The 68,070-nt window shown below is 42.7% G+C and overlaps 3 protein-coding genes across 4 annotated transcripts; 2 read left to right on the top strand and 1 right to left on the bottom strand.

Annotated features, from left to right (window-relative positions):
- The first annotated feature begins 41,595 nt into the window (after positions 1 to 41,595).
- On the top strand, positions 41,596 to 45,021 carry NDUFB6 (NADH:ubiquinone oxidoreductase subunit B6). Of its 2 annotated transcripts, XM_032787442.2 has the most exons (4): positions 41,610 to 41,911; positions 42,203 to 42,295; positions 44,421 to 44,465; positions 44,866 to 45,021. In XM_032787442.2, the coding sequence occupies exons 1-4, from the start codon at positions 41,732 to 41,734 to the stop codon at positions 44,932 to 44,934; spliced, it is 387 nt and encodes a 128-aa protein (XP_032643333.1). In that variant the 5' UTR covers positions 41,610 to 41,731; the 3' UTR covers positions 44,935 to 45,021. The 2 variants fall into 2 exon arrangements, with proteins under 2 accessions (XP_074923477.1, XP_032643333.1); XM_075067376.1 differs by lacking the exon at positions 44,421 to 44,465 and having other exon boundaries at positions 41,596 to 41,911.
- Positions 44,838 to 47,412, bottom strand: SMIM27 (small integral membrane protein 27). The gene is made up of 2 exons (XM_032787443.2): positions 47,296 to 47,412; positions 44,838 to 46,635 (listed from the first exon to the last, which is right to left on the bottom strand). Exons 1-2 carry the CDS (start codon positions 47,380 to 47,382, stop codon positions 46,525 to 46,527), a joined length of 198 nt encoding a protein of 65 aa, XP_032643334.1. The 5' UTR covers positions 47,383 to 47,412; the 3' UTR covers positions 44,838 to 46,524.
- A 293-nt stretch (positions 47,413 to 47,705) lies between these two features.
- On the top strand, positions 47,706 to 57,140 carry TOPORS (TOP1 binding arginine/serine rich protein, E3 ubiquitin ligase). The gene is made up of 2 exons (XM_032787441.2): positions 47,706 to 47,894; positions 53,570 to 57,140. The coding sequence occupies exons 1-2, from the start codon at positions 47,706 to 47,708 to the stop codon at positions 56,609 to 56,611; spliced, it is 3,231 nt and encodes a 1,076-aa protein (XP_032643332.1). The 3' UTR covers positions 56,612 to 57,140.
- The last annotated feature ends 10,930 nt before the right edge of the window (positions 57,141 to 68,070 follow it).

Genomic DNA, 68,070 nt, shown 5'->3' with positions numbered 1-68,070 from the left:
AAGTCAGCTTGTGATTGGAGACCCACAGCTTTAAAATCTAGTATACAGTGAGGGGAAAGCTGAAGCAATATTGACAGTGGACATAAACAGTCCAGATGGTCAAGTATAAATGGCTCTGGAAAATACAGTTATCGACAACATTGCGTTACGAAGCTACTGTTCAGTATGAACAGGAATTTTTTTTATCCGTGCTAGAAACTGCTCTTTTCTAGAGTGGATTTATAGGGTGCATCTGTCAGTTGAAGAATCAGTTATCCCTTGTGCCTTCCATTCTGACAATCGGGATTTCCAGCTTAGTAGGAGACTTAGTCTCAGTGATACAATTGCCTATTCTGAACAAGAACATTCAGAATAGTCTGAAGTAAGGAGCATGTCTTAAAAGCAAAGTAAAAAGCATATCGCATATCATGTGTGTTTCCGAAAATGAAATGTTGGTCACGAATACTAGAAAGTGCACACTCGTTAAGCTACACCAAAATACTCTACTCTGAAATGAGTGGTGGCACAGTACTTTTTCATGTTAAAATTAGTCAAGTGCGTTGAGTCGTGGCACCCACCAAATCTGTAAATAAGTTCAGTTTCACCTTTAAGTTGAGAAATTGTTTTCAGGGTTGCGTTCAGCTCACCCCAAAATCTGTCTCCTATAGTCATCTAAGTCATAAAGTTAATTAGATAGCCATTCAGGTAAGTCTCGTCATCTTGTTCTTCCTCTCAAATTCTGTGTAAATAATTCTAAAATTGGGTACGATCTTCATTGTTCTCGTCCATTAGTATGTGGTAAATTATTTAATGGCAGCATATGGAACTGATGCTATAGTTAAGTGATAAAAGAGTGTTAAATGCGGTAATAGCTTACAACAAGAGGCTAAAAAGTGTTTAAAAAAGTAAGGGTAGAGCAATGCTGTCTTGCGCACATGCTGCTAACATTCGACAGCTTAACAAGCAAGGGCTGGGAGAGAGCCCTCTCCCGGCGAGCAATTGATATATGAAAAATCCCAAAACTCAGCACCACAGGAAAGGGGGCGGGGGAAAGGCGCTACTCTCGCCTTCCCCGTGCATAACTAAAACCACATCCAGGCGAGGGAGTGTTAGCACATCAGATACTCGCTCGAAAGGTGAAGTGCCCGTCTAGGGGGGGTGTTATATTTCTTCCCACTAACCTGAAACTTGCCATAAAGTGCTCCGACGAGAGGGGAAGTGTCAGCACTTGTGTTTTATCAGAGGCAGTAGTAGCCACCGAGAACGAAGGCTCGAAATGTTTTACAGCACCTGAGTAAAAGCAGAGGCGAAAGTCGATAATGACCAAGGTTTGCATGGCTAATTTAATAGGACAATCACAAATCAAGCGAACTAATAAGAGGCCGTTGTTTGAGCATATAGTTCGGCAGATCAGAGGGGTAGTCTAGCAGGTGTTTTTTAAGTCAACTGGGTTATCTGTAAAAAAAGGGCAGCAGTAGGAGGCCAGTATGTCTCAGTTCTGGTGGATCTGGTAAAACGACAAGCCGCAGGTTAAGAGCACTAATACAGACCCTGGTTGAACGAGGCCTACCATCCTTTGTACTACCACGAAGACAACCTAACAGACCGCTGCCCAATCCAATCGAAACGTATTTCAGGCCTAAACAACGCTCAAGCCCTCACACAGAACAACCACCCGTACCCATCTAGGCATAACCTGAAAACCTGCTAGTCAGGGACCAATTCCTCACATACAACATTGCGCGAACAACCGTCAAACCCCTCAAGTAACGGTCTAGCTCAGAGAGTGACCACCCTCGCCCACATAATCATAACATCCAACAGCAGCAGCACACAAATCCCACGAATAGGCAATACAAAACATTCTGCCCACATAAGCTCACTACAACCCTACACCAAATGCCACGACACCGGTTATCATACCGGCACATCCATAGCACAAGTCAGACTAGCCCAACCACCCAATCACTAATACTTCACCATCGGTATTACAGTTCCCAGCAAAGCCCTCGCTGATGCTTGCACGACCCTCGAATGGTAACATCAAAAACTGCGACAGGATCATATCTGCCAGTTCCATGCCCCTCGCTATGTAGGCAACAAAGGAGAAATGGACACAAATCTCAGGGATATCAGCCGAATAACAGGACGGTCTCAATACGAAAAAGGATTAAATGGACACACAAAAAAATCAGCACATTTAGTGACAAACAGGACAGAAGCGCACTTATACAAACACTGGACCCAACTATAGCAGCTGTACAGCGTATAAAGGGCGATCGCTCCAAACTACCTGGTCCAGCATGGCGTCTGACGAAGTGGGTATTCACCCAGGAAAGCTCACGCTCCAAAACGTCTGTTAGTCTGTAAGGTGCCACAGGATTCTCTGCTGCTTTTACAGATCCAGACTAACACGGCTACCCCTCTGATATATGATGAATGTCATTTTAGCTGATCAAGGGCCTGTCTCTTTAAAGGCTGCCCAGCCCACCTGGCAGGTGCCACTTTAAAAGTAGTTACACAGCTCTAAGTATATCAGATGGCCTTGTCAGTAAAGTCTCTTGCCCACATAACATTTAACACTGTGACACTGCTCTCCTAACTCTGAGCCAGCAACCAGCAACTGTCAACTGCCAGCAACTGTCATCCTGGTTCGTCTGTTACATTGTCACCAGTACAACTGCCATCCTATTTACTCACTGCAGGCCGTTTACTGGGATGTCACTGACTAACTGTTGGCCTCTATCAGGTGTGGCTTTGTTGTTGTTTTTAAAAATCTTGTATTGATTTTGTGGGTCTGAAATACCAGTCCAAGAGGGCTGTAAATTTATGTACTCATCCAATTCCTGCTTCACTTTCACTGTAATGAATGGAAAAAATAATCTGTAGAGAAGTCCAAGACTGTTGCCAACGGCCTCTCAAGAGAACAAAACTGGTAGTGACACAAGTGATAATTCAAGGGGGTCAGCAATGTCAGGATTCCAGACACATAGGTATAGACGCGTTTGGGGGGTATTTCTGGTGTAGCTTGAGTTAAATAACACCATGCATATGAATACCATTCAGCTGGGGATGTTGCAGCACAGACTAGAAACTAATACAATGATCACCAGCTTTTGGACCCACAAAACCCACATTTTGTGGGACAATCCCAGTTTATAGCCTGATTCTGCAGCCTTTAATCAAAGGGACTTTGATGTTGCTGCTAAAGTTGGGTGACTGTCTCCTGTTTAATGACTAAAAATTGGCTAGGCAACCAGACAACTTCAGTTGGTAAAATATTCACAAAAATGTAATTTGTTTCTACAGTGACCCAACATACTTGAGACAGATTGATATGGCTCACCTTTAAATTAGCACCCACTTTCTCTCCAGCCTTCTCTTACCAGTTATCATTCATAAGAGTTCTATTTATACCTTTTTCCTTTTGGATTATGGGAGAACATGGCCATGTTTTCTGTACTGATGATTATTTAGGGAAACTAGTAATATTTGTATTGTAGAAGCAGGTTTAAAGGAGTTTTCTTCCAAGGGAGAGTTAAAATTGGATGTCTAGTTCTAAACTGGATAACTGGGGTGTGTTGTTCATTGAGGCTCCAATCTGGGAGAGCCAGCAGTGTGATTCTGGGACATGAGAGAGTGGGTGGGGGTACCTTTTCTGTTCCTTTTTGTTGTTGTAGCTGCAGATGTTTCCTCTGTGACCTAAAAATCTGGCTCTTCCTCGTTACCTAGTTAAATAATGGAAATGATGGGTAATTTACCCCCTTCTTTCTCTCAATAGGCACTTACCGTCACAGGCAATGCCTGGGAGTAACTCTGCTGAATCAACTCTCATGACTTCTAGCCAAGGGTCTTCAAAAACAACTGAGAAGCGCCAAGCAGATGAGAGTAAGTCCAACTAAAGAACAGTTCTTCGTTTTTGTTTGTAAAGCACTCCGGGCTCCTTTGGGAGTGAAAGTATAAAATACTATAATTGGTGCTAAAGGGGGATTTTTATTTTCCCGCTTTCCATGGAAAAAGTTTGGCAAACCAGATGTTTTTTAAAAACCTGTAAATACAGGCAGAAAGGCAAGAGTTCAGTGGGCATACATTTCACAACATTAGCACTCCAGGCAAGCTTAACCCCTCCCTACAATACAGGCGGTCCTGATCCTGCAACCCTTGCTCATGCAAGTGGGAAGTCAGGAAGTTCATGGCAAGAAGGTTTACATGAATGGACTCCCTGTGTGCATTTTAGCTTTTCTTCAGGCTAATTAAGTGAACATGCACATAAAATATTATCTAATCATAAGCAGAAAACACTGCCCAATCACACAGGCCAACTGTAACAGATAGCTACAGAGAATAAAGGGTCCATGATATTTCTCTGAGCCAAACAGAAGACATGGGGTCTTGATAAGCTCTCATTGAAGCCCATGGCATAGAAATACAGAACAATAAACTTTCTCTAATGCTTAAGTTTACACTGGATAATGGGTTCCTTTCATTCCTCCTCGTATTGCTGCAGCAGTTGCTAGAGAACCCTGCTATACTTTAATCTCTTCCTTTACAGCATCTTCATTTGCCCAGGCTCTTTAGTGAAGGAGGCACTACCACTAAGGGCCAGCAAATGATCTCCAGATAGCAAGTGCTGTTCTATAGGGTATGAGCAGTCTGTGCAGCCCACCGAGAGAACAGGAAATCTAGTCTCAAGGCATTTTGTTGGTCACATCTACCCACCAATTACAGCAGAAAGAGAACAGGAGAAGAGCAATGGAAGGGGAGACACAGAGAAAACAAATTGTAGATCCCAGAAGCACATAGACTCTATCTGAATGGCTGTAGGAAAATAGAAAGAAAGCTGGGACAGGTTGCCTGCCTAATGACATGATGTTTCTTTGACAGGTGAGGTATTTACCAGAATGTCCTACTTGGCAATTGAGACCAACACCAATGCTTCATCATCCAGTGGATCTCTGCCACCCCAAAAGAGTGTGCTGCGTATGTACGATGGAACTTTTTCTCTTATAATATATATTCCTGATGCTCAGTAGCAAGAGTAAGGAAAGCTTTTACAAGCAAAATCTGCATCAAGAGCAGGTAGTCTGACATGGAGAGCAAAATGCAAAGGATTGCATTGATGGAACTAACAGATATGTAATTTCACTGGCAAGAAATGCTGATGTGCATTTTTTATTTTGTTTGTTTCCTTACTGGTCCAAAGACGTGATGCCCTACATACAACTCCATGGCATCTTTGTCTATCTGCCTGTCTGTAACACCTCAACTCTGGAAAACTCAGTCCAATCAATTCCAGAATGTCAGGGAATGTTCTTGGCATCAGTGGGCAGAACCGTATTGACTTTGGGGAGAATGAGAAAATTGGAAAAGCCTCATTTCGTCTCTGGAGGCAGAAATGAGGCAACAACTTTAGGGTTAGGATTATGCTAGTCAGTCTCCCACAGCCTAATCACTTTTGAAATTCTTGGCCTGCATTGCATACCTATAGTTTCTTTTACATATTCTAAAATATGGTTTTCCTACAGGTCCATGAAAGAATATGCTGTATTGTAAATTAAATTCACCTAATTCAGTCACCAGTTTACATTTGGAAGGATAAATTTTCAGCCTTTTTTGGGCAGATACCTTGTCTTTACATTTGTCTGTAAAGGGCATGGCACACAGTTGGGGCTACATTATAATAATTAATAGTAATAAAGGCTAAAATCACTTGCTCTATTTCACATAAAAAGTTGTGCTCTCCACACTACCTCCAGAAAACACCTATGCAACCCTGAGATTGGAACCACTAATGTAAACAAATGTAATGATGTAGGAAAATCCTGGTATATGTATGTGCTAATGTATATTTTGTGTGATGTCCCATTGGTGGGTTAATGAAGATGTGAATGTGGAAGCAGTTTAAAGTAAGGGGCTGATCCAAAGCCCATTGAAATCAATGGAAAAACTCCTATAGTTTTTGATGGCTATTAGATCAAGCCCTAACTGCTTTGTTTTCACAGGAACAGTATTTAACATGCCATGGCTTCTGATAATGGCCTTTGCCTTCCTCCCAAGAGCCTTCATAAAGGCTTGTATCTCCATAAAGTAAGTATGAAAATAAATTTCTTCTGAATGGTGTATTGGGGAGGAAATGGATATTCAGTAGTCATAATAGGAAACTGGGCCAGAGAGACTGAGATACCAGTTAATGAGCCTGTGGGTCCAGTTAGAAACAAGGAGTCCATGATTCACATTGGCTACTGTTCAGATTGTCACTGGGACAGGTTCCGTGCAGTTCTGTGGCAGCTGCTCATGAAACCAAAGAGTAACAAAGTCCCTCTGCTGGCTCACTGCCTAGACCTGCCATTGACCAAAATCTCAGTCCCTGAAAACAGCCTGAGCAAACAAGCTAATCAGAGGAGAGTGCTGTGAGGCCCAGGGTATAGAGTACATGGCTGCTATTGAAGCCTAAGGACCGCAGTAGCATCTGGCTGATGCTTCTTCCCTCAAAGTCCATGGATATGATTTGACCAGTCTCTCTGGCCCAGTTTCGCTAGTCACAGATCCATCAGCCATATCTTGCTTCCTCTTTGCCTCATCCCCACTCTATCCCCAATTCTGCTGCATTTTAGATTAGGGCACGCAGAATCTTCTATAGAACGCAGGAGGAAGGGACCTCTATGCAAGCTCTCTGCAGCTAAGCCCTCACTTCAGAGCAGGATCACATCAGTTCCGCTCCCAAATGGTGCTATTAGCCTGCAATGGGAGTTACAGGATTTGACCCAGCCCAAATAAATGCAATATCAGAACAAGATTGTATGGGTGTATGTGGATGCTGTGATAACTCTGTGCTTGGTCTCCTTCAGAAACCTAATCACCTTGCAGAATGGCAAGAAATTCTTCAAGATCCTGCTGTTGCTAGTTCCAATCATTTATGGTGAGTATTCTTGGAATTCAGGGAACATATAAAGGTCTAGTCTCAACTTCCAGTTTAGAAACAAAAATGCCTGCTTACTGAATTAATCTAATTGCATTGATTTAGGGATTCATATGACTAGAGCTCAATCTGCTATTTTATGTGTGTGTTTTTCTTCACTCTCTACCTGGATAATTCCATGGCCAAAAACACCTCCAAGCTCCTCCTAGTATTCCCAAATAACAATGACCCTTTCTTTTCCTTGCCATCCTGCTGGAGTAAATAGGTTGGTTAGTTGATAGGGTTGGGGGACGAATGGAAATAGGTTGGGTTGTGGGAGACAGAGTAGGTGGGTAGTATGCAGAGATTTTTTTCTGTGTGAGGAAGTCCTTTCTTCTGAGGAAAGCTAAGTTGAAGGGCTAAGTTCCACATTTAGTCCTGAATGTGGTGAGGACTCTAGCCATTCATATCTCTTGTGGGAGCAAGTGAGTTCCATAGTCTAGAACCAGCTCCTTTGAAAGTTCGGTCTCTGCTCCTCAAGAGCCTCCCATTCTTGGTCAACATGACATTGCACTGTTCGGGAGGAACACTCTGGGAGGTCACACATGTGGGACTGGAGACAATCTCAGATAGCCAGGGCCAATCCCAGGGATGGCTTTGAATGTCAGGACAGAGACCAAGACCTGAACTCTGTTCAGAGGAGAGAGAATTCAGAGAGAGGAATATCAGGGAGATGTGCTCACTGTGACCAGGGTTGTCCTGCAGACTGGCTGCTGCATTCTGTACTAGTTGGAGCTCTCAGAGGATGTGGTAGTATTCTTAGATATATTGAGTTGCAATAATCATGTCATGGATATGTGGATCTCTGGGACTAGGCGTAAGTCTGATAGGCTGGAGCACAGTTTTTTCAGAGCTGTATGCACTCCACCTTCAGCTCTCCATAGCCAACATGTTATATGGGTTTGGAAGTAGATAGCCTGGCTTGGTGGTGATTACAAATCTTGGTGAAATAATTCTCTGTTGTGTGTGTGATTTGCAGCAGGTATTTACTGTGTTGGCTCACTATCGTCCAGGAGATTAGTAGAGGGGCTAGCATCACAGGTAAGTGTCTTTTGGGACAGGAAAGAAACCTCCTCTGAGCTAAAATGAGAAGCAGCTTCAGTAATTGCCTTCCTAGACAAAGTTGCAACCCACAACATCTGTGACAGGCTCCTGCAGTTTTTGCACTTTCATCAAACAGGCAGAATGGCCATTAACGTTAATAAGACTTTTGCCAGTACCGTATAAGGGAAAAGTTGGGGCTGCAGGATGCAACTCCCTATATGCACTGGGATTACTGGTGTCAATTCATTGGGCGTATTGTATTTGATTCCAAAGAGAGGAAGGAATGTCTACCCTGCCTACCTTGAGAATTCTCCAGTGAGACTATATTAGTGGTTAGTATATTTGCTTGCCATTCTCTTACAGGAAACGACAGAGCTACACGAAACAGAGCTGAAGTCACTGTGGTAAGAGGAATTTCTTGACAATGAATTTATTCCCTACTTCAGTGGAGGTGTCACTAACTCTCTGGCTAAATATGCATGATTATGTCTCCTAGTAGCTGATTCAATCTGAGGATTAGAGCTGGCTTACTCAGCTAATAGAGTGACTCCTTTTACTGAAGCAGTACAGGGGTTCTTGCTTTTGCAACTGAAGGTCCTAGCTTCTGTCCCTCGTGATGACAATGATGTCCTCAGGAATGCAGTCTCAGGTTAACCACATCACTCCAAGTGTACAAAGGCAGCAGAGGTCCTGTCCACATTACAACAGCATTACATCTGGTATCAATGAAAACTCATTCTCCTAAAAATGGAGGGAATGGGGCAAGTTTGTCCATCCAACCAGCACAAAGAAAGGCACGGATGTATTTGCAGTCTCCTGTTCTCACCTAATGCAGAATAGTGTCTAACATCTGTTTTTCCATGTTTTCAAGGCAGTCACACACTTTATTAGAAGAAAAAGTCCATGAAATAGAACACATTAAAGAGCAGATGCAGCATCTGCGTGCAGAGATCAATGGTGTGATGGAGGGTATCCTGCATTCTGTTCAAGAAATCCTGGAGGAGAGCGACATCCCAGGAGAGAACAGAGATGTAAGAGGCTGAAATTGTATAATTAGACCTTTCTGTAGCTCTCCCCATACCCTCACACTGCTTCCTGTCACACCGTTCCCAGCCAATTAGGGCCTGTTAGTCTTTGCTATGGACCTGAACATTAGAGATGGGATTTTCAAAACACTCAGCGCTGGCCTAACACTGCTTCCATTGAAGTCAGTGGGAGATTTACCATTGACTTTGCTGGGAGCAGAGTTGAAATCTCACTCTTGGAGATTTCTCGCTGCTGTGCTCTGACAGTATCTGCTAGAACTTTGGTAATTGCATTTCTCACCAAAATGTCTTGTAACTGTAACACTGAACATTACCATGTGGGTGGCACTATACCAGTAAAATTGTTTAGGTTCCTACTTGTTCCTGGAAATGTATAATCCGGAATCCCAAAATCCTAAAACAGTTGATCCTAAACTGCACTAGTGGTATGAGGTGTCTCTTACACTACAGGATAGCAAACTTAATTTCAGCGGCAGTGAGCATAGTAATTAAGGCATTGAACTGAGAGTCAGGAAAGCTGGGTTGTATCCCTGTGTAGCAGAGCATGGGCAGGGCCCCCTTTGGCTCCTGCTCTGCTAGATTCACAAAGTCACCCTGAGGTTAGTAACTACTCATGCAGTTTATTCACAGACTTGTTCCCACCACTGTTTCACCATACACAGTTGACCCTTTGTTTTCTGCAGGTAGGAGGGGAGAGCTATCCTCCCCATTTCCCTTTCTTTCTGCCCCTGTCCCTGGCTGCTTCGTTCTGAGGCTAATTAGGTGACAGCTGTCTCTGCTTCCTCAATTAGGTCCAGATTACCTCCAGCCAGCTTTAGTTTATTTCCCTAAATGGAAGTTGGCATGATTGAAGGCTGAATCATCACCCTGTCATACCCTGACTCTGCTATTGTCTTGCTTTATGATCATGGGCATGTCTCTTAAGCTTTTTATGCATTTATTGTTCCATTTGTACAACTGAGATAATACTTCTCTGTCTTTATGAAGTGCTTTGAACTCCTTGGATGGAAACACTGTATAAATACATCTTATAGTAATAAGGGCTAGTTTTTGTTTTTTAACTTAACCCTCTCTTCCCATCATGGAGACATGATCATTTCAATTCCTTAGCCTTGATACCTATTCTCAAAGTCACTTTTAACTGAGCTACTAACTTTAGTGAAGGAGTATATAAGACTCCCCATCAGTGCCTCTTCTTAGCTCTCTATCTGAATCATTACTGAGTGGTGAGATACTCTTTCTTGCATTCTGGGGACTGGATGGTACTCATGGTGCTCGCATGGTCAGCTGGCCTCTTGAACAACAGAATGATGTGGAAACCAAACCCAGGTCTCTGGCACAGCAGTGGAGAGCTTTACTGTGTGGCCTCCGCCTCAGTAGCTGAATGAGTTTATATCCTTCCAACAGTTACTGGGAAAACTTATTTGAGATGGAAGTTACGGTTGTGTGTTTTATTATGATTTTTCTCATTGACACTGAGTATTTCACCTTAAATGCCTGTGAGTGTTTATGTTGTTTGCAAATATCTTTCCCTTCATTACCTTATGTCTTCTCTTTTTTTTCAGCAAGTGCTAGAGATGATAAATGTAGCATTTAAGAAGGTTTATGAGGACCGTGTCCAGATGCCTGACTGGGCTCAGAAATCAATAGGTAAGGATACTAACAGCATTCTGCTCTTATATAGCACCTTTACAATGATAAGTATAGTTATTCTTCCTTAACAAACTGAGGAAACTGATACACAGAGGTGCTAAGCTGACTTGCCTATGTTCAGACAGGAAGTCAGTGGCAGAGTCAGGGATACAACCCAAGCCAGCAGAATTCCTGTCCTCTCCCATCACCAGTAGACCATGATGTCTCTCGGAAAGTTGTTATGAACTTTTAAAAAAGTATCTGAGACATTCTTCTCTGCACTGATTTATGCACTTCGCCAAGGTGAATGGGAGATCTTGATTTTCCTTACAATAGTGTGACATAAACCCATTATAGATATTGATTCATCATTTATACCATGCTAATCTCCATATCAGATCATTATGGGATGTTCTGTACATCATATTGTGACATAAATCCAGCCATAAGACATTGTAGCCACTCTTTTTCTTTGACACCTAGGAATTCAGATACCACTATGAGGAACATAGGATGGATAGACTGATGGTCTATATGTAACATTAGAAATATCTTGTAATCCACTGCTTGTCATAGGGTCTTGCCTTTCTTAATCTATTCATATTTTAATTGCAGGTGCCACCATTGATACAGACAGAACATCTAAGAGTTTTGAACTTGGGAGAACAGAAGGGTGTTGTTTTGGTTCATGGTTCTTTTCTTCTGCAAACCCTCCAGATACTATTTTACAGGTAGAGCACATCTGTCTACTTTGTGTATTCTCTTGTACTACTTTCAAATGTCCTCATTCAAAAACTGTCTCAAGAAACCTGTTCTTCAGTGGTGGACCTACAATTAGCCAACTAATTAAGGAAAGGTTGAGGGGCAGTCGGGTGTAGATAACATGCATTTAACCCACACCCACAAAGGGAATTAGGCATTGCAACGCTCAGTACCATGGCACCTAACTTTTAGGTGCCTGAAAAGTCACAGGAACAACACTGTGAACCATAAAACCTGAGTTAGGCACCTAGGCTTCCTATACAATGAATAGGAAGAGATAGGCAACTTACAATGGGATCCACAAAAGTCATTATACTAGGCAGGGTGTCTCCTAAGATAGCCAATGGGAGATGCTGATGAGAGGGGGTGTCCTAAACCCCTCCCCTCTCTTGGAGATAGGTGCCTGATTCTAATATCTGATTTGGATATGGATAGAGACCTCTTTAATGTCTTTAACGAAGTAAACACTAAGGGGAAATGTGTGATCATGGGAGACTTCAACTTCCCAGATATAGACTGGAGGACGAGTGCTTGCAAGAATAATAGGGGTCAGATTTTTCTGGATGTGATAGCGGATGGATTTCTTCACCAAGTAGTTGAAGTACCGAAAAGAGGGGATGCCATTTTAGATTTGGTTTTGGTGAGCAGTGAGGACCTCGTAGAAGAAATGGGATCTCCTTCTTGTGAGAAGGGGCCAGTATTACTAGACAAAGGAAATAGCGGTAGATTCTAATTTACTTCAGATTCAGTAAGGCGTTCGACACGGTTCCGCATGGGGAACTGTTATCGTAAATTGGAAAAGATACGGGATGAATATGATAGTTGTAAGGTGGATAATGGAAAGCTGGTTAAAAGGGGAGACTCCAGCGGGTCGTTCTGAAGGGTGAACTTGTCAGGCTGGAAGGAGGTTACTAGTGGAGTCCCTCCAGGATCGTTTCTTGGGACCGATTTATTTAACCTTTTATTGACTGACCTTGGCACAAAGATGGGAATGTGCTAGTAAAGTTTGCGGATGACACAAAGCTGGGGTGTATATGCTAACACGGAGAAGGACCGGGATAGCTATACAGGAAGATTCTGGACCACCTTGTAAAACTGGAGTAATGAGTAATAGGATGAAATCAGTAATTAGTGAAAGTGCAAGGTCAAGCACTTAGGGATCTAATAATAAGAATTAGATATAGCTTGGGGGACGCATCAGTGGGAAGCAACAGAGGAGGAGAAGGACCATTGGGGTTATGGTTGATAGCAGGATGACTATGAGCGCCCAATGCGAACTCTGGCCGTTTAAAAAGCAATTGCGGTTTAGGGTGCATCATGCGAGGTATTTCCAGCAAGGATAGGAGGTTTAAGTACGCGTTATATAAGGCGCTGCTAGAACCCCACCGGATATTGTGTGCATTTGGTGTGCCCGTTGTTTAAGAAGGTGAATTCAAACTGGAACAGGGTTTCAGAGAGGGCTACTAGGATGGATCCAAGGAATGGATAAACCTGTCTTATGAAAGGAGACATCAAGAGCCTTGGCTTGTGTTAGCCTGGCCAAAGAGGCTCCGGGGGGATATGCTTGCTCTATCCATACATATATCAGGGGATGTACGTCTAAGGAGGCGAGGAATTATTTAGCTTAGTACTAATTGTAGGCACAATGGACAAAATGGGTACAAACTGGTATTCGAGGAAGTTTTATGACTTGAAAATCAGACGAAGTTTGCTAACCCATATAGGGGAGTCGAAGTTCTGAACAGCCTTCCGAGGGAAGTAGCAAAAGACTTATCTGGCTTTAAGACTAAGCTTGATAAGTATATGGAGGGGATGATATGATGGGATAGTTTAATTTGGGCAATTGATCTTGGATTATCAGCAGATAAGTCTGCTCAGTGGTCTGTGAGGGGATGTTGGATGGGATGGGATCTGAGTTACTGCAGAGAATTCTTTCTTGGGTGCTGGCTGGTGAGACTTGCCCACGTGCTCAGGGTTTAGCTGATCGCCATATTTGGGGTCGGGAAGGAATTTTCCTGCAGGGCGGATTGGCAGGGCCCTGGAGGTTTTTCGCCTTCCTCTGCAGCGTGGGGCATGGGTCACTTGCTGGTGGATTATCTGCAGCTTGAGGTCTTCAAACCACAATTTTGAGGACTTCAATAACTCAGTCATGTGTTAGGGGTTGTTATAAAAGTGGATGGGTAGGGTTCTGTGGCCTGCTTTGTGCAGGCGGTCAGACTCGATGATCATATTGGTCACTTCTGACCTACTAGTCTATGAGTCTAATTAGTGATTCACAAGGGGAACCCCTCTCCTGGAGTTAGATGGCTTAGGTGCTCAAGTCATTTCTTGTGAGAATGAGTTAAGTGCCTACCTTGCTCCACATAAAAGGCCAGAGGAAGATGTTTCCACCTTATAACTTTCAGCCCCATGATTAGAGCTCTAACCTGAGATGTTGGAGACCCAGGTTAAATTCTCCCCTCTGCAGGGGGAGAGAAGAAATTTGAACAGGGTCTTCTCCTGAGAGTGCTCTAACCACTGAGATATGGGATATACTAATGTGGCTTCCTCAGTCTCTCCTGTTGAAGCTGTTCTGCTATGGATAAATGAGTCATTGAAGTGGGGGACTGGACCCAAGTCTCCCACCTCCCAGCTGGTGCCCTAACCACTATACTGCACTGTACTCTCTCTCTCTCTCTTTCTTGCTCAGGCTTTGATGTGAGATAGGTGTCTGGTGGCCTAGAGGAAGGCAGCAGTGCACATATTTAGAGGCAGAAACATAGCTGCCACTGGAACTTTTACCCAGAATACTTTGGCACTGAGTCAGATTAGGCACCTACAACATTCAGTAGAAATTTTTTGGATCGCAGTGAAGCCTAAAACTGGAACATAAGCACCTAAACCCAAGACATAGGTGCCTAAGTCTGGGTTTTAGGCACCTAAGTATCTTTGTGGATGAGGGCCTTTGAGCCTGATCTGAAGCCCACTGACATCAGTAAAAAGAACAGGAGTACTTGTGGCACATTAGAGACTAACAAATTTATTTCAGCATAAGCTTTCATGGGCTACAGCTCACTTCTTCGGATGCATAGAAGAAGTGAACTGTAGCCCACAAAAGCTTATGCTGAAATAAATTTGTTAGTCTCTAAAGTGCCACAAGTACTCCTGTTCTTTTTGCGGATACAGACTAACACGGCTGCTACTCTAAAAACTGACATCAGTGGAGATCTCGCTTCTTTATTTACACAGACTAAAAACCCCAAGGACATAACTGTGTAGTTAATGCATATAAAAATCTATACATTTTAATTGTCTTTCTCTCCTCCGCCCTTCATATGTTGCTTGCCTCCTTAGCAACTGATCCAGTGCCCTCTGAAGTCACTGGAAAGATTCCCATTAAAGTCCGTGGGTACTGGACTGGGACCTTAGATTGTAAGATCTTTAGGGCAGGGGCCATGTCTCCCTCAACGTTTCTTAGTGTCTTAGCACCACGAGCCCCTGATGGTCCTTGGGGTCTCTAGGCACTAATGCAACAGAAATAATCAATAAAAAGTAATGGTAGCGATTCCCTTTCTTCCTCCAAGAAGGGTGAAGAAATCAAGTAATTTCCTGTAAACCCAACATTATGGCATGAGTGTTTTTATGAGGGTGAATCAGGCCCAATGGGAGCAACCTCCAGTGTGACCCACTCTGAATATGTCACAGCCTTCTTCACCAGGTTCCCGGGTACACTCGGGCTAGTTACAGCATTTTAGTTCATAGAAACCATTTGCTCCCAGTAGTGGAAGAATTACTGTATCGCAACAAAAATCCCTTTCATCTGCATGTTATTTCTTTGCCCCAACTTCCTGCTGGCATTTGTACTTAACATCACTGAAAACCATGTTCTCTTCTGTTGTCTGTGATCTTTAATCTTTAGACCCATGCTTTGAATGACTGCAAACACCTCTGGCCTGATTTAAAAATCATTCTTGGGCCCCCGTGCAGATGTGTAATAGAAAGATGGAACTTCATTGACTCTGATGGTGCTATGGACTATAAGTTCAAGTGTTATTGAAAAGGCAATTTTCCCTCTAATACATAATAAGAAAGTCTCAGGTTTGATCTATGAACTCAGTGTCATAAAATATTAAAGCTCTCTGTTTAGGTGATAGACAGGCAAGGAAATCTACATTTTGTAGATTTGATAGAGCTGTATTAATTTACCAGCATAAAGTCAAATAACAGAAGACACCAGTTTTTGTGCTTTTCACTGAATACATCTGTATGTGGGATGTGTTAGTCCATTAGTGTTAACTGGAGTTGGTTTCTGCTTCCAGCCAGATGTTCACCCTGGAAACTGCTGGGCTTTCCAAGGATCTAAAGGTCAGGTAGTAATTAAGTTGCCTGAAAAAATTTACCCAACCGCTGTTACACTTCAGCACATCTCTAAGGCAATCTCTCCCTCTGGAGATATAACTAGCGCCCCAAAGGATTTTGCTGTGTGTGTGAGTATCTGCCTTCAACTTTTTAAACTGGAATTTTTTGGTGGATAAATACAAGAAAAGAGACTTGCTTTGTATGTCTGTTTACAGGATATGAGGCTTGTTCTCTTCACAACTATGCACAAGTTTAAGGAAATTTTTCAGATGAGGTGGTAATTTTATCACTATTAACAGTGTTCATTTCTATAGTCCTTTTTGTCTGAGTATCTCAAAGTGACTTTACAAATAATAACTAAGCCTCACAACAACCTTGTGCTATTGGTAAAGGATTCAGAAGGATAACATCATCCACCTCTTAGGTGGAAGCAGCAGCTGTTTAACATCATCACACAATAGGTTTAGGAGAGCTCACTTGAAATTGCAGCAGAGACTTAGGGTACTTCTACACTGAATAAAAAAAGACCACAGCAAATCTCAGGAACTGGGGTCAACTGACCTGAGCTCATGGGTCTCATGCTATTAATATGGGTGGCGAGTATAATAAGCAAGGGGAGATCAGGCCTTCCCAAACAGGAGGCACACTGTTGGTCTGCTGCCTCCCCTCCGGAGGCACACTGCTGGTCTGCTGCCTTTGGAGCGCCGCAGCAGGAAGGGCGCCCAGGCTGTGGCCCCACCCATGCTCGGCCCCGAGGCCCCACTACCACATCCTGCTTTCCCCTATGGCCCTGCCCACACTGCTCCTCTTCGTGCCCTCACTCCTCTTCTCCCTTGAAGCTGATGGGGACTCGGGTGGGCGGGCCTGAGACTCCAACCAGCTGGGACCCAGGGCAGCTGGACATAGCTGGCAGGCTCAGAGTGGCCAGTGAGCTGGGGACTTGGGGTGGCCGATGGCTCAGGGCTAGTGGCCCAGGATTCAGGACAGCTCAGTCGGGCAGTCTGGGGGTCGGGGGGGCTCGGCCAAGCCAGCCAGGGCTCATCTGGACATGGTGGGGGTCTCGGAATGTTTACATTCCAATCCATCATCATTCCTACCAGCTGTCTTCCCACTCTGATTTTAGGGACTGGATGAGGAAACAGGGAAAGAAACTCTACTGGGAACTTTTATGTATGACTCAGGAAAAGAGACCATTCAAACTTTCCAACTGAAGGTACTTTAAAGCGTGGTGAGATGACACTGTATGCATACAGGTTTGCCTACCAGGTCTTGGAGAGGAGAGGATATAGACATCTCTCTCTGAGAGGAGATTCCAAAGTGGTTAAATGGTGTTTTTGGAGAACAGAACTGCATTTGTGTGAGGATGTGGGAAGGGAGAGATGATACCCCCAGTTCCTATGTGAACTTGGTTTCAAAGGAGACCCCTGGCTAAATTCTCCCCTTTTGACAAAGTCCTGCTCCTGCAACAGTCATTCTAAGTTGCAGAAGACAATGGCTTTGCAGGGAGCAAAATATTTGTAGGGTCAAACTCAGCAAGCAAGTGCATCTTCACCAACTTCAAAGGCAACACATCAGTGTACATCAGAGTTGAACTTAGACTCCGTTCTTCCTTACTTCTACTTTTCTCCCTGAATCAGCCATCTTTCTCTCCTTCAACCTTTTGTACCAGAAGCAATGGAGGGAAAGTGCTTAAGAAGCTAGGCAGCTGGGTTTTTGAAACACCTAGGTTTCATTAGTACCATCCTGAACAAAGCAGTGGAGTAAAGGGGGTCAGGGAAGAAAGAAAGAATGCAAAACTGGAGAGGCAAGGATCATGGTAGTTGAAATTTCCTGTTGTTCCAGGCCTGCACCACAGCTGATTTCAGCAGAGAATTTCAGCTTTCCATAGTTGCTGCTAAAGACTTTCAGAACTCTGGAGTTTGATTTGACATACATTGAGACAAGCTTAGACCTGGTATAAGTCAGCACAGATCCCATTAATTTCAATGGGAATTTTGTACTCTTACCTCAGGGCTGAATTTGGTCTAATAGTAGGGTTAATATAGAGAGAGAACTGGGACTGAAGAAAACTGTTTAAAGTAACACAAGTTTTGATTTTTCGTAACTTCTTTTTTTAATTTCAGAGTGAACTTTCCAAATTTTTTGTTTACATAAAATTCAATGTGCTGAGTAACTGGGGCAACCCAGAGTACACTTGTGTTTATCGAGTCAGGGTACATGGGAAGATGACAGACAAGAGCTGAGGCCTGTAGTAAGAAGACATGCAGTGAGAACACCATCAGAAAAGTAAAGGCACCTAAAAATGACAGATTTTGTCAACTAGTGACTCTCCTCTATTCTGTTAAAGAAATAAACAAAATTTAAATTGGATATGTGCAGAGTCATGAATATTGGCAAAATGAGTCTCAATTGCTTTTATGCATTGAAAAGCTCTACATCTTGCAGGATCCTCTAGAAAAACCCAAGAGCAGAGGAGCTGGAACAGTTTGTATAGGGGAGTGCTGAGAGCCACTGAACCAAACTATAAACCCTTTATATGATGGAAACCACTTCAAGCCAGGGCATGTGGCAGCAGCCCTATTTCCAGCACCAATGCATTAGAGCATTACTGACCGCTCCAGGAAGGTAAATGACCAGGGTGCAGAGGCAGGAAAAAAACCCTCCAAGTCAAAAACAGCCTTGCTAAGCTCATCTCAGTTGAAAGTCACTCTCTGCATAGCTTATTGGTGCATCTCCGAGCAAATGATAAATGGTGGCTGAGTCTGTGGATCTTCACTCTTCATTCTTGGAAACATTTTTCCTCCTAGACTCCCAGTTTCTCCCTTCCTTTGTGACTTAAGATTCTCAAAGAAACTATGTATAACTCTCCCCTTCTTACTCAGCAGATCTGCTCCCCATCAGCAGAGATGCAGGGTGCACAAGGGAATATCACAGGTTGTGGGGGCTGTGCCAGGACAGGCAGAAGCTTGCTGTTGCCACAACACCATGGTTCTGATCTGTTCCTTCCCCCTCTCCACCCAATAGAGACTGGTTTGGGGTAGAGGCTCTTCCCCCATATCAGTTGCAGCATGAGAGACAGAGACTGGGTTTGCACCAAGACTGCAGCTCCACACTCTCACCCGCCAGGACTGCATCACTGATTCCTGTAGCAGTGGGGATCAGAGAAGCAGTAAGACCCACCCATCCCTGAGGGGAGGCCCTCTTCCTTCCTCTGGGGAATGGAGACACAGATGGTGAGAAGCTGGAGGAGGGGGTTGGTGTCTCCACTAGCCCAGACTCAACCCCTCCCCACCACTGCCTTTCTTCCAGGCTTCACAACTACTGGACAGCAGCAGCTCCTTAGCTGCGACATAGGGCTACATGCCAGCCTAAGGCCAGCAGTGGACAGGCAGGTGGGCAGGTCGTCTTGGTGCCAGCACTGAGAGGCTCATGGCACTAGCGATTGGACAGGGCGAGGGTCCTCGCTGTGTGGAGGAGAAAGTGGGGCCTACCTCCCTGCAAGAGCAGCATTCATTGGCATATTTGCATGACAGCCCCAAGCAAACAGTTTCCTACAAAGGCAGCAACACTGCCTGTCACTCTGGGGTACCCCCTCCTGCTATGGTTCCCCCTCTCTCCTTCGCCCTCACACACGTTGGGCTCCTCATTTTCACTTACCATGCATGGGGCTGTCTGAGGGTAGCTGCTTCCCTGTGAATGTGGGGAGCAGTTTGTTAGTCATACTTCACACACTGGCAGCAAGGGAAGCAGGCCTGGCTGCAGGGTTTACAGCTTATACCATCAGTAATGAAGAGCAGATGCCACAATCCTGGGCATCATTGGGTGCATTGGGCCTTTAAGGCAAAGGGAATGTGGTAAATATGGTCATGTGGAAGGATCTGAAAGGGATGGTCCTAGGGGGAAGTCATGCAACTGGACTGGGGCTGTATAGGTCAAGCTGGTGCCTCAGACTAGAGGAGGCTGCTTTGTGTAGGTCAGGCCTAGCTTTGGTCTGGCTGGAAATACAGGAAGCAGGCTGAGGGCTGCCAGGAAGATGGCTGTGGTTATCCTGGAAAGGGCATAGAGGCAGAACAGAGAATCACCCAGAGCAGGGGTGATGAGAGAAGGAAGAGGCTTGGCATTGCTGATTGCTCTTAATTAGATGCCCAGGCTGCAACATGTGGTAAGGGTGAAAGTTCCCCTTCTCAGGCTCTACATCAATGGGGTCAATGATTGCTGAGCCAGAAGAGCAGAATGGACACGAGCCTGAAAGGCTAAAAAAGAGCTAGAGGCCATAGGAGGAAGATATTGTTTAGCCCATGGAAGAAGCACCCTGCAACCACAGGGACAAAGAATTGAGTTCCGCGAGGGCTGAAAAACTATGTGTTTTGGTTTCTGTTGGACTTTTGTGTTAAGCCTGGAAGGGGACATGGACTTTTGGCTTTTGACTGGAGGGCCACAAGCACTGCAGTGGCTCAGCCGTGTGTGGAACATCATCAGGGTGTGGAAACTGAGGCACAGATACATGACCAGTGCTAGAAGGTAAGCCCATCTGCCTAACTCCCCGTATGCCCTCTTTACCTGGTTTCCCTCAATAACAGTCCATCCAGAGAACATGGGCCCTCTGATACCAGTTCCACTGATCATGGTACACTTCTCCTGGGATCTGAGTCCACTGGCTCATAAAGTGTTATTCACAATAATGATCTCCTCCATCTTCTGCCTAAGGGACCCTAGATTTTTCCAGTTATTTTACTGATCTATTACCCGCCTGCAGTGGATGAAAAAGTTTTCCTGTCTGGCCTTTAGCTCTTTGCAAATTCTTTTTACTGAAGGCCACCATAGAAAGCTTTCTTTATAAAAAGAAACACACTGAATTATTATTTTTTGGAGGGGCACTGTGCCTCATGGATAGGGTACTGAGGCTCCATGGATAGAGATTGGGGTTCACAAGACTCCTGGGTTTTATTCTTGGCTTGTCGCATGACTTTGAAAGTCACTCCCTCTTTCTGTGACTCAGCTTCCCCATCTGTAAATAATTATGTTTACCTTCTTTCTAATGCACTGTGGGTATGTCTACACTGGAGGGAAAAAACTCTGCAGCAGCTAGTCTCAGAGCCAGGGGCTAATGCTATGGTGTTAAAGACAGACATGTAGATGATCTGGAGGACTGTGATCAAGGCATCACAGATTTTATCCATTCATATACTTTACTCTTAACAGTAGCATGACAGTAACATCTGGGAGTCCTGACACTGAGGACCCATTGTACTAGATGCTGTATGTTCAAGAAATGAAAGTCAGTCCTTGCTTCAAAAACCTTATAAGCAAAACAGATAAGATAGACTGCGGGTTAGATGAAGGAAACATTATTATCCCCATTTTACAGATAACAAATTAGGAACAGAGAAATTAAATGGCTTGCCCTAAATCACACCTGGAGGCTGGGACAAAACCAGGCATCAAAGCCAGATCTCCTAAATCGCGTCTACTCCCTTAACCACAAGACCATTTTAATGTAATCACAGTGCAACTCTCTTTCTTAGATGCAAAGCCCTTGGTCCCTTTATCCAATTCTGGGTCTGCATGGCATCTTTCATTTTGCTATGTTCCTCTCACTTCCTTATTCTTCTATTTCTCCATGTGATACCAAATATATTTCTTTCCCCCCTTCCCTACCTAAGTTGTAGCTTCTGCTTTCATATCTATGGTGATATGGGATCTAATTATAATCTGGACTGTCTCCTCCACAATTATGCCATTACACACCCAATCACCTTTAAAGATTATTATTCTAGTTCTTCCCCATAGCATGATCCAGCTAGTAATTTTTCAAGAGCTGAAATTCTGCAACTCTTCTGAACAGGTCACTTGCACATGGCATTGCACAGACAATAGATATGATATTAAGCCATATGTTTCATGTTTATCAAGTGAACAGACACAAGGGCATCAGTGAGTAGTAACAGTCATAGAATCAGTGTCATTCCACTACTTTTAATTCTGTTCCAACTTTTTGGATGTTGTGTATAATTAGAAAACTAGGGACCAGATCCCCAGGAGGTGTAAATCAAGATAAATCCATTGACTTAAATGAATCTTTCCGGATTTATACCAGCTCAGGATCTGGCTCACAGCTTATGTTTGGCTAACAATTTTGTATTTAAAACAAAATACTTTGTCAACTACTGAACTGTGGAATCAGCCATCCTTTCATATTCTAATCAACCTTATAATTAACCCGTATCCATGGGGACTGCCTCCTGTTAGTAATTTTATTTGAGGGAGATTATTTTGAATCTGTTGACGCAGCTGTTTGTGTGTCTGCATACCCTGCTGAATCAATTAATCATTTCATTAAAGCCGCATCTTAGCTGTGCTAATCGGAAGCAAGTTGAGCATCATTTAAAAAAAATACACTTCAGAACAAATAAACCATACTATACAAAATAGAATGCCTTGAATTATTACAAAAAATGGGATGGGAGTTCATCAGCATGATGGATGTTCCTTTAGGGAGGCGGTTGATGGCAAAACAGATATCTGGTGATTTTGTCTGAAGGCTTGTGCTGGCTAAACACAGTTTTTATTTGCAATACAGATTTTAATGTGAGAGAGAGCCAACAGTTTAGGTATAGCTATCTGTTCTTCCCTTGATGTATGTGAGACTTACCTAAATAATTCGTTAGCCCTGTTACAGTGATTGGAAAAGAAATCCAAAGGCTGCAACATAGCACCAAATCTAGCCCCGTTTTGCTTTTCCCCTCTGAAAATGGATGGAGAATAATGCTGTTGTATTTTGGGAATTCCACTTAAACACATGCACATAGGCATCTCAGGCAAGGAGCATGTGTAACCCTAGCAAAGGAAGTGGGAGCAGAGGGTGTGCACTAAAATGAGAAGGCTGTGGCCAGGACTGGTGAAAATGGGTGCTTGAAGTCAGGTTTTGAATTCCATACTTAGGTTGTGATGCTGGTAAACAAAATGCTAGCTCTGACCAAGGCTGTAGGTGTTAGCTAAGAACTGATAAATTCATAGCTGGAAACCAAACTAGCTCACCTGTATGTTAGTTTTGTTCAAAGTAGGCAGTCTTATAAGAATGTATTTAGTATTTCAAATCCATGAAATGCGTGTAAGTTGCTCCATGCATTAATCTCACTTGTAATGTCTGTATTCCCTGGTAGAAAGTGAAATAGAATTTTGTTTTATAATAGTAAAAATGCCTGCTCTGAACTTGTGAACTCAGATGGGAAGAGTGGCCCTCCCATCCATCTAGGAGGACTATCAAAAGTTAAATGGGCCCTTTTAGGACAAAAGCTTTGTTGGTTGCCTCATCCAGCATGGAGAAGTACATGCAGAAGGCTTCATCCAATTGGTTTGAACAATGGAAGAGGGAAATGAATAAAATCTTCATGTTAACTAGTTTTATCTCTTACAAGGGCTGGAGCTAAGAAACGAAAAAGCAAAGACCTGGATTAAACCCTGAAAAGACATTCAATGCTGGCAGCTTCCTATGTCTGTCACCTTTTGAATCACAGATTGAAACTCATTGGTGAATATATACATGCTTACTTTAAGCTGCAAATAACTCTCATATTTATTTTTCCTAGTTAATAAACCTTTAGTTGTATTTTTACAGAATTGGCTATAAGCCTTGTCTTGGGGTGAGATCTGAAATACAAATTGACCTGGGGTAAGTGCCTGGTCTCTTGGGACTGGAAGCAACCTGAATATTTTGTGATCTTTGGTGTAAGTGACCATTTGTCACTAAGTCCGGCTTGCCTGGGTGGCAAGATAGACTGGAGAGCCCAAAGGGACTGTCTGTGACTCCATGGTAAGACTGTTACAGTGCTGTAGGAGACCACACTTGTTACTGAGTTGGAGAAATCTAATTCTAGAACATACCACCACTTTGGGGCACCAGCCCAGCTTTGACAGTCTGTCCTGAGACTGGCACTCTCAGATGTGAGCCACTCCAGATAGCGTGACTTAGGTATCTAAATAAGTGTCCTGATTTTCTATAGTGCTGATCCTATTGACTTAGGCTGGGATTTTCCAAAGGACTTAGTGGCCTGTGCTGTCAGAGGCCACAATCTTCCAAGAGAGCAGTATGACATCATTCCCATTGAGAGCAATGGAAGACAATGGACATTTTGAAAGAGGGCCTCTTAACTAGGAAACCTGTGGCTTCAATTCCAGTGAGAATAATATGTCAGCCATTTTGAAAAGAGGCATTTCTTTCTGGAATTCTCTGCGGAAGAATATTATTTGTCAGCCCCTGCTGAAGAGGCTTTCATTTCTGAAGACTCATGGTAAAAAAGACTCATAAAGCCCGAAAAAGACTTCAAATGTAGCCAGTGCATGAGATTACAGTAAGTTATACCTATATGGTAAGCTTGAAGATTCTGAATTATTCTATTATAAAGACGATGTGGGACAAAAACATAGACTTACACAAGGTACTAAATTTCTGAAAGGACTTGTTTTTAATTAATTTTAACTCGTAAACTAATCAACTGATATATTTGCAATGTCTCAGAAAATTAATTCTGTATTCAAAGTGAAAATACTGTAATATTGGAGAGGATATGCCATAGTCTTCATATGTGACAAGTGGTTGACTCCCTCCTTAGAGTACACAACCTCTGACACTATGCATGTCACATGACCTTTGCTTTCTCCATATGCTATAATTTCATAATGTCTACCTAAACAGGTAGGTACAAAAAGTGCTGAAAAGACAAGTGTATAATTGTCAGTACATGGAGGTTTTGTAAACAGAGAAAATCTTCACCCTTAGTAGCAGTCTATACAGTCCGAAATTGTTAGCAGATGGCACTTTTTCTGTGAACTGTGCTTAGTCATGAAGAAGGCTAGATGTGCATGACCCCTGGATGTTTAGGAGTAAGGTATTAACACTTCTGTGGTCACTGATGAGATGAACCTGTGTGACAGAGAGATAAGGGTGCCACTCTTTTTTTCTTAGGGTGGCAACACAGGGAAGAGTTAAGGTTGTTTGAATCCCATTACCTGCATTTTTGTGGTGTCAATTGTTTAATTTCCAGGCTTCTCAATGTTTGTGTTTTTGAGAAAATGGAGACATTCTCTAAGTTTTTTGGCAGATGTGATAGAGTCTTTTGGTTTTCACTCCACGTAAGAGTCTTTTTGCCTAGTTATATAAATTCTTTAATTCTTGAATTTAGTGAAAGACTCCAGATTCACAGCCCAGTGACTGAAGTCCTATATATATTCATGAAATCAGTTTTGCATGGCTTTTGTCAGCTTCCCCCAATCTACTTAGCTAATGTGCTTGAGTCTTGACCCTGGGGAGAGTTTGTTCTATCTACAAGTCAATCAGTCCTTGGCCTCTCCCAACAAGGATGCCACTGAGTGCTAGCTGTGGGGATGTTTTTGTGATGTGAGCATTTGCACTATAGAAACTTGAATAGGAATGCAATAATATCACCCCTACTTGCAGGGTGGTTCAGATACTAAAGGTGTGCCTGTGAATTATTGCAACAGGTGTCTAGGAAATGTTCTTTAAAGCATGCCCATATGAAAAGTGTTTATTATTTTAAAAGGTGCTAAGACTAAGAGCCTATCAGAGATCAAGTGATGTCTACTCCATGTCTAAGTCCAAAATGTCGTCATGACCAAGGGCAATTGGAGACAGACAGATCCACAGAATTATGTGCTGGATCCGCTTCATTTATTGGATTCCTAGCTAGCAAGATACCAGTCCTGGAAATCTCACTCAAGTTCCTTCCACTACAGCATTCAGTCAGCCTCAGAGTATACCTTCCCTATTTCATTTGAGGAATTAATGAATATTCAAGACATTTTCAGGATATAGGGCCATGGGGATCTAGACCTCAAACTGCAAATCAGAATACAGCCAGTTGTATCTTGGTACTACTAGGGTGACCAGACAGCAAATGTAAAAAATTGGGACAGTGAGTGGGGGGGTAATAGGAACCTATTTAAGAAAAAGACCCAAAAATAGGGATTATTCCTATAAAATTGGGACATCTGGTCACCCTACTTGGTACAATCCCTACCAACTGGAATAATGAAGCAATGGTTAATACATTGCTTCCCATGGAAAACATTTATTTAATTTCTGTAATGTGGAGCAAAGGAGCTTGATTAAATACATCCACTGAATTTTACTGCTTTTGTGCCACAATCTCGGGGGTAAACTTTCAGTGCAGTTCACAGGGATTTAGCTGCTCAGTCCGCATTTCCATTAATGGAAGGCATATGGCTAAATCCCTGTGTGCAGCTCACTCCTTTAACATTCATTTAAAATGTAGTCTTTCGAGTGTTAATGGAAAATCTCAAGCCTTGTTGCAGTCAGCAGATGAAACTAATCTCTAGAAGTAACATAAAGATTAGTCTTGCTTCAAAAGACAAATGTGCTGCTCCATCAGTTCAGAGAGAGACAGCTCAGCTTCTTCAGAAAGGAGACAAATGACAGCAAAATTGCATACAAATAATGATACTCTGAGCGTGTATAGTGTCTCTCAGGCGCTTATTTATGTAGACTGGTTCATTTCATAAATACTTGTAACCTATATCTTAAATGATTTGGGGGCTTTGGGAGCTTAATCCTGGGAGTTGATGAGTAGCCTTGACTTCCATGGAATTAATCAAAGGTGAGTTCTGGGCAGAGATTCAGAAAGAAGGTTTCTTATTTTACCCAGAACTGGTGTAGTGATTATCCATAGTGAATCTGAACTCTGAACCTTTGGAAGTTCTCACGTGGCTAATTGGCCTGTCTGTTTTGTTTTCATTTCAGGAACAAAATCCAGGACCAGGGGGTTTTATTTGGCAGTTTTCAATGCTTTGATTGTAACCAACACTTTGGCTTCTTTCTGCTCTGCCATAACCCCACTAGGCAGGAAATAGAGGGTCAGAAGTGGTAGCTGTTAAGACAGATGCCCTCTGCTCCATCTTATCAATTAAACCTGATAGTCAATGAGTCCTCATCTGTTGGGGCTTTGAATCCGCTTTCAGATAAAGCTAGATCTGCTATTGTCACCATCCTGCCATAGTTGTAGCTGCACAGCCTGAGAGTTTGAGGATATTTCACAGACCCTCAACATTGCCTCAGAAAAATCAGGACTTTATACTGGGGCCATGCTTGTGAGTATCATGGCCATTGATACTATAACATGACCTTAAACAGAAAAGGGTGGAAACAGAGTGGCTATGCTGCCCAAAAAGATGCCCCCCCATGGGATTTACCTAAATAGGCGACACAGTATTTTCCTCTGTGTGTGCTAGGCTGTGTATATGTATGCATAAAATATGTTTTTCAAATAGTATAGAAGAAACAGAAGTGGGGATGAGAGGTGAATTCAGCTGAAAGGAAACCCTTAAGCTTTTCAGTTTTTTCCAATGTTAGCAGGCATGGACCCTGTTTCAGTGCTCTGGGGAATATAGTTTATTGAGTAATTGTCAATCTTTTGGGACAGCCAGAACAGGTACCCCTAAACCCAGGGCTAAATCTATCAGTCTCCCCATCTAAGGTGAAGGCAACTCATCAGCACTGCTGAAAGTTTGCTGGTGGCGAAGATGATTAGGAGCACCCAAGACTCACTGCCAGATGGAACTTTGACCATGACTTCTAAACTCTTTGTGCAGACACATTGCTCAGTGTCTGCCCTTTCAAACTGTCGTACCATTGGGCCTGTGGGGCCTTGTGTTGAATGCAACCCTGTTTTATGGCTCCGCCTAGCTCTCCCCTTTTTGTTTTTCTCCTTTCATGCCTGAGTAAATAAATATTTCCCTTTCCTATATTCATCGTACTCTTCTGGCGTGTGTGTTCACTCTGGGGGGGTTGAAACAGGTGCCTGGGGGGTAAGGGACTTTCCCTGCTTCATTCCTGCATGCTCCTTCTCTTGGCCAGAGCTGCTCGCAGAACAGACTCCATCTTGACCACAAGAGCACTAAAGTTACATATTGTTGACATTTAAACTGCCATCTTTATGTTTCATGGGTGAATGGGTCAGGTCATTCCCGTCAGTTACTCTTCCAGGCTGCCTGACTCTTCAGGCAGCCATCATTGCAGCGGTTAACAGAAGAATGGCCATACTGGGTCAGACAAAAAGTCCATCTAGCCCACTATTCTGTCTTCCAATGGTGGCCAGTGCCAGGTGCCCCAGAGGGAATGAACAGAACAGGTGATCATCAAGTGATCCATCCCATCACCCATTTCCAACTTCTGGCAAAGAAAGGCTAGGGTCACCATCCCTGCCCATCCTAGCTAATAGCCTTGATGGACCTATCCTCCATGAACTTATCTAGTTCTTTTTTGAACCTTGTTTTAGTCTTGGCCTCCACAACATCCCCTGGCAAAGAGTTCCACAGGTTGACTTATCATTGTGTGAAAAAAATATTTCCTTTTGTTTGTTTTAAATCTACTGCCTATTAATTTCATTTGGAGACCTCTAGTTCTTATGTTATGAGAAGGAGTAAATAACACTTCCTTATTTACTTTCTCCATACCAGTCATGATTGTATAGACCTCTGTCATAACATAACATCCCCTCCTTAGTTGTCTCTTTTCCAAGCTGAAAAGTCCTAGTCTTATTAATATCTCCTCATATGGAAGTTGTTCCATACCTTTAATTATTTTTGTTGCCCTTTTCTGTACCTTTTCCTATTCCAATATATCTTTTTTGAGATGGGTGACCAGATCTGCACCAAATATTCAAGATGTGGGTGTACCATGGAACTTAGATAGAGGCAATATGATATTTTCTGTCTTATTATCTATCCCTTTCCTAATGATTTCCAAGATTCTGTTGGCTTTTTTGACTGCACATTGAGTGGATGTTTTCAGAGAATTATCCACAATGACTCCAAGATCTCTTTCTAGAGTGGTAACAGTTAATGTAGACCCCATCGTTTTATATGTATAGTTGGGATTATGTTTTCCAATGTGCATTACTTTGCATTTATCAACACTGAATTTCATCTGCCATCTTACACTGAGCTTTCATTCTGAAAGCTGTTTTTGTATGCAAGACCTAGAGACTTACATTATCTTTTAAATGAAAGAGATTTTAGAGCACCAGTAGTGATAGCAGTAATGATGGTGTTTAGTTAGGGGGCAGAGATGTACGTATGACAAGGATAGAAAAGCTTGAGTTACAGAGCTTTATCATCAGAGCCCATGCATCCTAATGCAAATCAAATTCATAATCACAGAAAAGAGAACACATGGGCTTTTCAAAAGCTCCTATCACTCATCTCATTACTGATACATAAATGTACCACATGAGCCAGCGCACTTTTCAAAGCAGCTGTATGATGAACAAAGAATAAAAGAGAAAAGCAGCAAGGAAATAAAGAGGAATTTCCAAAGCAAAAAACAGGAACCACAATAGCACTTGTGAATTAATTAATAAAATGGTTTACTTCTGTAGTTTTATTATCAGCAGTCTAACTGATTTCTATAGCCCTTAATAAAGTTTACAGGTTAGACTTTAAAATAAAGTTCATTTTACCCACTGTAACCATGGGAAAAAATTAATGAACTTTTCTTAAGACATCAAGGATCAATCTTGGTTCAGAGAAATGAGAATTCATTCAAAACAGTCATCTTATAGAAAATAATGTTTTATAACTTACAGCATCTAGTGACTGGGCCTGAACTCACTCATGACCCTAGGCAATCTATTTACCAGGATAAACTCATTCATTTCTAAAAATTATTATACAGATATACCCTTCCTCCAAAGGGAAAGTCCACTAATAAGATCTATAAATTCTCTTCATAATCACACAAGCTGCTTTGTAGCATATGCTAAGCAATTCTGTCATTAAGTAACTTCTGTGGCACATTCCAACTGAGGTTCTCAGAGTGCTTAAAATATTAATGAAAGTAAACCTAAAAATTTCCCTGTGAAGAAGGGAAGTATCTTCCCTACCTGTGAGATGGGAATACTACCTACAAAGCAGTTATGAGTGACATTTTCAAAACACTCCCAGGTAACATCCCCCAGCACGCTCCCCATTCATCAGCCCCAAACAATCCATCCCATCCAGGAGCCTTTCCTTCTCAAGCTCCTCCATTCTCCAGTCAAGCACCTCCCCAGCATCTATACCACCAATCACCTTGATGACTCAAGTCCCCAGCATTCAGGCAAACCACTCTACCACTGTCCCTCACGCACCCACCCCACCCATGCAATCTACCCACCCAACATCCCCCAGGCATCCGAATCCCCACCCATCTTCCTTTTCACCCAGCAGCTGGGTAACTCCCTAACGCACATACCACTCACCAACCCTCCTCAGCCAGCAGCCAGGCAACACTTCGCAGCACAGTCCACTTTGTGGCAAGTACCATATACATCAAAAGGAAAGAAAGGAGAAAAAAAATGGAGTTGAGCAATAATTGAGCCAAAGCAATACCTAAACATTAGATCTCACAGTAGGGTGACTAGATGTCCTGTTTTTATAGGGACAGTCCTGATTTTTTATTCTTTTTCTTATATAGGCTGGCTCCTATTACCCCCCACCCCCTGTCCCGATTTTTCACACTTGCTGTCTAGTCACCCTATCTAACAGAGACATTTTTAAAAGCAGTGTCTCAAAGACGGGTCGCACAATACAGTTGCAATGATTTTCCAGTGCACCTAAGCAAGTGTTCAAGGACTAAGCAGCTGCTGCCCTCTTGTGGGAACCTGTGCACTAGACAGGATTATTTAATTGCTAGCCAGAAGCTGTTCAGTCTGGTAAGGCCTTTTACGAGACCTTTCACTATGTCTAGCCACACTCGACCCTCTGCTGGATGGTGTCTTGCTGTGGTGACAGTATGCAGGTGTGGCCCCCTTTGATATCCCACACCCACGCATTGTCACCCAGGTGTGATAGCTTCTGCTGTGATACTTCCCAATGTTGACCAACCCACTGGTTGGCTACTTGCCTGTAACTTCCCATTTGTGCTGAAGGTTGCGTCTCACCTCAAGTGAACCTAATTCTAAGGCCCTCTCTCTTTAAGGGCTAGCCAGCCCTCCTGGATGCAGTCCCTTTAGGAGTGACTAAGACCCACACTACCCTAAAGCCCCTTAGGCTGCCAGTATTCCATTTTATTTCCATAGCAGCTAGGGGATTGCTGCTTTCATTCCAGCTCCTTGTTAGTGCAGCATCTGGGGTTGCTCCTGCAGGCTGTACTCTCTGTCCTTTTTACTCTGGGGCAGCTCCCCACACATCCTCTCGTTATCCTCCTGGTACCACCTGGCCTGTGACCCCCTCTTCTGGACACAGTCAGCTCACTGGCCCCCATGTTTTCCCTAAAGCAGCTTATCTCCCTGTTACTTGTTAGGGTGCTTCCTACCTAGGGTGACCAGACAGCAAGTGTGAAAAATTGGGATGGGGTGGGGGGTAATAGGAGCCTATATAAGAAAAAGACCCCAAAATTGGGACTGTCCCTATAAAATCGGGACATCTGGTCACCCTATTCCTACCAGATCTCACATAAGATTCAGTCACTTCATTTCTGCAGCCCCTCAGCTCCACCCCTCTGCAGTTGGTCAAATGTTGCTTCTTGGTCCTAGTATGATGGAAGTCATTTTTAGCTGACCCAAGACTAAATCAAGGGCCTGACTCTTTAGGTGGGCTGGTCAGCCCTTGGCTGATGCCTCTTTGAAAGTGGTCACACAGCTTTAAGTGTATCACGTGGCCTTGCCGGTAAAGTCTCTTTCCCAGATAACATCTAACATGTGGGTCTATTCTAACATGTGGGTCTATTCATCTGCCGCCACTTTGTGAAACCAAGAGGGTTACTCACTGTCACACTGAGCCAGCAGTCAGCAACTGCCAACTGCCAGCAACAGTCACCCTGTTAAGTCTGTTATGATGTCACGAGAGCAACTACCATCAAATCAGATCAGAAAAGTATGCTGGAAAGACAGAATGATTACACGTCTGACACTTGCCCTTTGAAGGCCAGCCTCTGTCAGGTGTGGGTTTGTTGAGTATTTCATCAAATGTCATTGATTTTGTGGATCTATCCTTTCAATCTTTTGGGTCTGCCAAGGCACGTACCCCTAAACCTGGGCTAAAGCTATAAAAGTAGCCCAATCTAAGGTGGAAGTAAAACCACTGACTCATCGGCAGTGCTGGACTACAGCAATACCATTGCTGGCCCCAAATGCTGACAAGGAGACTTAGGTGTTGTGGTTACAAACAACTTGCCAGCTTGTGGCAGTTTATAGATAAAATCATTCTGGGTGTACTTGAGATACTCAGATCTTAGAGATGGTCAAACTGTATTTGATGAAAGCAAACCTCAGTGAATGCTGAGCTATTTTGGCTTCACGAATCACATATAAATGAGTCTTCCTCTCAAATGTATATATTATACAAAGATATTTGTCCAATATTATGAAGGAACAAATGGCAATCTAGTCTGTGTGTTAAGTTAGGAATTGTTTGACTTTACTGTTTTAAGTTTTGAAATGGGTCACTCAAGTCCCCTGGCTTAAAACCTAGCAAGTTTGTAGCATTTTACTTTCCTCTCAATGTCTATTCAACCCTTCTCCTATTTTATAAGTTCCCCATTGCATGGGGGCAATTTTTCTGAGGTAAGCAATGTGGTGGTATCATCTGTTTGATCTGTGCACCAAGGAAGATGAGCAGATAGTGACTCTTCAGTGAGACTCACCGGAGATTTGCAGAATGCACTAGTTTCAGTTCACTAATATTTACACATCTTGAGTTTGGTTTCACTTTTGGGCTTCCGCACCAGCGTCTCTGAGCTGAGCCCCCAATCCAGCCTCATTGGTTGAAACAAAAACTGATGACAGCAAGTAGAAACTGAAGTCCAGCTGCTCCAGCTGAAAAACCTAGACTCCAGCTTAAGAACCAGCAGCTCTCTGCAGTCTCCCCATTCTACCAACTATCCTAATGCTCCAGAGTATTGCAGGTATTGCCATGGTTTCATCTGCCAGACACCCACTTTATACTAGAACCCAAAGTCCTTCAAAGTAAATATGGGTTACATTGCCAAAAATGCAACATTATATAAGAACATAAGAACGGCCATGCTGTGTCAGACCAAAGGTCCATCTAGCCCAGTATCCTGTCTTCTGATGGTAGCCAATACAAGGTGCCCCAGAGGGAATAAACAGAACAGGTGATCATCAAGTGATCCATCCCCTGTCACCCATTCCTTGTTTCTGGCAAACAGAGGCTAGGGACACCATCCCTGCCCATCTTGGCTAATAGTCATTGATGGACCTATCCTCCATTAACTTATCTAGTTCTTTTTTGAACCCTGTTATAGTCCTGGCTTTCATAACATCCTCTGGCAATGAGTTCCACAGGTTAACTGTGTGTTGTGTGAAAAAAATACTTCCTTTTGTTTCTTTTAAACCTACTGCCTATTAATTTCATTTGGTGACCCCTAGTTCTTGTGTTATTGGAAAGAGTAAATAACACTTCCTTATTTACTTTCTCCACACCAGTCATGATTGTATGGACCTCTATCATAACCCCCCTTATTCATCTCTTCTCCAAGCTGAAAAGTCCCAGTTTTATTAATCCCTCCTCATATGGAAGCTGTTCCAGACCCCTAATTATTTTTGTTGCCCTTTTCCAATTCCAATATAACTTTTTTGAGATGAGGCAACCACATCTGCACACAGTATTCAAGATGTGGGCATACCTTGGATTTATATAGAAGCAACATGATATTTTCTGTCTCTTTATCTATCCCTTTCTTAATGATTCCCCACATTCTGTTAGCTTTTTTGACTGCTGCTGCTGCACATTGAGTGGATGTTTTCAGAGAACTATCCACAATGACTCCAAGATCTTTCTTGAGTGGTAACAGCTAATTTAGACTCCATCATTTTATATGTATAGTTGGGATTATGTTTTCCAATGTGCATTACTTTGCATTTATTAACATTGAATTTCATTTGCCATTTTATTGCCTACTCACCTAGGTTTGTGAGATCCTTTTTTAGCTCCTCACAGTCTGCCTGGGACTTAACTATCTTATGTAGTTTTGTATCATCTGCAAATTTTTCCACCTCACTGTTTACCCCCTTTTCCAGATCATTTACAAGTATGTTGAATAGGACTGGTCCCAGTACAGACCCCAAGTAGTGGGGACACTACTACTTACTTCTCTCCATTCTGAAAACTGACCATTTATTCCTACCCTTTGTTTCCTATCTTTAAACCAGTTATCAACCCAAGAGAGGACCTTCCTTTTTATCCCATGACAGGTTATTTTGCTTAAGAGCCTTTGGTGAGGTACCTTGTCAAAGGCTTTCTGAAAATCTAAGTACACTATATCCACTGGATCTTGCTTGTCCACATGCTTGTTGACCCCCATCAAAGAATTCTAGTAGATTGGTGAGGCATGATTTCCCTTTACAAAAACCATGTTGACTCTTCCCCAACAAATTATGTTCATCTATGTGACTTACAATTTTGTTCTTTACTATAGTTTCAACCAGTTTGCCTGATACTGAAGACAGGCTTATCAGCCTGTAACTACCAGGATTACCTCTGGAGCCCTTTATAAATATTAGTGTCACGTTAGCTATCTTCCAGTCATTTGGTAAAGAAGCTGATTTAAATGATAGGTTACAGACTACAGTTAGTAGTTCTGCAGTTTCACATTTGAGTTTCTTCAGAACACTTGGGTGAATACCATCTGGTCTTGGTAACTTATTACTGTTTAGTTTATCAGTTTGTTCCAAAACCTCCTCTAATGACACCTCAATCTGGGACAGTTCCTCAGATTTGTCACCTAAACAGAATGGTTCGAGTTTGGAAATTTCCCTCACATCCTTAGCCGTGAAAACTGATGCAAAGAATTCATTTAGTTTTTCCACAATGGCCTTATCATCCTTGAGTGCTCCTTTAGCATCTCAATCGTCCACTGTCCCCATGGTTTTTTTAGCAGGCTTCCAACTTCTGATGTACTTTAACATATTGCTATTACTTTTTTACTCTTTGGCTAGCTGTTCTTCAAATTGTTTTTTGGCCTTCCTAATTATAGTTTTACACTTTAATTGCCAGAGTTTATGCTCCTTTCTATTTTCCTCACTAGGATTTAACTTCCACTTTTTAAAGGATTTTTTTTTTTTATCTCTCACTGCTTCTTTCACTCTGTTGTTTAGTCAAGGTGGCACTTTTTGGTTCTCTTACTGTGTTTTTTAATTTGGGGTATACATTTAAGTTGAGTCCCTATTATAGTATCTTTACAAAGTTTCCATGCAGCTTGCAAGGATTTCACTTTTGGCACTGTACCTTTTAATTTATGTTTAACTAACCCCCTCATTTTGTGTAGTTCCCTTTCTGAAATTAAATGCTACTGTGTTGGGCTGCTGTGTTTTCCCCACCACATGGATGTTAAATTTAATTATATTATGGTGAGTATTACCAACCAGTCCAGCTATATTCACCTCTTGGACCAGATCCTGTGCTCCACTTAGGACTAAATCAAATATTGATCATCTTACAATGGAATTGGTTTTGGATTTGTTCTTTGAGCTGTATCATCATGTATCTGAATTTTGGGCACATTATGGAATGTTGCCTTTGTATCACCATATGAAGATCATCTGGACATGACCTCTCTCTGAAGATCTCAAAGCATTCTGCAAACATTATAGAACTAATCTTCACAGCAATCCTCTGAAGAAGCTAGGTCTCAAAATCATTTGACCAATGATGACATTGAGGCAGAGAGATTAAATATTTTATCTACAGGTACAGTGAGTCTGGGGCAGAATCAGGACTAAAACTTTATCATCATGATTCACAGGCCTGTGCTAGACCATGCTGCTTCCCATAATTCACATGATGCATCTTTAATATCTTGTTATGCAATAAATTAATCTTTCATAAGCCACCTATTTGGTAAGTGATCATATCCATTTTGTTTCAGAAGCCACTGCATCATATAATAGAAATCATTGTATTGTCTACAGCTTTAAATATCCAGTGGAACATTATTCACAGCATTGTCTTTCAACTTTCTCAGTATTTTTCCTTTAGCCAATGTTAAAACCCCATCTTATTAGTTCTGCAAATGCTAAAATGGCTTCCATATTTCCCAGTACCTTCTCACTACAATAAAGGACCTGATTCTCCAGCCTGTTGTGGCAGCATTTCCCCACACCCACTTGGTGCTCAGGTGTAAATGAACACACAAGGTGCAAGGTGATGGAGAATCAGGCTTTTTAAATGCTTTCCAGCTCATCTCCCCTTTTTTAGTTTCAGAAACATTTAAGAACAAAAAAGCCCAGTGAAGCCGAACACTTAAGTTTAATGGGAGGAAAAGGTGGGCTTCCTGAACCGCTGAGCCTGCTGCAAGGACTGGAATGGAGGCCCACAGTGCTAAGTCTGCCATTACAGACTAGTGAACATGGGACCATATGTCGTATTTGCCACTCATTCTGATGCAGGACGGTTATCTCAAGAAAAGGCTTTTGCTAAGAGAACATAGCTCTCATCCTGTGTCCATATCAGCTTGCTTTAATTTCTGGAGCCTTCCATATCGCTCTCACAATTGCATCACCCAGTGTCTTGTATCCAGTTCAGAAATGACATTGAAGATAGCACTGCAACAAATTGTGACTTTTCAGAGAAAAGGACACAGGTGAGGCTCAAATCATCACCATGGTAACTCTTCTAGGGCTCGTGAGAGAGAGCAGATTTTACACTCTGTGGCTAAATACAACACACACTGCACTGCAGGGTACATACGACAAGAAAAGTAGGTGGAGCTAATTCAGTGAAAGTGAGATAGGTTGCAAGAAATCTCACAAAATAATTATAAGCTCTTTGGGTCAGGAAGAAACTTTCGGGTGTTTGTACAGCACCCAGCACAATGGGGTCCTGGTTCGTGAGCAGAGCTCCTAGACGCTACGACAATACAAATAATCAATTACAATGCTAATAGCAAAACCATCCCAGACCATTAGGACCTTCAATACCAGGAGACTGAACTTCCCCAAGAGCAGGGGGGAGTGTGTGATGCATGGACAGACTTAAAATTGTCTCCCTCAGCACTGACTCCTATCAAATGTTCATAATGTAAATGCAGTTGATTGCCACCTAACTCCCAGCCTTCCTGTTGGTGGCATCACATGGAAAGCATGAGCACTCAGGTGTTTTTACCTTTGCCAGCTGGAGGTGGATCAGTGTCCCCTAGGCCTTTTGCTTCTTAAATCCAAGCCAGTTCCCAAAGTGCTCGAAGGAAGCCATTCTTATACTGCTGTCTTCCTGAAGGGAACGGATCTGGATGAGACCTGAAAGACTGCGAGTCCTTTGCATTTACAGACTAATTCCTCCCCATTGCTGGAACTGTAACAGTTTGTGAATAGGCTTTTATCTGCCACTCTCTGAATTTGGAATTCTTCATTTTCAGAGATTCATCTAACCCATTCCCTGGATGTTTGGAACAGGGCTGGAATCAGATGGGATTTCTTTGGGGGAGAGTGACCATTTTTATAGCATTAGCCCTACAATTTACTGTAAGTCATTATGGGATGCTGACATCAAAATGCTATATGGCTACTATTTGCCTTTGAATTTTACAGTTGCGACCATTAACAGTGATAGCAACCAAACAGTGTTTTATTCTGTGCACACCCTCTTATATAAAGCCAGAGAGCCTCAGGGTTGTACCATCTCTCCCATCCCCACAGCAGGGATTTCACCTCCTCTGCTGGAGAATTTGACTGTCTTCTTAATATAATAGTAACATGGACTTACAATGGGCAGTTTATACTAGTGAGACCTAAGCATACTGGTGAAATCCCCAGGCTCCTGCCCCATTCTGTATTTGCATCAAAGAAGGTTCAGGCTAGCAGGATTATCTGCATGGAGGCAGATATCTTGATTATCTTCAGCAGCTGCAGAAGCTTTGCTAGGCTTGTCAGTGCCATTAGGAAGGTCATGGAGCCTTATGCCTCATACAGGCAGTTAACAAAGATCTCCAGGATCTTGTCTATGTGCGCTTTGACCTGAAGCCAACAAGAAATGCAAAACGGTTGTGTTAGCTGGTCCCTGTGGACTTTATGTGTGTAGGTAAGCATGGTTACAGTAATGAAAATAGAGAGTAATAAGCAACATGGTTGTATTAGGATTGAAATTTGAGAGGTTTTTTTCCACATTATCATCTAGGAATGGAAGTACAAAAGGGGAATTGGGGCATTTCCTGCCTAGAGATCCATGGCTGAAGTTGTATCCCTTTCCTCCCACAGGAGGCAATAAAGAAAAAAAGACTGAGGGGGACCTGATAAGTCTTCAGAGGTGTTAAGGGCTGTTATAAAGATGAGTTAGTCAATTGTTCTCCATCTCCACTGAAGGTAGGATAAGAAATAATGGACTTATCTGCTGCAAGAGAGATTTAGGTTAATTATTAGGAAAACTTTCTAACTATAAGGATGGTGAGGCTCTGGAATAAGCTGCAAAGGGAGGTTATGGAATCCTCTTCACTGGAGGTTTTTAAGAACAGGTTAGACAAAAAGCTGTCAGGGATGGTCTTAGTTTACTTGGTCCTGCCTCAGTACAGGGGGCTGGACTTGATGACTTCTCATAGTCTCTTCCAGCCCTACATTTCTATGACTCTATGAAAGAGTAACCTGTTGTATGACCTCCATGGAAAAGTGGAATTTAGTCTAAGAATATTTTAATGTAGTGTAAGGGCAGAGAGACAGTATGACTGTACCTGTGGGACAGCCTTAGGCCAGATACAGATAAACTTTTTGTGTGAGAGCATACTGTCACCCTCAACTCCTAGTGATGCCTGCCTGGTCCCAACAGGAGTGGGCTTCCTGTCAGAATCCAGTTGTCCACCACTTACTGCATGAACTTGCTAATTGTTCCTCATTAAATTGTTCCACAGAAAGCCAGGCTGGGGGAACCATCCAGTGTGAAAGATGTCTGCTGGTGGAATCTCTTAAGAAGCAGGTAGGAGAACTATAGGAGGAGGTGGCTAGGCTGAGGAGCATCCATGAACATTAGGAATTCATTGAGAGTATTCATATGGAGACCTCCAAGGCTGAGGAAGCTATCCAGCTAGAGAGGATTTCTGTCTCACCACCATGGAAGGAGGCTATGGTTCTGTCACAGGGAGGACACTGGCTCCCTGGTTACTTCTGGCAGCAGGCAGTGCTCTGCCCCTGCTCCCAACCCACTGACCATCATGATAAAGAACAGTTATGCTGGCCTGTCAATGAGCGATGAGGAATTGTCCCAGAAGGTGGAGGAGGAGAAGCCATGTATCTCCAAAGCTGGGGGGATCGCAGCCACCACTCCCAGAAGGAGACATAGGTTAGTTGTGGTTGGTGACTCTCTTCTGACATCACAGGAGCTATGCTGCCTGCCAGGGGCCCATATCCGAGATACTGTGGAGGGACTGTTAAAGATCATTCAGGCCTCTAACTACTCCCCAGGCTGCTCGTCCATGTGGCACTAATGATACTGTGAGGTGTGAACCTGAGCAGATCAGAAGTGACTACAAGGCTCTGGGAATAAGGGTGAAGGAACTGGGGGCACAGGTGGTGTTCTTTTTGATCCTTCCAGTCAAGGGTAAGGGACCAGGCAGAGACAGATGCTGCCTGGCTGCCAGGATGGTGTCACCAAGAGGACTTTGGCTTCCTTGACCACGGGATGCTGTTTCGGGAAGAAGGACTGCTCAGCAGAGATGGGATCCACCTATCGAGGAAAGGGAAGAGCATCTTTGGATATAGACTGCCTAACCTAGTGATCAGGGCTTTAAACTAGGTTTGACATGGGGAAGGAGACAAAAGGCCACAAAGTAGACAAAAGTCAAAAAAATATGGAGACCTGGGAGAAGAGTCAGAATCTGCGGGAGCGCATTGGCTGTTATAGCAGGGATAAGGGAGAGACAAGAGAACATAAGAGTGAAAATCAAATGAGTATCATAGATGTCTGTATACTAACGTGAGAAGTTTGGGGAACAAGCATGGAGAACTAGAAATGCTAGTTAATAAACACAACTATGACATGGCTGGCATAACAGAAACTTGGTAGTATACTCACATGACTGCATTATTGGTATAGAAGGGTTCAGCTTGCTAAGGGAGGACAGGCAGGGAAAAAAGGGAGGAGGTGTACACTCGGGATGAGGTTGAGATGGAAATAGGAGACAGACTCTGTGCCTCAGCTCCCCATGTATAAAGTGGTGATATCACCTCACCTTGGTTGGATGTTGTGAAAATAAACCCATTAGTGCCTGTAACAAACTACATATTACAATGACAGCACCATAGAAAAATCTATAAGGAAAGTAAGTCTGCATTTGTTGTGGGGTCTGGATGTGCAGTAAATAATGCCTGGGGCAACACAAGGAATAATGAGGATACAAAGAAATACTGAATGGCTCCCAAGTCAGTGAGCGCCATCTATGTATACACTGGATGGAGCAGGGCTCCGGTGTGAAATATAGCATGTGATGATGCAATTAAAACCTGCACCATGATCCCCAAGAGAGCTGAATGAAGGTTGCAAAGGTTTAAATATAGAATTGCTGCACTGGTGAATGCTTGACTTTGCAACCTTAATGTCTTTTTTGTGTAAGTTTCTGGGTGTGATGTTACATGGAGCACACTGTGTCCTGCTGCTTTGGCTGTTAACAGCTCAGGGAGGTGAACTCAGGCCTGTTTCTGCACCAGATGCTCTGGTCTGCCCCCAATTTGGGGAGAAGTCAACAAATTCCCGCGAAATGTTTAGATTCTGCATCTTTCAAAGGGAAATGTTCTGTCTGGCATTCCCAGTTCTCACCAGTTTCCTCACTAACCCCTTCCCCATACACCAGCTGTTACCATCCCCTCCCCATGCACCAGCCTTTAACTGCCCCCAGCTTCTCCTCCATCCCTGGCTAGCGTGACCAGATGTCCTGTTTTTAAAGGAACAGTCCCATATTTAAGCTCTCCCACAGGTGTCCTGACTTTCTTACAAATGGGCAAATTGTCCCATATTTTCTGTCTCTTCCCACATCAACACTGGTGGGTCCTGCTGCGGCCAGATCCCTGTTCACTATCTGGCCACCTACCAGCGGTGAGTGGGGGGTCCAATGGCTGACAATGAGTATGGGTGTGCAAGGCTGGTGATGGGGTGAAGCTGCAGCGCCCCCTGCTGGTCCGGGAGTAGCGCAGGGACACCACATGCACGCAGCCTGCTTGAGCCCTGCTGCTGCTGGACTTTTAGCGCCCTGGAGATTGCAATTGACTGGCAGAGGGTCAAGGACTGACCAGTTGATCGCGATTGACAGGTTGCTACCATTGAATTGTATTTAATTATGGATTTATTTTTGTGGGGGGCCCCCCTTGGCCCAAGGCTCTGGGCTGCAACTAGGGTGACCAGCTGTCCTAATTTTAGAGGGACAGCCCCAATTTTTGGGTCTTTTTCTTATATAGGGTCCTATTGCCCCCCATCCCCCAATCTGATTTTTCACTTTTGCTGTCTGGTCACCTTATGTGCAGCCCCTAGAGCCCCTCTGTTAATCCAACCCTGCCAACAGGTGACAGTGAGTGAGGGTGGGGGAGAGTGAGTGACGGGGAGGGGGCGTGGCCTCAGAAAACGGGCAGGGCAGAGGCGGGGCAAAGGTGTGACAAAGGTGTTCAGTCTTCCGCAAATAGAGAGTCGGCAACCCTCGGCACCAGTCTTCAGCCCCTTCCCCCATTCAGCTCTACGCATGCGCGCTCAGTGGCGCCAACCTGTCTTTGTGGATTCGGCCTCCCAGCAGCAGGGGGCGGAAAACATTTATCCCTTCCTAATAGCGTCTGTGATTGACACAGCACGTTACCGGAAGCACCGAGTCTCCGCTTCCGGCGTCGGAGAAGCGCATAGACTGCTTTTCTCCCTGCGCACTAGGGAGTGTGTGTGGTGACGCCGGCAGAGCGCGCCCCTTGCGGTGTGTCCTGTCCTCGGGAAGGTCGCGTTTTCGGCGCCGGGCGAGTGGCGCGCGGCCGTCTCGGGGCTCGGGATGACTGGCTACTCCCCCGACGAGAAGCTGCGGCTGCAGCAGCTGCGCGCCCTGCGGCGCCGCTGGCTCAAGGACCAGGAGCTGAGTCCGCGCGAGCCCGTCCTGCCCCCGCCGAAACTCGGGCCAGTGGCCAGCTTCTGGGAGCGCTTCCTGCAGCCGGGCTCCTTCTGGCGGCTGCAGGTCAGCGAGGCCCGGGTGCCCCAACCCTGCCCTGCTGAGGCGTTCCCACCCCGGAACAGCCTTGACCAGAGGGATCCCCAAGCCCCCACCCGACCCTGCTGGAGGCTTCTTCTGTGAATAAATAAGCCCAGAGACTAAAGCTTATCCAGCCAGCCCTATTGAATACTAACTTCACTTAAAAATAACTAGAAATTTAAAAGCAAAGCTGGTATTTAAAGGTTGAAGTGGGGGCTTGTATATACTAAAATGTAAGGAAAAATAACACTAAATCTCATTTACTTTTATTTCCAGACTTTCAAGTTGTACAAAGGTTGTGTATTTACTTTAACTGGGATACTTATTCCTGCCTGGATTGTTCACTACTATGTCAAATATCATGTAATGGTAAGTATAGAAACCTGCATGTTGTATTTGGGTGTAGAAGGTATATATGGTGGACCCTGCAAATACCATTGACTTCCCTTCGCTGGAAACACTTCCACTTTTTCTCCTTAAAAGAAAGCCCATACTACAAAAAACACACCACCTGTGATCTGCCATCAAGTAAAAAGTTAAGGGTGATTGCACCTGAGAATTCTTTTGCTTTATTTTTGTCTGGGTACGCTTTAGTGGTGTTGAAAATGTTTCACTTGCAGGACTAAAAAACTATTCAGAGCTTCTAGTTTTCCACATCAGTAGACAAGTGTCATTTGTTGGCACACTATGCAGAGAAACAAATTTCTGTACTTCTTGAGATGAACACAACTGTTTTGTTTCTTGCTGCTTAATATTGATCAGGCTTACATTTTTTCTTTTTTTAAAAAAACAACCCTCCTTCAGTCTATTCAGTTGCTTGTTTCTTGACACTGTTTTTATCTATAGGCCCACTGAGCAAAATATATGCACTGGGATTAAGCACTGAATGTTAATCACTGGCCTGCAGTATTGATTCTACAGTTAAAATAAGAAAAAATGCCTTATGAATAGGCTTGGATTAAAGAATTTTGGGGCCCTGTATACTTAAGAATTGCCCCCCCTCCAACTGCAGTAAATTAGCCAGCAAAGCTCCCTCACCCATATATATATCCCACCCCACACAGACCTCTGAATGCTCCTCACATCCCACATAAACTCCAACCACCATTCCCTATCCTCAACACACATGCCAGTAGCCCTGACATACATGTTCACTATAGCCCACAACCCGCAATATCCCCTACTCAGCTGCAACATTGTGGCTCCCATCAGTTTATAACTTAATATGTTCCCTCTGTCAACATCCAGTGACGGGTGATTTCACTGAGTACCTGTGCCTCCCTCTAGTCACCAATGACTCCATTCAGTATCCTTCACTTTAGGCTGTTCTGTAACATATGTTCTCTTAGTTTTAATGAGACTGTCAAGGTTATTCATTTCCCATTTAACTTTTCTACAATAGTTAGGCTTGATTTCCAGTCTTGGAAAGCTAACATTTTTAGCATCAGAAAACTTGGAAATACTTACATAAATATTTCAAAGTGACAGTTGAGAATGGAAAAATCCATTAAGTTGCATTTAGTTTATTCTGGGGAAAACCAAGTTTTTCCACAACCCACATAGGGAGAGCTACATGTTGTAATGAATGTTTGCAGAGTAGCCAGCCCCCTTATGTTTGGACAATTTTATGTTGCTTCATCTATATATTTGGTCAGACAAGGTTAGTTCAAACTGCATAAGCCTTGATGATTAAGAGGTTGATTTGAGTTTTGTTTGTAGCTGACTTGTACCCTGGTCTTGCTCACTCCTGCTTCCTTACTAGTCACTGACAGAATAAAACTCACTGCTCTCCTGAAGAAGTAATAACATGATCATTGCACCACGATTCAGTGAACACTCTTATTAGGCCATTGCCTGTGGATCTTTAGCGAGGGAGAGACATTTCATTTATAAAGTATTTTGAAGACTTGTCCCGTTTGAGGTGTTTTTGTTCTGTATACTTCTGGTTTTAAACTAAGGCTACGTCTACACTACAGGATAAATTCAAATTAGCTTAAACTGATTTTATAAAACAGATATTATAAAGTCGATTGTGCGCGTCCACACTAGGCACATTAATTCCGTGGTGTGCGTCCATGGTCCGAGGCTAGTGTCGATTTCTGGAGCGGTGCACTGTGGGTAGCTACTGTAAAATAATGAGGCCAATAACATCGATTTGCGTCCACACTAACCCTAATCCGATATAGTAATATCAATTTTAGCGTTACTCCTCTCATTTTGTAGGAGTACAGAAATCGATTTAAAGAGCCCTTTAAATCGATATAAAGAGCAATGTAGTGTGGACGGGTGCAGCGTTAAATCGATTTAACGCTGTTAAAATCGGTTTAACAGTGTAGTGTAGACCAGGCCTTAGAGTAACCTAGTGGAGAGAAGCTGGAGCTGCTTACTATTAATTGTATTCAATGCTTTACCTGTATGGAAATATGGAAAACAGCTTTTTCTAATCAGCCATCTTTCAGAAAGCTTATCCTGACTAATCTGTTTTTTATTGCAGAAAATGCCATATGGTATTATTGAAGTGAAGCCCAAAGTATTCCCAGTGAGTTAATTAAAATTAATATTTTCTTATAATATGTCGGCCTCATGGATAAAGAAAACAAATGGGAAGGGAGTGGTGGGTATGTGAGGGCAGCAGTGGTACAGGGCATAAAATTAAAGTAACTATTCAGTACTTTGGGCAATTGGTACAGCAATGTAAATACTGACTAAGGGAAACAATGTGATATAGACCTTTAGAAGCATCAGTATTTTATTCAGAATGGGTAATATTCCCTTGAAAGCTTGTTTCGCCAACAGAAGTTGGTTCAATTAAAAGAGATTGCCTCACCCATATTGTCTCATAAAAATAATGGTACTTTTATGCACTTGCATATTATATATTTTAGACAGTAGTATGACCCATGACAAAATATTCACCATAATATTTTTGATTTCATTAGGGTGACAAAATTCTAGAGACAGGAGAAATAATCCCACCAATGGAAGAAGAGCCTACCGGTCATCACTGAAGGTTATAAACTCCAGCTTTGTTCCTATAAAAATGTGTTAAATATTTCCAGATATTTATATAAAACAATAAAGTTTCTTTCAGGAGACTCTCATGTTATCTTATTTCCTTCTAGGTATAGTAGGAATAGCAAAGACCATTTCCAGACTTTTCTTTAATGCAAGGCAAGTTAAGGAAGTTACTCACATAGTAACAAAATGTTCATGATTGACTGTATGAAATGGACTCTGGTAGGAGGCTTTCAGTCCAATGTTCTAGTAGTAATACAATCTTGTGCTAACAGGCATTTATCAGATTATCTGCATTTCATCCATTTTAGCAACCAATTATATATCTCTAGTCATGTATTTGCATTTAACCAAACAGGGAAGATACAGCAAAAAAACAAACAAACAAAAAAAAACAAATCAGCTCAGCAGGTAATGCACAAGTGCAGTAAAATTTAGAAAGCATTTTTGGAAAAGTAACTGTCCCACTTTTAAGTCAGATACTATTGAGAAATAGTTTTAATAAGATATTAGTTTTAGTTTACATAGCCTCTTTGTTTCATTTATTGTGGAAGTCCTACCAGAACTCTGAATACTCAAGCAATATTGTAAAGTTTATAAACTACAAAATCTTACAATTCTTTTTTTTTTTTTTTTTTTGCAAAATGACCTATATGAGAAGAGTTTGGTAAAACAATGATAGCTTTAAATGTATGAATCAACAGCAAAATAAGATGAGTAAATAGAAACAAACTGTGACAAATAGTGATTTGTACTCACATTTCTATGAATACTTGTTCCTTTCAGAAACTAACCCTATTTCAAATACTTGATCCACTTCATTGACTAGCAGTATTCCAAAATGCCTCAGCCACCCTGGACCTGACTATTCCTGAAGGTCAGCACACCATATCACTAGAAGATAGTGTGATCTATGTCACTGTGACATTTGTGACTAGCACTTTGCTAGGCACAGCTAAGATGCCAGGCACATCTGCAGACCTCTAAACACAACTTGGCTGAGGCTGTTGCAGTTACACTTGCTTAATCCATCAATGAAAAACTTTACCATAATCAATATTAATAGGAAAGAGTTGATATGGATAAGTTGTTGCTGAGTAAGACTATTTGAGGGCCAAATACTATTAAGGTGAACTGAAGGAAAATGTTGAATCACCTTTAAATAATGTTACTTACTGCCATGTCATTGGACTTAAACAGGTGTATCATATTTTAAACATTACAAAATCTTTAGCAAAGAGGTCTGTAAAAGAGAAGACATTCAGCAAACCAACTGAACATAAACTTGGTGTACATTTCTTCCTTGGCTGCTTCTTAGTCTGGTGCTCATTTTCTGTATTTGTTTATTAAGAAAACTCAGTGTCACACAACATGCATTGCCTGTATTTCTGTTGCTCCTTTTAATTGTGCAGGAAGCTTGATTTTTTTTCTTGAAGCCTTCTGCCACTATTAAACTTAAATTATGTGGTCAGGTCATAACTTCTCAAACCATTAGTCTGGAAATAATCTTTTCTGTCCTCAAATTTGGTTTTAAGTGTATTCAGGTGTGAAAAGCCAGATGCTGTCCATCTGTACTGGTTCCTTTAAAAATTCAGCATTTGATCAGGGAAGTCCTTCTCAAGTTGCCACTGAGCTGCTATTCGTGTTGCATAAATAACATATCCCCATGAAAGTAATACAATGGTGAGAAGAATCTGTTAGAAGAAAATATATAATGTTTGGAGAGGTAGGTATTGTGCATTACTAATATAAATTTCAGAGTAGCAGCCTGTTGGTCTGTATCCACAAAAAGAACAGGAGTACTCCAGTTCTTTTTACCACTATAAATGTTTACCTCTATTGAATACTGATCTTAAATTTAAACTATTTGCAAATGATCATCAGTTACCAGCCCTGGCCTAAAAGTTTAGGTATCCAATCCAGACACTAATGAAATACTGATTATATAGGGTAATGGTGGGGACAGGACTGGCATAGTTAGCATGATATTTTCTGGCTCTGAGCCATGGCATTCAGTGCTTCACAGGAAGATGGATCTCTGGCTTCCTAACCCCTCCGAGGCCCTGGAATCGAAGGTTTGAGGGAAGTAGGTGAAATGCGCGGTGCGGAGGGTAACTGCGTCCCTGGTTTGTCCCGCAGGAGGCGGGTAGAAGGTACCTGCTGGCCACGCAGGGCTGCGGTCCGTTTCCCCCCCGGGAGGGGCTAGGGACCGCCGGAACCCGAGAGCGGAGGCTTTGCTACACGCCTTTAACAGACCAGGCCCGCCCGGGAGCAGACCGCAGCCGTCCCCGCTCTGCGCCGGGGAGGGGGTGGTGTAGGCGCGTCCCTCCCCGAGGGACGGCGGGGGCACCTACCAGCGAGTAAAGCCAGTCCCGGGCACGGCGGCCCAGCGGCGCCATGGTGCGGCGCGTGCGTGGGGCACGGCAAGGGGAGATCACCATGGAGACAGCTAGACGGGCGCGCGCTCCGAGCCACCATCTTTGGTTGGGCCTGGAAGCGCATACGCTGCGCAAAGCGAGCTGTATTAGCGGGTAGTGAAGTATCTCAGGGCGATGTCGCCCGGAGTCAAGATGGCGTCCAGGTCACGTGCTCGCTGTTCGGCCCCCTTGGAGGTTGCGTAAATCGTGGAGTTCCGAACAAGTCTTTTCCGCTCCCAGCAGCCCTTGCGGGGCGTCGGTCTTGCCCTGGGTCCGGCCATCTCGTTGTGTAGAGGGCGGGTGGCCACTGGTCACTCTCCGGGCCCAGCCGCGGGCAGACGGCTTCAATGAGTGACCCGCTGAATTACCTCACAGAGCGGGGGCGCCGCCGCCGCCGCCTTCGTCACAGGAACGAAGAGCCGCGCGCGGGCCCCGGCTCGGGCCCCGCCCGCTGCCGCCGTCAGAGACTCAAAGCCGCGGACACCGGGCAGCCCCGCGTGGAGGGCGAACCGGCCGCACCGGACAGCGGCACCGCTGTGAGTGAGCCGGGCGGCAGGACTCGGGAGCGGCCGCGCCCTTGCCGGGCCAGGTCTCCGTTGCTTTCGCTCGGGCAGGGGGAAATGGCGGAGTGGGGGGTTGGGAGTGAGAGCAGCGGGTCCGTGGGGCGCTCGGGTCTGTGAGGCGGGAGGGTGCCTGGGCTTGTCAGGAGTCTGTTAGGCTGGTTCGGGAAATGCTCCCTCCCCTGCTCATCGGGTTCAGATCTTGCACCTTCCTGCGAGGTACAGGTAAAAAGCCAGGATCTGAGTGCCGGGTGCCTTGTGATTCAACAGGTGAGTTGTCAGTAGCCCCTCCCCATCCTCTGAGCTCTTGCAGGGACAGGAGTTCGGATCAGCAGGAGCTGGGGAGACTGAGCACAGAGTACTCCGGCAACCCTGCCCAGCGCTCCTGGGCCGGCTGGATTCTGCCCGACTTGTGTTAGATCTGTGTGTAGAGAGCGTGAACTTACAGACACTTTGCAGCCTCCTGCCACTCGTTACCTTAATGGTAGGCTGAGCCGCTATGACAGATTAGTTGAACTGTCTATATGGCGAGTTTGACAGCCATGAACAGTATTTGTTAGTTACCAGCTGTCTCAAGGTACGCTTCCTATAGGGAGTAATAGAGTTCCCATCACTTGGACATACTTTCTATTTTCAAAACGGGTCAAATAACTGTTCTAAATAGAAACACTGAGCCCAATTGTACATGACCACAGTGAGACTTATCAAGTCAGTTGTCCAAGATTTCATGTTTCTCATTCACTTAAAACCTGAAAATTTAGAAGGACACACTCCAGTCCATAATATAACAATGATAGACGAATTAGAAATACTTTGAATTTGAAATTCTCAGTCTGGGGGAGATAATTCAATGTTCAGAAATGAAGTTGATGCCCACAGCTTTGTATACACTTTGATTCTCAGCTTGTCTTGTTTAAAAAAAAAAACAATTCTTAATGTTTTTATAGTACATCTGTTCACATGTTTGCAACAGTTGAACTGTATACAAATTGTTATGCATAACATATTAAAGTTATGTTTATGGTCAGAAAACCAACTTTTAGAGTTGTTACAGCTGAATTACTGACAGAGTACAATTTTCTTCTCTGAGCATTGCTGAGTCTGTACAGCTGTTGATAAATAACTTGGATTATATGTTGGCTCATGTATCAACTGAGTTATCTGAGTTCTTGTCTAGTTATATTATAGGTCGAGAACCATCTATAATTATGAGTGCCTGACACACACACTCTCCCCCCTCTCCCCTACTGCTTTCACATTGCAAAATGTCAATTAATTGGGCTAAATAATTTCAGCAAAAATGGTTCATCTGTTTCTAAGATCAAGATTAGGGAAGACTTATTTTGCCCATATTAATAAAAATTGTTTTATTTTGTTGAGAAGCTGTAGTGCCTTCATGCTTTGAAATTTTGGCAAGGGATTCCCTTGATGTTATGGGGGAATAAGGGGAAGGCTCAAATATGCACAAGTTATAAGCTTTTGAAAATTCTCTGTTCATACATGCTCAGTAGAGACTTAACGAGTTTGGCAACTAAATACTGAAACTGAAGATTGTTTGGAAGATGCATGCTGTAGTCAGGGCCTCGGGGGCTAAGTAGGACTTCACTTGCAATTGCTGCTGCTGGCTGTTGGAAAACCAGGGACTGAGAGCAAGGAGACTGTAACTCCTGTGCTGTCAGTGCTCCCTCTGCTTGTGTCCAGGAATTTGGAGGAAGAGCAGCCTGACTCAAATGTGGTGGGTTTGAAGAACCAGTCCTGAGTGGGCAGAGAGAAGTAGATTTAGCCAGGAGTCTCCTGGAATTGGGCTCGATCTCCCGGAGGCTACTGAAGCCAATTCGGGAGATTTTAGACTACTGAAAGTCTGGGGGTGCAGTGGGGCTACGGCAGGCACCCTACCTGCCCTGGCTCTGCACCACTCCTGGCTGGCATGGCTGTGGCTTCTAGGCAGAGCTGTGGCCAGGGGGTGTCAGCGTGCTGCCCCCACCCTGATCGCCAACTCTGCAGCTCCCATTGGCTGGGAACTGGGACCCATTACCACTAGGAGCTGTGGGGGTGGTTCCTTCAGGCAGGGGCAGTGTGCAGAGCCGCCTGGACGCCTCTGAGCCTAGGAGCCGCTGCTGGACATGTTTCTGCTTCCATGAGCCAACCGAGGTAAGCGCTGCTTGCCCAGAGCCCTCACCCCATTCCACACCCCAAATGCCTGCCCCAGCCCCCTCCTCCACCCAAACGCCTTCCTAGAGTCCGCACCCCAATCCCCTGCCCCAGGCTCAGCCCAGAGCCCCCTTCCACACGCCAAACCCCTTGGCCCTACGTTCCTGCCCATAGCCTGCACCCCAATCTCCTGTCTCATCCTGGTGAGAATGGGTGAGAGTGGGGTGAGGGGAGAGAGCTACAGAGAGAGGGGAACTGGAGTGGGGCCTTGGAGAAGGGATGGGATGGGGTATGGCTTTGGGGAAGGGGCCGGGGGTGGGGCAAAGGTGTTTGGGTTTGTGTGATTAGACAGTTGGCAACCCTATGGAGAATGTATATAAGTTGGGTTAAGGAGCCTAGGGGTGTGGTGAGTGGGAGGCTGGCACTGTTTGGGCAAGCAGACTGTTTGGGGAAGGGAAGGCAACTGAGGTAGGATAAGGGGTGGGGGTGGTGGGGTGGATGAGAACTTTCTGGGCAAGCAGTTAGGGGTTAGACTGAAACAAACTAGGTAAGGAAATTGGAACAAGGAGCTGGTGTGAGAGAGGGCAATTTAGACTAAGATCAGATTAGGATCCAGAAGTTAGTTGGAAGGTATCATAGCTTTCCTACTCAGATTTGAACCTTAGCGTTCATAACCTGAGAAGCTAGCATAAACTCCTCTAAGCTTAATTACCAGCTTAGATTTGATATCGCTGCCACCAGCCAAAAATTCCAGTGTCGTGGCCCCTGGACCCCCCCCCCCCCCCCCCCCCCCCCCCCCCCCCCCCCCCCCCCCTCTCCCCAAACTTCCTGGGCACCCCAGACTCCAGATGCCCGAGTTCCACAAAGAAAATTAAACATCCCCCACCTTCTCCGACCAATTTCCTCTCTGCTAACCGGGTTACTGATCACAACCTCTTTACATCACACACCCAGAAGATGCTCTTCTCCTTCCACAAACGAGACACCAACAGACCAAGACAGAAAAGATATCTCTCTCGCTTCCCCATAACTTCTCCCGCCTGGACACTAGAGAGTTAAACACAGCAGCCAGTCTTTCCCCCCCTTCTTCTTTCTCCCACCATTTCCTGGTGGGTCAACTTAGAAAAAAATCAACAGGTCTTCAAAAAAAACTTAACTAAGAAAAGAAAGAACAGGAATTAGAATACAGTTCCTCTGAACCTAATGGTAATGAGACAGGAGCTTTTACTGTAGAAAATGAAATAAACAATAGAAAAGGGATAAACAGCTTGACCTCAAGAAAAAACAATTCAAAGTACTTATACCAATCACGTAAAGACTTCCCCACCAGATACACAGAGCACATACAGTAAAAATTTAAATAGACTATACTTGTCTAACGTTGTACTTACAACTGGGAAACAGAAGATTAGAATGACTGGAAATAGACCCTCTCATAGCTGAGAGAGCACAGAACAGACAAAGACCAAGACCAAGAAACCCTGCAAATTCCCTCCCTTAAGCTTTGAAAAATCCAGTTTCCTGATTGGTCCTCTTGTCAGGTGTTTGGTTCCCTTTTCTAACCCTTTACAGGTAAAAGAAACATTAACCCTTAGCTATCTGTTTATGACAGAAGGGGTTGGGAATTTGGACTGGTAATTAAAGACTATATCAAAATGCGTATGCACAAAGGGGCTGAATTAATTCTGGCATTTCCTAACTTTTGAATACTTCACTTTGCAACCTTAATATTATTGTACTATAGTTTTTGTGTGTGTAGTATTAGCTACATCAGTAACATACTTCATTAGATCATGATTACTGGCAGTAGTATAGAGACCAAAAATAATAATAGAGTTAATAGGATGATCAGCTTGATCAGACACTAGAGAATTAACCACTTTTGAAAAAATAAAAAAAAATACACTGTTATATGAAGTCTAACAACTATGAGAAACATCGTGATCTTTTGTGGAAATAGCCAACTGATGATACCCTCCCTAGTGTAGAAAAGATCAACCACTATAATTATTTACCCTTTGCGCTAAAATGTTATAATAATTTGAAAAATAAAAGCCTGCACCCAAAACAGGAAGCTTGGGAGGTGGCAGCGTCTTAGAATTCCTAGAGCTTATATATGAAGTTGTCTGCTTGGCTGGTGATGTCAGAATGTTAGTAAAGGTTGTTCTAGGAAGCCTGTGACCCTTAAACTGGTATTTAAAAAACAAACAAACAAAAAACCGCAGCAACACAGGGCTTTTTTAAAGGCAAAAGCTCTTAAGTTCTTTGTTACTTTAAACAAATTTGCTATGTGTACATGCAGTAATTGGTAAGTCAGAACCTATTTAATGTACCTGTTTAAAAGTATTTGCCCAAAATAATGACTTCTGCTGACATCAACATATATCTGCCGTAATGTGCTTCATGATATAAAAATCAAGTGCAGAAGTGTTGCTGAAACAGTGATCTCCTCTGACTATCCATAGAAGAATTTGAGGCATCTTAAAATGATTTGTGGCCAGTCACAAACATAAATGCTTCTCCATACTTTCCCACCACTTGTCTCACTCATTCAGATACACCTTGGCCTGTGAACAATTGGCCAACAAAGTAGTGCCTGAGCAAAGCAATACTGGCTGTGAGTAAAACTGACTAGGGGATAATTCAATCCCAATCAATTTTCCATAGCAGCATTATGCAAAATAAAGTTGATTAATCAGTCAGATTTTGTCTGCATCAATCCCAGAAGTTGCTTTATACATGGAAGGACTGCAGAGGGAAACTGGCTGTTGACCTTGCAGAGGTTTCTGGAAAAGGATAAGGGAAAATAAAAAATAGTAGATACTTATAAGGTGGGAAGAACAAACACTAAAATAAAGACAGAAGAAGTTGAAAGTCAGAAAGAACGGGATTAACTCTAACATTAGTGATTTCCTTTTTTTTCCAGTTATTGAGAATTGTGGCTCATCAAAGCTTAGAAATAAATAACCAAAATGTGTATTTTGGTAATCCACTGAACAGACTATAGGATAGTAAACCAACCTGCTCTTGTGTATTGATCTAAAATGTTTTGGGACACAGATGTGGAGCTACACTTAAAAATAAAGACTTCTGGGCAATTTTCTCCCTAATAGGCCAGATTCTCAGATGGTGTAAATCAGGATAGTTCCACTTCAATGAAGAATCTCAAATTTACATAACATGAGCATCTGGTCCCATGTATCTTTCGGTTATTCCTTTGCTCTGTTTGCATTAGGATGTTATTTAACCACTAATATTTCCTAAATTTCTGGGGGGAGAGACTGCAGGGGGAGTTTAATAACTTAAGCAGTTATATGTCAATTTCTTCTGGTCTGATGGGTTAGTAGTGTTTGCTGCTGTTCATTCCTTATTTTCGACTCTCAGAAAAAACTGTTACAAGCTTAGTTGTTTGTTTTTGGTTCACCTTCATATCACTTCTTTTTGATCAGGAAAAGTTTAGCAAAGCTTTTATTGATCTTTGCCTCATTTTTCTTTTGTAGAACATAACATCAACAACTGAGGAGTTTACGGTGGATAGCAGCTTTTCACCTAAAGCTGGCACAAGCAAGCGGCATCAGACAATGCCAACAGATACATCTCCAGACTCTAAATGTCCAATCTGCTTGGACAGATTTGACAATGTGGCCTATTTAGATCGTTGCTTGCATAGGTTCTGCTTTCGTTGTGTACAGGAGTGGTCAAAAAACAAAGCTGAATGTCCACTCTGCAAACAGCCTTTCCATTCGATCTTCCATACAGTGAGAGCTGAAGATGATTTCAAAGAGTACGTACTCAGGCCTTTGCAGAATGGCTCTTTTGCTAGCCCTGATGGGCGGAGATTTCGTTACCGTACTACGTTAACAAGGGAACGTCATACATCAGCTTATCCTCGAAGGAGTTCCTCTTCTCGAAGAACACTGTCACCTCCAGATAATGGGATATTATTTGAAGGATTATCCGGTCAACCTGTGGGGCAAAGAGACGGGGGAATTCATCAGATGATTAGACGGCTTGCATCAAGGAGACAAGCTAGTGCAGAGGGTAGATCACTGCGGCAAATTCAAGAACAAGATATAATTAATTTCCGAAGAGCTCTGTATCGTTCTGGTGTGCGTGTTAGAAATATTCAAGATGGTGGTCGTTATAGAGACATTTCAGCTGAGTTTTTCCGCCGGAACCCCGCTTGTCTTCACAGATTAGTTCCATGGCTGAAACGTGAGCTAACAGTCCTGTTTGGTGCCCATGGGTCTCTAGTCAATATTGTACAGCATATCATCATGAGTAATGTGACTAGATATGATTTGGAGAGTCAGGCCTTTTCTGATGACTTAAAGCCTTTTTTGCTCCATCGTACTAACCACTTTTTACATGAATTCATTAGCTTTGCCCGATGTCCTTTTAACATAGAGGCGTACGACCAGCATGCCAATTATGATTGTCCTGCTCCTTCATATGAAGAAGGAAGCCAGTCAGAATCATCAGTTATCACAATATCTCCAGATGAGACAGATTCGCAAGAACCAGATCATAATGCATCCACAACTGGTGTTGATCGGGCACCTTGGGATGATGAAACTCCAGGGCCATCATATTCCAGCTCAGAGCAGGTTCATGTTGCCGTGGCTTCTCCTTTGGTTACTTCAGAAACTTCTGATGAAGAACCTAGTAGAAATGGAACTGAACTGCAAGAGCAGTTAAAAGATAATGCAGCCCCAGATGGTGACACTGATTCTTCTTCAGACAACTGTGTCATTGTTGGGTATGTTAAGCCATTAGCTGAAAGAACACCAGAGCTTGTTGAGCTGTCCTCGGACTCTGAGGAGTCGGTTGATGATGGGAAAAGCGAGGATGTGAAGAAACCACAGTCTATCCAGTTTCACGTTTTTAGTGTCAGTGATGCTAGTGGGTGGTCATCGCCATGCTCTCCTGTATCTAAGGATGGTAAATATAGCCATAAAAGCAGCACCTCTCCCTCGCATAAGAAGATGAAGTCAAAAAAGAATGAGAAAGATACAACTAAAATAGAAGATTTGTCTATAAAGGACTCTTTACAAAGTTCCTCTACAAGAAGGGATAGGGTGTGCTCTCCATGCAGCCACAGATTATCCAGGAGGAGGAGATCAAGGAGTTCAGAATCATATTCACAGCACTCTCGCAACAGGGACAGCCATGGCCAGAGAGCCAGGAGGAAACATCACAGCAAAGAGAGGTTAAAAAGTAGACTGTCAAGAAGCAGAGATAGTAGCAGACATAGGAGCAAAAGAGAGAAAAGGAGGTCAAGACCTCGAGACATAAGTTTATCTAGAAAAAGCCAGACAGTGTCTCTAAGTAGTGAGAGCACTATATCTAGAGATGTAAGCAGGTCAAGATCCCGGAGTAATGATCATAGCAGAAGAAGATCAAGGAGCAGAGACAGTGATCATTATTATGTAAGAGATAATTACCAAAGTAGATACCAGTGGGAGTACACTTTTTACAGTAGAAACATGGACAGAGATGGCTATGAATCCTCATACAGGAGGAGAACTCAGGCCAGAGCTCATTATTCAAGGCAGTCAGCTAGTCCAGAGTACAGAATACAGTCCTTTTCTGAAAGGACAAATACTCGAAATCAGAGAGGTCACAATGAAAGCAGATATTACTACTATGAAAGACGCAGATCAAGGAGTCGATCCAGTAATAGATCTCGGACTGCTTCTGATAGAATGAGATATGAAAAGCCTGGTGGAAAAAGGAAATACAAAACTCGCCACTTGGAGAATGCACACAAAGAGAATGCAACAAGCCCTTGTGAAGGGAAAGGAAGTGACTTGCAGAAGTCTTTGTCAAAATACAGTGGTTGCTACAAAAATCAGGACAGTCTTTTAGACAACCAAGCAGGCATTGGGACTAGACATAAAAAGAGGAAAAAAAAGTCAAGAAGTCCAAGTGTAGAGATTATTTATGAAGGAAAAGCTAGTGACACAACCAGACATCACAAAAAGAAAAAGAAAAAGCACAAGAAGAAACACAGGAGACATCACACAAGTAACTCATCACATTCTTCTCCAGTTGTGATTACAATTGACAGTGATAGTGATAAGGAGACTGGAATACAAGAAAATACTGAGTGTGACAGTAGTATCTCTTGGACAACCACAACCCAGTTAAATGAGAGAGAAAATGAGACTCCATCCCCTGTCTTGGGAACAAGTGATTGTAAGCATGAGTACACAGTAGATGGTGAAAGTCGACTGTTGGACAAGGATTCCAGTATTACTACCACTAGGGGAGACTTAGGTGATGACCCTGGAAAGGTAGATCGCCAATTTCAGGAAACATCAAATGAGCAGGCTCTTGCAGTGGCAGACAATAGTGGTGCATCTGACATGGGAACTCTACCGAGCAATCCTGAAACTATACAAACTGAATCAACCAGTCAGTTGCCTTCTTCCAGAGCATCATTTGTAGGGCGTTCAGAGAGACCACCTTTGATATTAAGACTGCCAAAGAGACTTATTGACAGATCATATTGGCTTGACTCCCCAGAAAAAAAGATGTAACAAGTTTTACACTGAACTGTTTTAAAACAATGAAATCCTGAAAAGAAAACACCTGGTGTGGTTTGTGTGTGTAAGACTGTTTTTAAAAGTGTCTGAGAAATGTGTAAAATTCCTGAATTTATGCACTTTTAAGTCCCAAGACAACAGAATGTTGCTAGTAGTTTGTTAATTTTTTTCAGAATAAGTGTATAAACCTTTAGAAGTTGTAATTTCATAGAGCCATACTGTATTCACATTGTGTAAAATATATCCAGAGAATCTTTCTAAGTTCTTTTTTTAAAAGAAAAAAAAGTACCTGAAGTCAGAAAATCTATTTTCTGCTGGTTGCTGTTTTTATTTTATAAAAGAAAAAATGTATAATTCACAAAACAAATTTTTGTTTAATTCTGCCATCATTTTAATCTGCATGGTTTAGCTTGACCTCTGTCAACAAGGTGTCAATGCCTTCTGTACAAACGTTGAACCAGACTGCCATTGAAGTAAACATAAATTCTTTGAGAGTCCCAATAAAGCAATAAGACATTTTAAATCAAATTTTGAACACAATGTAATATGTACTTTCCAGGCATATCATTTGTCTGTAAGTCTGGTATAACTTAAAACTGTGCATGGAAAACCATTAAGAAAAAATCTGGATCTGAGCTGTTCATGTAAAATGACAAGTTTAGCAGACCACATACCTGTGCATCATCATATTTTTTTCCACGTCTTCAATCTTGTAGGGTATGCACTGCAAAGAAAAACACCCAGCACAGAGTCTAAGCCCTGGTGTATACTGGAGGGTGGAGGATTGATATAAGTTACGCAACTTCAGCTATGTGAATAACATAGCTGAAGTCAACGTACTTAGATTGACTTACTGTGTCTCTTCACTGCGGTAAGTCAACTGCTGCTGCTTCCCCATTGACTCTGCCTGTGCCTCTTGCGGGGATGGAGTACAGGAGTCAACCAGAGAGCGCTCAGGGATCGATTTATTGTGTGTAGACTAGACGTGATTAATTGATCCCTGCTGGATTGATCGCTGCCCACCGATACGGCGGGTAATGTAGACATACCCTCAGCTGACTTGTGCTCAGGCTGTGGGGCTAAAAATAGCAGTATAGACATTGGGGCTCAGGCTGGAGCCTGAGCTCAGACCTTCCCTCTTCACCAGGTTTCAGCACTCGGGCTCCAGTCAAAGCCTGAATACCTACGCTGCAGTTTTTAGCCCTGCAGCCTGGGCCTTGTGAGACCAAATCAATTGACCTGGTCTATGAGACCTGGTGCCCACAAATCTTTTATTGCGGTGTAGGCACATACTCTAAGTGTAAGAGCTAATCCAATAATGTCTTTCTAGTTGTTTTTTTGTTTTTTTTTTCTCCTGCTTCCTCTGTACCTAAACTGCAGAATGCTAGAGGGCTATTATTTAGCTGTATCATCACCTTTCTCAGATGATCAAAAGACAGTGTGGGTATATAATTGAACACAGCTGCTTGACTTCAAGCTTAGTCAGATTTTTTTTTCTCTAGACCCTGCCATTGTTTAAATGGCTTTCTGACATGACTGAGGTGTAACAACAAGTAGAAGCCACACTTTAGGCAGTTTAATTACTTATAACAGTGATTCTCAAACATTTTGTATTGACAATCCCTTTCACACAGCAAACCTCCAAGTGTGATTCCCCACCCCCCTGCTTACCAATTAATAACATTTTTGTATTTAACACGATTTTAAATGTTAAATTTATAACACTTGTTTAAGACAAATTTACCTTTTCTCACTGCTTTTAAATTAAGACTAGAACACATTTTTAGCAAATTATTGTTATAACCAGAAAAGTAATTTTTTTAAATAGTTGCCGTTTAATACTGGGTGGGGGGCACAAAGAAACTTTGTCAGTATCACTTTTCACAGCAGACTGAGGGCATGTTTATACTACAGAACAAAATTAACTTAAGTTATGTCAACTTGCAGCCGCTGCAGTAACTAAACCAGTTTTATATGACCACACTAGCTCCTGTCAGTGATGTGCGTCCTCACCAGCAGTGCTTGCACTGGCTGTCAGTGTTGGGCACTGATACCCAGAGCCCTGCTGGCAGGGACTGAGAGCCCGCAGCCCCGCCATGCACGGGGGATGACAGCTTGCAACCCCCTCATAATAATCTCGTGACCCTGTTTGAGAACCCCAGACTTAGAAATATATATGTGTTTCAAATAGCAGGGATCTTTCCCTTTTTCACTGATAAATGTTGAAAGTCTAAAGCCCAGTAGTTATCACTGTGTCTGTGGAAGAACAATTTTTTTATTTTTAAAAGTCCATTATTCTGCCGTCACAAAAGAAAAAAACTGCTACACTAAGCTGTAGCCTGGAAAAAAAACAGTAAGGTAAGTAGACTTGTAAATTTCTCTCTCCCAGCTGATGAGTTTCTAAATTCTGTTATCCAGAAATTGCCTTTCAATATTTGAAACAATCTGTGTATGAAAGTTCTTTGTAAATTCCTATTGGTCAGAATTTTTTTTTTGTTTCATGAAAAATGAACCAATTTCACTGTAGTGAAATTGCTCCATTCATGAGTTTTTTTTTAATTTTTAACCTGTTTTTCCTGATTATTGTATTTCTCCCTTGTTGCTTTGTGAAACACCAACATAAATGTGAGGGAATGACTGGCAGTACAGAAAGTGCCAGCAAATACACAAAGTAAACAGCTTTTTCTTTTAGTTATAGTAATTTAGGTGCTGCCTGTAACAAGAGGTACAGACATTTCCGATGTATATGTGATTAACCCACAAAAAAAGGTCAAACTATAATGCAGTCTTACTATAAATTCATATTCTGATTACCCTGTTGCAGCATCTTTTTTTAAGTGACAGTAGTCTTAATGACTTAGATCTAAAGTGATAGAATAATTCACTCTGATTTGTCAGTACTTCTGATTAAAAATGGTTTTTACTGCTTGTGATTGTAGCAGTGAAGGTTTTTAGCTAATAATTTGTCCTATCATCTCTCCTAGGTGCACTGTATATGCTAAAAAAACTGAGTGCTGCTGACCTTCCCCAGCTGTATTAAGCAAGTGAACTACTGCATTTTGTACTGATAGTGGTTCCAGTGATCTCATTAATCATTTAAAATACACACCTCTCATTGACATGGAGAAAGTGCCCAGAGCTTAGGAGGGGAGTGCCTATATGTATTTTATAAATCTGATTAAATTAAATGGTAGATTTATTTACTGCCATAGGTTACATAGTGCTTTAATAGAGAGTAAGATGCATTCCTCAGACAATGGAGTTTAGGATAGGAAAAAGCAAGACACAACAGTAGTAGTAAGGGAGGATTTTGAGAAGTCAGGGGTTGTTGTTTTTTGTTTGTTTAAATGGTGAAGTTTCCTGGAAGAAACGCTGACAGGAGGAGACAAAGGAGTGTATGATAGAGAGCAAGAACTAAACGTTTCCAAGGATAAGGACAGTAAACTAGCCAAGAGTAGGAGAGTAAGGGAAGGGGAGCAAGAAATAAGTATAGAGATGTAGGTGAGGATGTCAGGTTTTTGTGAGGATGAAGGGCTGGAGTTGGATGCAGTAGGAGAAGGACGGTAATGAAGAGGGCAAGAAGAAAGCGGGAAGGAATGAGATGTCTGCAGCAATGGCATTTCAGTAGAGGTTTGGAGTCAGAAGCAGACTGAAACATAGAAGCCTTGGCTACACTTGCACATTATACCGCAATAAAACCTCTGAGCTCTACCTTAATCCCTGTCCACACTGGTAAGACCCGTAGAGTGCTCTGACTCCCTGGCTGGAGCGCTCCTGGTACTCCACTAGAGGATTAACAGGGGTTGTATTGGGTGGAACGCTTCAATGCCAGTGTAAACAAGAAGTAACGTTACCTCCGGAACCATCCTGTAATCTCCTTAACTGAAGTGGCCTCTCTTGTCTTTGTTGTGAACTCAGGACTAAAGTGCCCTTTCAATGCTCCCGTTTCGGAGTGCTGGCTGTTTATCTGGTCTGAGAAAAAAACAAACAGCTAATGTTTGCTCTGAGTGAGAGAGAGGGCTCTGATTCTGAGTGCTGGCTGCTCCGAAGAAAAAAGCAGCTAATGTTTGCTTTGAGTGAGAGAGAGGGTGGGGGGAGGAGGGTCTGAACTTACAAGACAGGCTGCTGACACACTCAGCACCCCGAAACACACTCTGTCCCCCCACACTCCCTGTCACACTCCACCTCCATTTGAAAAGCATGTTGCAGCCACTTGAACACTGGGATAGCTGCCCATAATGCATCGCTCCCAATACAGGTGCAAGTGCTGCTAATGTGGCCACACCAGTGCACTTTCAGCTCTCAGTGTGGACAGACTGCAGCATTTTCCCTGGTGCGCTCTCTGAAGGCAGGTTTAACTTCAAGCGCTCTACAGCTGCAAGTGTAACCAAGAGTAACTTGTTTGGTGCACAAGTGCTGAGATGCAGGGGGAATGCTTATTTTCTAAGAGGAAACTATTTAAACCCTGTCAATGCTATTAAGTTTTCAGTTTTATTAAAAGCTCTTATTGACTGCTCTCCATGTATGGAAAACAAATCAAGTGCATAAACTGGAATGTGAACCCTATTAATTTTTTTAATATTCGGTTGTGATGGGCAAATGAATTGAAAATATTTTTGCTTATGAACTTTCTAAATGAACATAATACAGATTTCAGATTTTTTTTTTTTTTTGAGTTAAGACTGAAATCTTGTATTTACAGCTCTGGAAATGCAGACCCTCTTAGAAATGCACTTTTTGGGTTACCTGGTGGTATTATTACACAAGTGATCTTGTGGCTTACCTTGGTAATTATGTAAACAGAGACATAAAGCAGGTGAGGGAATCTCTCTTAGTGGACCAACTTCTGTTGGTGAGAGAAACATGCTAGTCATTCTGAATTATCAGAACAAATATGGATGCTCTATTTATAGGATGTCACAGAAACCATGTTTCAAGATGAATAGAAGCAAGGATAAGACATCTTTTCTTTTAACACATTGTATTTAAAGTTAAGCTCCAAAATTCAGGTATGGCATAGAATAATCAGGGTTGGAAGAGACCTCAGATCATCTAGTCCAACTCCCCTGCTCAAAGCAGGACCAATCCCCAAATGGCCCCCTCAAGGATTGAGCTCACAACCCTGGGTTTAGCAGGCCAGTGCTCAAACCACTGAGCTATCTCTCCCCATGTTTATAAGGAAAATGGTAAAACCGTAATATAAACTTTTTAATGGTTTTTTCAAAGAACAGCTCAGTGAGAACAGTTGATTGGATTTAAATACACCTCTACCTTGATATAACACTGTCCTTGGGAGCCAAAAAATCATATTGTGTTATAGGTGAAATCATGATATATTGAACTTGCTTTGATCCACCAGTGTGTGTGCACACCCTTCCCCCCCCTCCCGAGAGCACTGCTTTACGGTGTTATATTAAAAATTGTGTTATATCGGGTGGCGTTATATCGAGGTAGCAGTGTATTTCAGTTGCCTTTTTAGGTTTCAGATATTCCACCATTTTGCCTGTGCATGAGAACTAGAAAGTTAAAGGTGACAAGTCTAGGTGCATTTTCAGAGGCCCCTTGAAAATTCAACCTAGAGTGTAATTTACAGAATGTGTTTAATTTTTTTGCAAATTGACTCTTTACAGCTTAATACTACCTTTGGTGTAGGTTGTATTCCGAAAAAGAGACTGACTGCTCTTTACTGAACTTCGGCATTTGTATCTTCAGTATGTCTTCAATCCCCTTAATTGTTTCCAATAGCAGAGAGTTTAGGAAAATTATAATTGTATAAGTAGTATTGGTGATTCTTTAGGTGGCACTCTGCTCTGTGAATTGAACTGAAACCAGTGCACCATCGTGATTAGAGGCAATATGCTGTTGGAGAGAGCGCGTCTCACATGAGACATCGTCAAACTGACCACTAAAAACCCCATACCTCTTTTGGCAAGAGTGGGTATTACTCAGGGCTGAATTCTGGCACAGTATTTACTTTCTGCCTAAGGAGATGCTATCAAGACAAAAATAACAATTTCAGAGGTATCTGTAGACCATCTCTCGTGCCCACTCCCATGTCTGAAGACATGACAACTCACAAAACTGCATCGTTTGGAGCCACTAGTTCAAGTAGGGAATGTCATCCCATCCTGTCTGTGGAACTTAAGTGATATCAAACACAAAGGAGTTCTGCAGAACACAGTCAAGGTAATAATCTTTGTCTCCATTTTGGTGCCCTCCTTGAGACACCTAAGAGGGGCCTTATCTTCAGAGACCTCATCCCTTTCTGAAAATCAGGCTGCATGAAGGAATCTGCAGATGGGCACCTGAAGGTTTCAGCAACCAACAATTTTGGGTGCTGAAACCTTCATGTGAAAACTTAGGTCCCAATATTTGAAAGTGTGTGTGTGTGTATGTATGTATGTATGTATAATATATATAAATCCTTCCATTATAATATGATCTAAGACTAAACTAAACTAAACTAAACTAAACTAGCAGATGAGGACTGACTGGCTTACTTATTTGGTGATGAGACTGGAAAGAGTCTTTCACTTGTAGGTTGATGGTTAACATTTTTGGCTAGGTCTGTAGTCTTTGGGTCTGGGGCCATCTCTCTTTTTGTGTTTGTATATCACCTAGCACATTGGTACAAATAATTCATAGTAGTTACAGGTTTATAGTGACTGAAAGACTGTTGGCTGCTGTGAGCCTATATACAATTAGCTTACTGGTCTGTTTTTTTCCATGAATATTTGTCCATGTCAGGACCACCACAGTTGGCCCCAAATAGAAGACTTGCTGCACATTCAGCAAAGATCAAGGACAGAATGGCCTGTAAAGACTGAAGTATCCTGTTGCCAGGCCACCATAGTAGGTGTGAATGATGGTGATGGAGTGCTATGTGGGAGCCACTGTCTGTGCTTCACCCGTACTGTGGATAAATAGAGAATGGCAGTCTCCAGAGTTGTCAGTCTGTCACAATTCGGTGGGTAGATTTATATGACTGGATAAATTAAACCAGATGACTGGTAAGTTTCCCTTTCTGTTTCCCAGACACAAGTACAATTGTTCAGTGAAGGGTTTCAGACACTGCGGCAGGATGTTTCACACACACCTTAAAATAAATACAATATTTTAAATCATGAAAATGTGCTCTTCAAATTTGGATGAGTAAAACCATGGTTCCCTACCTCAAGCTTAAAGTTTATACTTTAAAACTACAGGCCAGTATCTGAGATTAAGCTGTAAACTACATATTTCGGAGTTCAGTAATCTTAATAAGAAAATACCGATGTACTACATTCATTGCTTGTGATTCCCATGCTGAAAGTAAATTAACCTAGGACACCAAGAGACTAACTGAATATAATGGTTATTACTTTGTCATTGGTCTTCATCACGCATGAAAGATTTACAGTACTTCTCCTTACTACAGTAGCTGGTGTAACTCTTAAGGAGTATGTCAGCAACAACTAGAGCTGGAGCTGCCATGAAAGAACCAATCATTTTATCTTGTATTGGTTTCTGTCTGGTATGTATTGTACCGTTGTCATGGTATAATTCCCAAATCTGGACCTTAGTGTCCCAAAGATTGGGTACCAGCATGAAAGCCTCTAAGCTTAATTACCGGCTTAGATCTGATAGGCTGCCACCAACCAGGAATTTCAGTGTCTGGTACACTTGGGTCCCCCAAAACTTCCCTGTGGGACCCCAAGACTCAGATGCCCTGAGTCTCCTAACAAAGGGAAATAAACCATTCCCCCCACCTCTCTCCCACCCAGAATTTCCTCTCTGGGCTAACCTGAGAGTTACTGATGCAACCTCTTTACATCACAATACCAAGAAGCATGTCTCCTCTCTTCCACAAAGAGACAAACCCAAAGACAAGGAAACAGAAAAGATTCTCTCTCTCTTCCCCCTTAGCTTCTTCCCGCCCTGGGACACTAGGAGAGTTAAACACAGAGAGCAGTTTTTCCCCTCCCCCCTGTCTTTCCTTTCTCCCACCAATTTCCTGGTGGGTCAACTAGAAAAAAAAAATCAACAGGTCTTAAAAAGCAAAACTTTTAATAAAAAAAGAAAGAAAGAATAGAATAACAGTTCTCTGTAATCTAGATGGTAAGATACAGGGTTTTCAACTTATAGAAAATGAATAAACAATAGAAAAGGGATAAACAGCCTTATCCAAAAACAATACAATTTAAAGTACTTATAGCCAAATACACATAAAGACTCCACCAGCCAGATACACAGATGCAAATACAGCAAAACAATTTAAAAGACTATACTTTTGCTACCTTTGTACTTACAACTGGGAAACAGAAGATTAGAAGGACTGGAAATAGATCCTCTCATAGCTGAGAGAGCACAGAACAGACAAAGACCCAAGACCAAGAAACACCCACAAATTCCCTCCCTTAAGCTTTGAAAAATCCGGTTTCCTGATTGGTCCTCTTGTCAGGTGTTTGGTTCCCTTTGTTAACCCTTTACAGGTAAAAGAAACATTAACCCTTAGCTATCTGTTTATGACAACCGTATTCTGTTTTTTAGTTTTTAGAAATGTTTTCCTTCATTGTTGCAAAGTTCACTTTCAGTGCATTTTGAATTCCCCATCTATTCAGTAGCATATTATGAGTAAAAACAAATTAGACTTTAACGTTTTGTGATAAATAAAAATCAGTGTTTGTAACTGTCATATCCCAAGTATAAGTTACATTGGCTAACCTGCTTTTTACAATGCATATGGATTGTGCAGTTAAGACAATTCTAAAGAACCGCAGATGGTGTCACTTTTTTATGATGTTGAACCATGAGCTTTAGTAGAATAAGGAAAGCAGTTTTATCCTTAAAGCTTCTGTCTCTCCTTCACTGTAAGGCTTCTCAGAACCTCTACCATCCCACTCCTGCCTGGCTTCCTACTAGCTTTAAAGAAACAGTGCATGCCTCCTTATACTTGTGATTTAGGTCATAGTGGTCTGTTATGTGACTGGAAGGGGATACAGCACTTCAAATGCATTTATTCAAGGCTTTTCTACACACAGTTTTTGTACTGCTTTGACAACAGTAGAACCTCAGAGTTGCGAACACCTCGGGAATGGAGGTTGTTCTTAACTCTGAACAAAACGTTGAGGTTTTTCTTTTGAAAGTTTACAACTTAACAGTGACTTAATACAGCTTAGAAACTTTACTGTGGAGAAGAAAAAAGCTGCTTTCCCTTTATTTGTTAGTTGTTTACATATAACACAGTACTATACTGTATTTGCTCTGTTGTTGCCTCATTGTGTACTTCTTGTTCCAGATGAGGCATGTGGTTGACTGATCAGTTTGTAACTCTGAGGTTCTACTGGATTAGAAACTTTAACTCATTCCCCTTGTGCATTTGCACTATGATAGTCTTTAATTACATGACCACATTATCTTTTGCCATAGAAGCCCTGCCTTGTTATGGCACAGGATGGGTATACAAGAGGGCAGAATTAAAGTTGTGTGGGCAACCTGCCAAGTGCTTGATGATGCATATGTATATCCTTGTGTGCACCCTAGCCTCCAAAAGGCTTTTCTAGCAGGCCCTGACCATGTGCTTCTTGAAGAAGGATGGTATTGGAGTGTAGGACTGGAAGTTGGGACTCTTGGGTTCAATTCCCACCTTTGCAGGTTCCTAGCTTCGGGGCTGCCTGATTAAATACAAAGTTAGGAAAATATGCTCAGAACCTCTAATGCAGTGGTTCTCAAACTGGGTTAGAACCGCAAAATTATGCCCATCTTTTTTGTTTGAAAGTTTTTCCAGTTCACATTTGTTGTTCTGGTATACTGTGGTTACGCAGCATGTTACAGTTCAGAGATGAGATTTGATCAGAGAAGAGTTGAACCACAGAAATATACAGCAAACACATAAATGCAACAATGTTTAAGATCTAACTCTTCCTTAATTTTGCTGTAACTTTTTTGCATGGATATCCTTCATTTTGCAATTTAAACTTTGAGTAAATCAAAAGAGTATTATCACATGAATTGTAATATGGGCAGTTGGAATTTCATTATGGAGTGAATGTATTGCATAATACAAGGTCAAGCATTCTGCTGTGGGAAGGATCAGTAGAGAGGAGGGAATCCGCTGCATGGTACAATTTCATCCAACTGTTTTAACCTCTGTTGTCACTGCATCCGCAGCTGGAATGAAATGAGATTTGGTTGCAACACAAAGGGAAGAATACATTTTCTACTGTATTAATGTCAATAAATTAAATGGAAATATCTTTTTATACCTTCTAATCTCACAAGTTTTACGCTACGTTCATATTTTTTTTACAAATGTCTCTAGGAAACTTCTCAAACTGTGGTATATGATGAGGACAGATGAATAAATAACAACCATGATCATAACAGAAACACTTCATGTGTAGAAGTCAGAGTGCTTTTGGGGTGGAGGGGAAGTATCATTTGATGATTAAAGTACTGGTGAGGTGGCTAAGGATTCCAGAAATGTGTACGTTTTTGCATGGACTGCCAATTATGTAATGCATAACATCACCTGATATATGGGAGTTTATGAAGAATCACAAACCTAAATAACACTAGTAACACAGAAAAATAAATCCATTTCCAGCACAGGACAGGAAGAGCCTAAAGCTGCTGCCATGGAAATCAGTTGCTATTTGGTCATTGACCCTGTAGAAGAAGGATCAGGCCCTATATAAGCAGAGTTGTAAAATATCCGCTATCTCTGTTCAGCTGTATAAATTACACTAATGTTAATTCATTTACTCTAGGGAAAAGTTTTGACCGTACCTTAGTTATTAAGCCTTCTAGTGAGTTTGTCAACCAGTAAAAAACATCTGGGTATTTCCATGCAAATGATCTCCCAGGCACAGGCTTTATTGCTTTTCTTTCAGGAAAGCATCCATCCCCTGAAAGTATTGTTTCACTCTCCGACGGGTGAGCTGCAGGTTCTCACTTTCTGGGTTGGTTAATTCCTTCTCCATCTGTGCGCTCAAACATGCCTCCAGCTGCCGAATTTGCTGCTAAAGTCCACCTTGGAACCTGACTATGTAAGTCCCATCCCAGGCACTTTGGGTGAGGTTTTTGCTAAAGATGTTGAACATCTCTTGGAGGATCTCTTAGATTGCCACCTTGGCATTCTCCTTCTGGGACACTGGAAGTTAGACAACATCCTGGGTGAGCTTGAAAGAGCAGTACATGGCAAACATGCAGCAAACACCTGGTGGCCATGATGTTGTCTATATAGTCCTTTTCTTTGTGTGAACCTTGATCCAAGTGTGTGTTGTCTTTCCTTTATGTCTCTGAAAAAGATGTACACCCAGGCTTTCCCAATCTTTCTGAATCAGTCTTTCATGTTTCAAAATTGTAAGTAATAGCCAGGCAAGGCGGATTAGTCTTATGTTTGTTTTCTTAACTTGTAAATGTGTCTTTTTGCTGGAAGGATTTTTACCTCTGTTTGCTGTAACTTTGAATCT

Source organism: Chelonoidis abingdonii, chromosome 6 (genome assembly GCF_003597395.2).
Source record: "Chelonoidis abingdonii isolate Lonesome George chromosome 6, CheloAbing_2.0, whole genome shotgun sequence".
Classification (NCBI taxonomy): domain Eukaryota; kingdom Metazoa; phylum Chordata; order Testudines; family Testudinidae; genus Chelonoidis; species Chelonoidis abingdonii.
Note: the sequence above shows the minus strand (reverse complement) of the source record. Positions and strands in the feature narration are given on the sequence as shown.

Bases quoted from the DNA above. Each gene is read 5' to 3' on its own strand.
- NDUFB6 (XM_032787442.2), top strand. From the start codon at position 41,732: ATGACTGGCTACTCCCCCGACGAGAAGCTGCGGCTGCAGCAGCTGCGC. The intron at 42,296-44,420 runs GTAAGTATAGAA...TTTTTATTGCAG, and splicing joins ATGTCAAATATCATGTAATG to AAAATGCCATATGGTATTAT. The intron at 44,466-44,865 runs GTGAGTTAATTA...TGATTTCATTAG, and splicing joins TGAAGCCCAAAGTATTCCCA to GGTGACAAAATTCTAGAGAC.
- SMIM27 (XM_032787443.2), bottom strand. From the start codon at position 47,382: ATGGTGATCTCCCCTTGCCGTGCCCCACGCACGCGCCGCACCATGGCG. The intron at 46,636-47,295 runs GTAGGTGCCCCC...TTCTTCTAACAG, and splicing joins GGGACTGGCTTTACTCGCTG to ATTCTTCTCACCATTGTATT.
- TOPORS (XM_032787441.2), top strand. From the start codon at position 47,706: ATGAGTGACCCGCTGAATTACCTCACAGAGCGGGGGCGCCGCCGCCGC. The intron at 47,895-53,569 runs GTGAGTGAGCCG...TTTCTTTTGTAG, and splicing joins CACCGGACAGCGGCACCGCT to AACATAACATCAACAACTGA.